This window comes from Haliotis cracherodii, unplaced genomic scaffold (genome assembly GCF_022045235.1).
Source record: "Haliotis cracherodii isolate W230 unplaced genomic scaffold, xgHalCrac1.p SCAF_18, whole genome shotgun sequence".
Classification (NCBI taxonomy): Eukaryota; Metazoa; Mollusca; class Gastropoda; order Lepetellida; family Haliotidae; genus Haliotis; species Haliotis cracherodii.
In genome coordinates this window covers 2,211,948-2,281,982 of record NW_027266273.1, presented here as the reverse complement: position 1 = coordinate 2,281,982, position 70,035 = coordinate 2,211,948, and the positions used below count along the sequence as shown (strand labels likewise).

General features: G+C 41.2%; 2 protein-coding genes across 2 annotated transcripts; both read right to left on the bottom strand.

The window, feature by feature from the left end:
• Window positions 1-10,441: 10,441 nt before the first annotated feature.
• On the bottom strand, window positions 10,442-17,541 carry LOC139466111 (carbohydrate sulfotransferase 9-like). The gene is made up of 4 exons (XM_071248133.1): window positions 17,481-17,541; window positions 14,615-14,748; window positions 13,585-13,673; window positions 10,442-11,618 (listed from the first exon to the last, which is right to left on the bottom strand). Exons 2-4 carry the CDS (start codon window positions 14,626-14,628, stop codon window positions 10,606-10,608), a joined length of 1,116 nt encoding a protein of 371 aa, XP_071104234.1. The 5' UTR covers window positions 14,629-14,748; window positions 17,481-17,541; the 3' UTR covers window positions 10,442-10,605.
• An 8,379-nt stretch (window positions 17,542-25,920) lies between these two features.
• On the bottom strand, window positions 25,921-38,204 carry LOC139466110 (iron-sulfur cluster transfer protein NUBPL-like). The gene is made up of 10 exons (XM_071248132.1): window positions 38,086-38,204; window positions 35,946-36,099; window positions 35,200-35,234; window positions 34,506-34,596; window positions 34,121-34,160; window positions 32,778-32,868; window positions 31,429-31,522; window positions 28,664-28,870; window positions 27,869-27,951; window positions 25,921-27,516 (listed from the first exon to the last, which is right to left on the bottom strand). Exons 1-10 carry the CDS (start codon window positions 38,173-38,175, stop codon window positions 27,460-27,462), a joined length of 942 nt encoding a protein of 313 aa, XP_071104233.1. The 5' UTR covers window positions 38,176-38,204; the 3' UTR covers window positions 25,921-27,459.
• Window positions 38,205-70,035: the final 31,831 nt, after the last annotated feature.

The window sequence follows — 70,035 nt, the reverse complement described above, 5'->3', positions numbered from 1 at the left end:
AGGCAAGAGAGTTAACTGACTATAAAAGTCCAGTTTCCACCCTTGCCGAACTGGGCTGGGATTATAGAGTTAGATTTTGGCTTGACTAACGAGTCTATGCATAGTCCAATCAAAATCGCGCACCTATATCGAAATCCGGTTCGTAACCTGTCACTCAGAGTTCGGTCGATTGCAGGATTTGCAAAGCATGTGCATCGCCAACTCGTCAGATATTTTCCCAATATTTTCATGATATCAATCAAGGTGCTCACGTGATTTGATGTACTTCGCGAAGTAAGAACCGTTTTATCACAAAATAGATCTTGATGGTCGATCAGATCGTCTTGACTGGGCGCCACCATTTTGTTTGAAGCAAATGCATGTGATACGAGAGGTGGAATCTGATTGGTCCATATTGGAGAGGCATATAATGGACATAACTCGTAATAGCCACTAGTGGCGCTACGATCGAGACCAGGAATTCCAGCCTTGTTCGGCAAGGGTTGAAACTGGACTTTTAAAGAGTTGACTTTTACAGAGCTGACCACTTTGTTGAAACCCACCGGCACAGGTGTGGTGCTGACAAACCTTGAAACATAATCGGGGCGAGCAATGATCGTTGGTTTCTGGTGTCCAAGCCACGCAACTCTAACTACGGCGCCGCAGAAGACTGGGCCACCATCGCTTGTTCCTGGAGATGTATGAATAATGATGATGTTGATGTTGGAGATTTATCGAGCGCTTCCGGAGATGCAGATTTCGCACTAATATCTATCAATAGTTATCATTGTGTATAATTCTAAGAATACTACCTCTATTACATGTAGATCATAGCCACAAATTCCCATTTTGGCAATAATCACACTATAAAATCTTTAGATTTTTCGACAGACGTCCTCTTCACTGCCAATTATCCCATAGTCTTGAGGTAAACCCTATCCCTTGTCAAACTGCATCTGCGCATGCGCAATGCGGGAAAACATCACTTCTTTCCAATAACCTTCATCGACTAGATGTAAGATATATTGGGGAGGTGGGAGGGACTATTTCCTGATGTAATAGAGGTAGTATTCTTAGAATTATACACAATGATAATTATTGTTTTATAATTCCTGCGAATATCCTACCTCTATTACATCATAGCCAGTATTTACCAGAGGGACAGGTGGGATCTTGTCATCTAGTACTCCCGGATAATTGGCAGCATTAAATTAAAGGAAACACATAGGCATAACGGGGTATGACTCAATGCCAGACTTCCTGATTCCACCCTTGGCAAACCTGCAGAAGACTTGTCACTTGTGGCGTCCTTCCCTTTTTATGATCTCATGATTGTTACCTGTTTTTGGTGGATGTTTGACCTTATTTATATGATTTTCTCTCCGGGTAATGACCTTTCTGGCGTCACTTCCGGTTCTGAGAGCATTTATGATGACACTATTGGTTCATTCTCCTGTGACATCACTTGGGTCGTTATGACGTCACTTCCGGTTGAGGTCATTGTGACGTTTCCATATACTTGTTGCTCTATAGCCAACAAGCATACATACTTATCTCACCTCAGGTAGGATAATGACGTACCTTAACGCTGATGACGTGTTTCCCTTTATATATTGGTGACAAAACGTACTCTTTTACGTAATCTCGGTTCTGAAGTCTTCCCCGACAACACCTCCGGTAGTTATACATGTTACGCCGAGCGACTAACAATGTAATAACCCTATCACCTTATGATCTATGATCCCAGATGTTAGCCAATGATCTGTCCAACCCAGTTGACATAATGTAAAGGCTAACTTATCTTATTTTGAGGTACTTCTGGGGATCTACACCACCCATGAGGCCAGACTTGTTGCTAGAGCACGTATTTCATGAGCCTTGCAACTTTCCCATTTTGGTGTAGAGAGCTGGGCTTGACGATAACTATCAGATATAGTGTTCTTAAGCCATCCTGCCACTGTAGCCTTAGTAATGTCCTTTTCTGACGAAGGCTTGCAAGAGATAAAGAGTCGTTTTCTTTTCTTCCTGTGGTTCTGAGTAGCTGAAATGTAGCAGACCTCTGATGGGGCATAATAGTCTATCTGGATGATCCACTGTTTTACTCAATGATGGGATAGAGTATTGTCTATGTCCTAGAGGCCCCAAACGCTGATGCCTGGTTTTTGGCGATAAATTCTGGTAGTGATCTGAAAGATATTTTGTTCCAATCTTGTGAATGCGTAATAGATGAGATATCAATAGCGTGAAGCTCAGACACTCTTGCAGCTGTAGCTAACGCTAAGAGGAAGACCGTCTTTTTGGAAACTGTTAAAAGTGTAGCCTCTGCCATTGGTTCATATGGAGCTTCCATCAGAGCAGATAGAACGATGGATAAATTAATGTCTTCCAGTGAAAACGATTTCATGAGTCGATTTAATACTGGGTGAGATCCTATGGATAAACCATCATGTTGTAGAACTGAGGCTAATGCTGATTATAGCCTTCATTTGTACCATGTCTGAACCTTTTCTCATTTCTCAGGTGAAGAAGAAATCAGCCACTATAGGTATTGTTATATTTTCGTCACGCAACCCTCTTCGCCATTGGCAGAACTTTCTCCATCTGACGTTATAGATAGCTCAGGAAGCTGGTCTCCATGAGCTAGCCACCGCATCTGAAGCTAATTTAGAGAAACCGGAAACTTGCATCTTTATCGCGATAGTTTCCAGGCGTGAAGGTGGAGATTTGTCAGGTTGCCTTAAATATGTCCGATTTTGGTTGGCGGAGGAGATCGTGACGTTCTGGCAGTTTGTGCGGCTCTTCTATGAGAAGTGGAATCAGTCTTGGATACCACGCTCTGTTGGGCCACGCTGGGGCTATAAGAATTATGACGCAATCTGTGTCCTCGATCTTCCTTATTACTCTGTCCAGGGGAGACCAAGGAGGGAAAGCGTAGGCAAACATCCCTTGCCAACTCATGGATAGGGCTTCGGCCTGAAGGGCTAATGGATCTGGGACTGGGCTGACGTAAACAGGAAGTCGATGGTTTAGGCATGTGGCAAACAAATCCAGGTGAGTGGTATCCCACATCGAGGTTATGCACTTGAATACCTAGGGGTGGAGAGTCCATTCCGTGGGTACAATCCTGTTTTTCCGGGATAGACAGTCTGCCAGTATGTTCACTTTTCCCGGTATGCGCCGTGCTTCTATCCTGCAACTCACTGAGTCTGGCAAGGCAAATAAAAGCGTATCCTCCCTCAACAAAAGTGCTGACCTCGTGCCCCCTTGATGTTGTATGTACGCTACCACCGTGGTGTTGTCTGTAGCTATCAGTACCGACGAGTGGTGTAGTAGGTGGGACCAAGCCTTTATTGCTAGGATAATAGCTCTCATTTCCAGGCAATTTATGTGTAATTTTTTGTCTTGATCTGACCACATTCCTTGGATTGTGACGTCGTCCATATGTGCGCCCCAACCTTCGCCTGATGCGTCTGTATATAGATGGTGTAACGGTGGGGGGAACATGAGAGAGGTGCCTGGCATGACGTTTTGACGTCGAAACCACCATCGTAGTTCCGATAGTTGACTGTGAGGAGGTTGGATTGTCTCTTCCAGATCCATATTTCTGGTGGTGTTCATCCACGCTTGTAGTGGACGTAACTGAAGTCTCCCTCTGTAAGTAAGATCTTGGAGTGATGTCAGTGTGCCTAGGCAAGACATCCACCAACGACGTGACCTGCTGGGTTGGTCGAGAGCATTCTGAATCTTTTTTATAGCTCTCAGATATCTGTCCTCTGGAGGTTGTAAAAAGCCTTTTGAAAGCTGAAACCTCGCCCCTATGTACACGATGTCTTGGGTTGGTATTAATTCTGACTTGACGGGATGTACCAGGAAACCCAGGTGAGATAGAAGTTGGATCAGAAATATTGCGTTCTGCTTTATCTGCAATAGATCTTGATCGGCTGAGAGGAAATCGTCTATATAGCCGTGGAGTCTTACAAGATTTTGATGAGCGAAGCCGATGATGGGGTTGATAATCCGAGTAAAAACCATGGTGCTATTGATATTCCGAATGGAAGTACGTTGAATTCGAACCTTTGACCGTTTACTGCAAAGCGTAGGTAGGGTCGACATGGTTTGGCTGAGAGATTTTGGGGTGTAGAGAGTCACGAACGGTGGTTACCTCTACCTCTGGTATAGGATACACCACGACCTCTGCTACTTTGGGATTCATGTCTCCCTCGGCTTGGTCTGGAACGGGATGAATTCTTCCCAGTGGAGGCACGAAAAGACTCACGTCCTGACATAACACGGATCGTGTGCTTCTGGGTGTTGGTCGACCGCTTTTCATTTAAGCTTAGATGCCAATGATATAGTGGAATTTTGGAATCTCTGATTAGTGGTGCGAGAAATTTCATCGATCACAGAGGTTAGTCTGCCGTTGAAGAACTGGGGCGCCAATATCGACTGGGACATCAAACCTCGTCTAAGTGGATCTGAAATATTGTGTCTAAACTGTTGAATAAGATGATTCCGTTCAATAAGCAGGAATTGTGTGGACATCCATACCTGTACAGTTTGCATATCTTCGTGCATCTTCAGTATGTTATCCAGCGCACTATGAAAGAAAACCAACTTGTTCCAAATTTCATCTCAACTTTTGTGTCACAAGGTTGGCCAGTAAATTCCTCACAGTTAACAGGGGGAAGTTACATGTCTGCTGCAAACCAGTTCATATATGTGCTAATATTTAACATCTGCTTGTTAATACTGTCAAAACTCTGAATTTGTTCATCTCAACATTCATCCTGGTATTAAGGTGTCTGATCTGTTGAAAATATTCATCATCAATGGTAGGAGATGTGGGGAATGGACAATTGTGGGTCTTATAACAAGGTCTCCCTTTCTGAGGAACAGGCATGCTAAAGGCTCTACTGGTAGAGGCATTTAAATCTGCATTCATTTTTGTGACCACATTTCCAGTGAAAGATGGATATGGAAATGTATGAAAACCTTCCCTCTTTTCAACAGGATTATCATAACCAGCCCTTTCAATAAGCACCGGATCCTCTGCCTCCTTGCTTGGGGTCTTTACAGATGGGATCAATTGATGGATTTCATAGATGATATCTCTAAACGAGTAGTCGTTTGGTTGAACGTGGGCGTACTATTCGTATCCCCCTGCGAAGCGTACGTACAATATTTAGAAGCGCCAATAATATCCTCTTGGTCGTACCCCTCGGTCTCTTGCCACTGGGGTGAAACGGCATCACGTGGTGTATGGCTATCTCTCTGCTGCGATTTCTGGCTCGAGCTGCACGAGGATTTTGCTGTATAACTAGCATAGCTAGGTGATTCATAACTGTTCGAGCTATAGACGCGATTCTATGTGACCTAGATCTTTTCGTATTTTTCAGATCTGCATGTTGTTTTAGTTTATTTACATCCTGTGATATCGCTTGGAAACGTTTGTCAAACATTTCGGACATGGATGTTGTCAGCGATTAAGGCCATTCAGTCATACTCAAGGGGGAGAACGGAATAGATTTGGGCTCCAATGTTTCTTTAAACCCATGAGTGACCAAACTACCCGTAGCACCCGGGAATAAGGCTGCGGTCCCAAGACCAGAGTTGGATGCCTGCTCCTTAGTTTTGGGCGGGTGGGTTGAGCAACATGTTTTTCCCTCAAAGCAAAAAAACGGGTTCTCTTTATTCATCACCTCTTTTGAGCCCGTGTGTTTCTCTAAGGAAGTCAATTTACCTGAGACACAACACTTTTCCACATTTGATTTTGATTTAGTTTTGGTTTTGGGAGAGAACGATGCATATTTTTGTCCGATGATCTTGTCTGGCAAGGCAAATAAAAGCGTAACCTCCTTCAACAAAAGTGTTGACCTCGTGCCCCCTTGATGTTGTATGTACGCTACCACCGTGGTGTTGTCTGTATCTATCAGTACCGACGAGTGGCGTAGTAGGTGGGACCAAGCCTTTATTGCTTGGATAATAGCTCTCATTTCCAGGCAATTTATGTGTAATTTTTTGTCTTGATCTGACCACATTCCTTAGATTGTGACGTCGTCCATATGTGCGCCCCAACCTTCGCCTGATGCGTCTGTATATAGATGGTGTAACGGTGGGGGGAACATGAGAGGGAGAGGCACAAGATGTGCGCCCCAACCTTCGCCTGATGCGTCTGTATATAGATAGTGTAACGGTTGGGGGAACATGAGAGGGATGCCTGGCATGACGTTTTGACGTCGAAACCACCATCGTAGTTCCGATAGTTGACTGTGAGGAGGTTGGATTGTCTCTTCCAGGTCCATATTTCTGGTGGTGTTCATCCACGTTTGTAGTGGACGTAACTGAAGTCTCCCTCTGTAAGTAAGATCTTGGAGTGATGTCAGTGTGCCTAGGCAAGACATCCACCAACGACGTGACCTGCTGGGTTGGTCGAGAGCATTCTGAATCTTTTTTATAGCTCTCAGATATCTGTCCTCTGGAGGTTGTTAAATGCCTTTTGAAAGCTGAAACCTCGCCCCTATGTACACGATGTCTTGGGTTGGTATTAATTCTGACTTGACGGGATGTACCAGGAAACCCAGGTGAGATAGAAGTTGGATCAGAAATATTGCGTTCTGCTTTATCTGCAATAGATCTTGATCGGCTGAGAGGAAATCGTCTATATAGCCGTGGAGTCTTACAAGATTTTGATGAGCGAAGCCGATGATGGGGTTGATAATCCGAGTAAAAACCATGGTGCTATTGATATTCCGAATGGAAGTACGTTGAATTCGAACCTTTGACCGTTTACTGCAAAGCGTAGGTAGGGTCGACATGGTTTGGCTGAGAGATTTTGGGGTGTAGAGAGTCACGAACGGCGGTTACCTCTACCTCTGGTATAGGATAGACCCCGACCTCTGCTACTTTGGGACTCATGTCCCCCTCGACTTGGTCTGGAACGGGATGAGTTTTTTCAAGTGGAGGCACGAAAAGACTCACGTCTTGACATAACACGGATCGTGTGCCTCTGGGTGTTGGCCGACCGCTTTTCATTTAAGCTGAGATGCCAATGATATAGTGGAGTTTTGGAATCTCTGATTAGTGGTGCGTGAAATTTCATCGATCACAGAGGTTAGTCTGCCGTTGAAGAACTGGGGCGCCAATATCGACTGGGACATCAAACCTCGTCTAAGTGGATCTGAAATATTGTGTCTAAACTGTTGAATAAGATGATTCCGTTCAATAAGCAGGAATTGTGTGGACATCCATACCTGTTCAGATTGCAGATCTTCGTGCATCTTCAGTATGTTATCCAGCGCACTATGAAAAAAACCCAACTTGTTCCAAATTTCATCTCAACTTTTGTGTCACAAGGTTGGCCAGTAAATTCCTCACAGTTAACAGGGGGAAGTTACATGTCTGCTGCAAACCAGTTCATATATGTGCTAATATTTAACATCTGCTTGTTAACACTGTCAAAATCTCTGAATTTGTTCATCTCAACATTCATCCTGGTATTAAGGTGTCCGACCTGTTCAAAATATTCATCATCAATGGTAGGAGATGTGGGGAATGGACAATTGTGGGTCTTATAACAAGGTCTCCCTTTCTGAGGAACAGGCATGCTAAAGGCTCTACTGGTAGAGGCATTTAAATCTGCATTCATTTTTGTGACCACATTTTCAGTGAAAGATGGATATGGAAATGTATGAAAACCTTCCCTCTTTTCAACAGGATTATCATAACCAGCCCTTTCAATAAGCACCGGATCTTCTCCCTCCTTGCTTGGGGGCTTTACAGATTGGATCAATTGATGGATTTCATAGATGATATCTCTAAACAAGTAGTCGTTTGGTTGAACGTGAGCGTACTATTCGTATCCCCCTGCGAAGCGTACGTACAATATTTAGAAGCGCCAATAATATCCTCTTGGTCGTACCCCCCGGGCTCTTGCCACTGGGGTGAAACGGCATCACGTGGTGTATGGCTATCTCTCTGCTGCAATTTCTGGCTCGAGCTGCACGAGGATTTTGCTGTATAACTAGCATAGCTAGGTGATTCATAACTGTCCGAGCTAAAGACTCGATTCTATGTGACCTAGATCTTTTCGTATTTTTCAGATCTGCATGTTGTTTTAGTTTATTTATATCCTGTGATATCGCTTGGAAACGTTTGTCAAACATTTCGGACATGGATGTTGTCAGCGATTAAGGCCATTCAGTCATACTCAAGGGGGAGAACGGAATAGATTTGGGCTCCAATGTTTCTTTAAACCCATGAGTGACCAAACTACCCGTAGCACCCGGGCATAAGGCTGCGGTCCCAAGACCAGAGTTGGATGCCTGCTCCTTAGTTTTGGGCGGGTGGGTTGAGCAACATGTTTTTCCCTCAGAGCCAAAAACCGGGTTCTCTTTATTCATCACCTCTTTTGAGCCCGCATGTTTCTCTGAGGAAGTCAATTTACCTGAGACACAACACTTTTCCACATTTGATTTGGATTTAGTTTTGGTTTTGGGAGAGAACGATGCCAATTTTTGTCCGATGATCTTGTCTTCCTCCTTGGATTTTGATTTCGGAAAATTTAAGGCTTTATAAGGCTTGTCAATGTTTTCTTTTGACAAGTCCTTGCAGTACGTGCATCGTGCACGTGCTGTTTCTACACGTACTACATCTAGGGTGAGGGTTTCCGATCGCTTGATCAATTCCACACCCCGAGCAGACTCCCGATGACGGTAGTGGGGAGGCATCCATACCCCACACTACGTAAACTAAATCTACCTACTTACGTCAACGATTTTGCTTCTTATACCACTGTTTCAGCAATCTTGACTGACGAAGGTCGTCTGCTGCAAAACTTGACGATCGTAGATTGTCTGCTATATCCAATGATGATCGAATGACTATTGTAATCTTTTTAGATTTAAACTAGCTGTGAATTATTAACCGAAAAACGTGTTTGGATTGATGAGGAAAAAACTTTGCTTGTTGATCAAACACACACGGGAAAGTGTGATGTGATGTTTTCCCGCCTTGCGCATGCGCAGATGCAGTTTGACAAGGGATAGGGTTTACCTCAAGACTATGGGATAATTGGCAGTGAAGAGGACGTCTGTCGAAAAATCTGAAGATTTTATAGTGTGATTATTGCCAAATTGGGAATTTGTGGCTATGATGTAATAGAGGTTGGATATTCGTAGGAATTATGGTGTTTACATATATGACCTGTGGCGATCCGGGGTAGAATAGGTCATCAGCAACCCATGCTTGTCGTAAGAAGCGACTATGCTTGTCGTAAGAGGAGACTAACGGGATCGGGTGGTCAGACTCGCTGACTTGGTTGATGCATGTCATCGTATCCCAATTGCGTGGATCAATGCTCATGATTTCAATCACTGGATTGTCTGGTCCAGACTCGATTTATTTACAGACCGCCATAATATGGCTGGAATATTGCTGACTGCGGCGTTAAAACAACAAACAAACAAACATATGAAATAGGACCATTAGCTAACTAGATTCCGCTTAAAATATATCGTTTGTCATGGTGTTGCTGTCCACAATGACGTCATTAATACCATGCCGAAGTTTAACAAGAATACCTCACTCAGACACAGTTTCTGACTCTAAAACGACCAGTCCTCTTAATGACGAGAGTGAGGCAGGGTAACAACAAGTACCATGTTTTAACCTCTGTTGGTATGACGCGGCCGGGGATGAAACAAGCGACCTTCCGCTCAATCCACTACACGTCGGAGACGTCTCAATTCTTAAATATGAGTCAACAGTAATAGGTGAGGTGAAATGGGGTTTAACGTCGCGTCCAAGATTATTGCACTTATGTAGCGACGTGCATGTACGTGTGTGTGTGTGTGTGTGTGTGTGTGTGTGTGTGTGTGTGTTTGGCTGAGTGTTCTAGTTCGGACTGATGCCGATTTATAGTGCTAGCTCACTGAGATACCATGCCGCAGTTTAACATGAATACCCCACTCAGACATAGTATACTGACTCCTAGCCGACCGGTCTTTTAGCCCCCTAAATGCCGAGCGCCAGACAGGGTAACAACAAGTATAATCTTTTAACGTCTTTTGGTATGACGTGATCGGGGATCGACCCCCGGACCTTCCGCTCTCCGGGAGGACGCACTACCACTAGACCATGGAGGCGGTCTCAACAGTAATAACTAGCCGGAGTGTCCTTTTCATTTTTAACACAAAAAGCTGCAGACAACGATACGAGGTCAGTAACATCGCTCAGCACAAAACTGTAGTGCGAGACCCGGCCACTCTAGTATTAGCCAACCAAGTAACAGTAGCCCGTTTGTGGGCGTGGGCTATTTGTTTTAAGTTTATGGAAACAAACGCAAATAAATCAAATACCATGGACTCATTTGCGATTTATTGTTAAAGATATGAACTGACATATAACACAAAGGTGATACTCATCAGATTGAAGGTCAGGCAATCATCATTGTAGAGAGCCAGAATAGAATGTACCAGAACCATTGTCTGAACAAAATGAAGACAATATAAATACTTAGTGCACAATACAATATCTTTGGACTAACTCAGTCTAGTGATCCCAAATTTAAAATCAACACCTAACACCTACAAAATCAATCAAATAATCGGCTATCCATAAATCGAAACATCATTCAATTTCGTCGTATCCAAACATATCAAAATCTGAAGCATATTTCTCGCGAATGGCTGTGATAGTTGTCAAGGAAAGAGATTCATATGCTTGTTTTAAATGTAACTTTTTTTGTTCCTTTAAAGCAGCTGGGGACATGTTTTGTCTCTTTGACGCATCAACAGCAAGAGCTTCAAATTCCTTTTCAGTAATCGTGCCATGTTTTGGCAAGCGGAGATTTTCGTCATTGGACAGATGTCCATTTAGCTGAAACACCTTCCATAGTCTTATTGCCATCCCCCTCGTAGTGATACACTCCCGGATTTTTTCGTGCACGAATAAATTATAATTATACCTGATAAGCATTTTCATTTCATCTTCATTGTGTTTTGATGCGTGTGAATCCACTATCCAGGACAGGTTATGTCTGGAGAGAAGGTGACGAACATCAGCAGCAAATGTCTCCATCTTCCCCAGAAATGTGGGTTGGAATGTGCAGGGATCGCACGAATATGACATGGGTACCCAATGGGAATCCATGTTACCAACAGGGGTAACCAAAACCCTTTTGACGAAGTCTTCAAAAGTTGCATTTAAAGGACATTTACTCGAAGTTAGTCCAGATACGAATGGATGTCCCCAATGGTCCGGTAGGAATACCTTATCAATATAAGCCGACCACAATCTTGTAAAAGGATTCCTTACAAACATAAATCGTTCGTAATTCGAAAAATATTGTTTCAGTTTGTAAAAGTCTGTTTGGGTTGTGTGTTTCATACCCCAGTGTACGATATCCCTGGGTATGTCAAGTGGGTGCTGGTATGTTTGGTCGCCGGTATCATGGTTCAGGAATCGGATGACTTGTTTCCAGAAGGTGCACCCGGCCTTGGCTGTTCCGCAATAACACAGGTTATCTGCTTTGCTGTAGAATATCAGATCCATGTTTGCCTCGGTAGGTTTCCGACAGGACTTGCCAATTCGGGATATGCGTTGTTCATTGGAATCCAGTTTGATTTTGGATAGGGTGTTATCTGAAAGTAATATTTGTTGAGAATTACTCTAAAATGGTAAACTGACAGGACATTTGGCATTAAAAGATCGTCGCAAAACTTATATCTGGGGTACCCTTTTCGCACTGACCAGCCTAGTACCTACACTTGGGAATTTCAAGTGAGAATAAGCTCGGTGATTTGGTTGATTATATGACATTCTACCCCAAAGGAGTGGATCGTTGCACATAATATTAATTACAGGTTTGTTTGGTACAGACTCAAATAATGACAGGGCGTTAAACAACAAACAGAAAACCCCATGAGAGTCAGTATGTCGTTTGTAACATCCACTAGCTTATTGTATAGAGTCGAGCCACTGGCAGAAGTCATGTACCTATTGTTTGCTTGTTTGTTTAACGCTGTATTCAGCAGTAGTCCAGCTAAATGACGGCAGTTTGTAAGTAATCGAGTCTGGACCATATTGTATTGAGTCAGGCCACGAGCACCCGTCACGTAGCTACTGAATAGTCAGGCCACGAGCACCCGTCACGTAGCTACTGAATAGTCGGGCCACGAGCACCCGTCACGTACCTATTGTGTAGAGTCAGGGTACGAGCACCCGTCACGTACCTATTGTGTAGAGTCAGGCCACGAGCACCCGTCACGTAGCTACTGAATAGTCAGGCCACGAGCACCTGTCACGTAGCTACTGAATAGTCGGGCCACGAGCACCCGTCACGTACCTATTGTGTAGAGTCAGGGTACGAGCACCAGTCACGTAACTATTGTATAGAGTCAGGCCACGAGCACCCGTCACGTATCTATTGTATACAGGGGCCACGAGTACCCGTCACGTATCTATTGTATAGTGGTGCCACGAGTACCCGTCACGTATCTATTGTATGGTCGGGCCACGAGTACCCGTCACGTATCTATTGTATAGTGGGGCCACGAGTACCCGTCACGTACCTATTGTATAGTGGGGCCACGAGTACCCGTCACGTATCTATTGTATGGTCGGGCCACGAGTACCCGTCACGTACCTATTGTATAGTGGGACCACGAGTACCCGTCACGTATCTATTGTATAGTGGTGCCACGAGCACCCGTCACGTATCTATTGTGTAGTGGGGCCACGAGCACCCGTCACGTATCTATTGTATAGTGGTGCCACGAGCACCCGTCACGTATCTATTGTGTAGTGGGGCCACGAGCACCCGTCACGTATCTATTGTATAGTGGTGCCACGAGCACCCGTCACGTACCTATTGTGTAGTGGTGCCACGAGTACCCGTCACGTATCTATTGTATAGTGGGGCCACGAGCACCCGTCACGTACCTATTGTGTAGTGGTGCCACGAGTACCCGTCACGTATCTATTGTATGGTCGGGCCACGAGCACCCTTCACGTACCGATTGTATAGTGGGGCCACGAGCACCCGTCACGTACCTATTGTATAGTGGGGCCACGAGTATCCGTCACGTACCTATTGTATAGTGGGGCCACGAGCACCCGTCACGTACCTATTGTATAGTGGGGCCACAAGTACCCTTCACGTACCTATTGTATAGTGGGGCCACGAGCACCCGTCACGTACCTATTGTATAGTGGGGCCACGAGCACCCGTCACGTACCTATTGTGTAGTGGTGCCACGAGTACCCGTCACGTATCTATTGTATAGTGGGGCCACGAGCACCCGTCACGTACCTATTGTGTAGTGGTGCCACGAGTACCCGTCACGTATCTATTGTATGGTCGGGCCACGAGCACCCTTCACGTACCGATTGTATAGTGGGGCCACGAGCACCCGTCACGTACCTATTGTATAGTGGGGCCACGAGTATCCGTCACGTACCTATTGTATAGTGGGGCCACGAGTATCCGTCACGTACCTATTGTATAGTGGGACCACGAGTATCCGTCACGTACCTATTGTATAGTCGGGCCACGAGCACCTGTCACGTACCTATTGTATAGTGGGGCCACGAGTATCCGTCACGTACCTATTGTACAGAGTTGGGTCACCAGCAGCAGGACCCCTAGGATGAGGAACAAGGAGAAATACCGACCGAGCCGTCTGAAACATAGGCTGCTGGAAAAAACAAAACTATTATCAGTTAGAACTCATGGACAGATTTATCCTCAACTTGCGGTATTGGTTACAGTCCAGACCTGCCCAAATCTATCATTTTTTCAGCATTAAATGGATTGTTCGCGCTGTGTGCACGCGAGTATTCTTCAATGAATGAATGCATCATTTTGCCACTCAAAGGATTCTGCAGCAGAGTAAATCTCCACAGATGTGATTACATGCTCGGTAGGATTACTGCTTACTTTCAATGTTTCCAATAACCACCACCAGCGTCCCGTCATAGTGCCTTGGGGCACCAGTCTCCAACTATGGATGGCCGTACCCTCCCGGCCACCCCCCTACTCTGTTGCCTTCGTCCCACTTTCTCATCGCCGTACACTCACCGTGCCGTCATAGTGCCTTGGGGCACCAGTCTCCAACTATGGATGGTCGTACCCTCCCGGCCACCCCCCTACTCTGTTGCCTTCGTCCCACTTTCTCATCGCCATACACTCACCGTGCCGTCATTGGAGACCTGTCCATATTGCCACTCGAGCCAGCTCCACGTTTTCAAAATGTCATTTCAAAAGTCATGAGGTTAAATTGAGTTTTGTGTGATAGAAAATAGTTCCGAAGACAAGCAAGAAGTCAATAATGGTTTAAATTTATGATTTCACAATAGAATAAAATAATTTATTAAAAAAACGAACTTCATGAACAACGTTGCAAACGAGATGACAACATATCTTCCTCCTACACGATTCCCGACATGGGTACAATGTGTGAAGCCCATTTCTGGTGTCCCCCGCCGTGATATTGCTGGAATATTGCTAAAAGCGGCGTAAAACCATACTCACTCACTCCTCCTACAACCCCGGGAAAGCTTAAACACATTGCTATTTACCAAGATCGATAATCTCCACATATTTATAAATCTAATTAAACTCCACATATTTACAAACCCCAATAAGCTCATATTCACGAAAGCCTTTAAACACGACAGTTGGTAGAGTCCAAACGATGTCTGATGTGATCAGTGCTTTATTCTATTCCTTTCTCCGGGGAGTTAGTATTCGCTGTGTAGTTGTTTCTCTTTCTGAAACAAAAAGAGGAATTCACGAACTATCTATACCCCCTTTTAAGATGGTAGACACGTGTACATATGTTCCCGTCTTTTTTCAGGTGAACAATTGACTTGCCTTTGCATGTGTTTGTGATGGGTGCCAAAGATGGGCAGGATATACGCACCTTTTCTATAACACCTGCTGGCATCACCACTATTTGATTCGTAAACACATGCTCATGATAAAGTAAGAATCGTACAATTGACAATTGATTTCTTATGATTATGGAAATGTCTTTTGTTGTTGAAATGGATCACCAATTGAAATGGTAAATAACTATTTCCGTAAGTAAGTAATAAACACACACATGGTTTCTTTCTGAGAATGACATGATAAAGCTGCGACAAGACCAGTAACATTTTTCAGCCAAATATCGTAACCTATCAAATATGCCCAATTCCTGTATTTGATTATTGTAAGTGAATGAGTGAGTTGGATTTAACGCAACTTTTAACAGTATTCCAGTTATATCGCGGCATGTCAGCTTAATGTGGGAGGAAGGCCCGAAGTGATGCAGGTCTCAGACGTTTACCACTTCGGAGAAACCCACGAGCACGGGTATGATGCTGACAAACCTAGAAACATAGTCGGGGCGAACCGGGATTCGAACCAACAATCATAGGTTTCTGGCGTGTCCAAGAGACACAACTCTGCACAGCGAATCGCGGCGCCTTAGAGGACTGGGCCACCCGTGCCCCCTTGATTATTGTAATGCTATGTGATGAATATGTCGTTTTGAAGTCATTACCATCAATTATTTAAGGCTTTCTGCTCAGGTGAAGTACATGTGTATTTAATCCTGTCTTCCAGGTTTCACCTCCTCAACAAACCTGCTGGAGTTGTTTGACTTCCCTCCTTACTGCTGCAAGTCCGCGAAATCACGTGTTTCCTTCTGAGAATGTCATTGTGTGTACAGGTCGTATGGATACTAATGTAAGACTATCTTTTGGTGATTAAAATGTTGAAAAATGTAAGGTGGAATCAATAATTTATTGTTAATTTCAATACATGTATATAAATTTACCGGAAGCTAGCGGACTGTCAGCAAATAGGTTTTGGTTAAATTATTTATACTTTCACAAGGTTTAACGCATGGTACACACTCAAGTAAAGTGACTAAATGATACATTTACTGCACCAGTCAAATCTTATATGTTATAATGCTTCAGAATCCGAATGCTCCAATCTCTCATCCCTAGTAATAAGTCAGAACAGATCAATTTATTGTCGGTATGTTTTTGGAACAGTTTTGATCCCGGCAGCAGTTTGATCACTGGGTGACACATAAATACCAGTGAAGTAAATACATGGCAAGGATCATTATTAGGCATGTGTACCATGTCCAGCCACAGATAACATATAGAGCCCGTGACCTTTTCCCAGTTGCATGGTCATTCGTAAAGCATTTCTATCATATCACCGAGTTCCTAAACACAATATGTTGGTTGGTTGGTTCGTTGTTTAACGCCGCACTCAGCAGTATTCCAGCTATATGGTGGCGGTCTGTAAATAATCGAGTCTGGACCAGACATTCCTGTGAATAATATCATGAGCATCGATCCACGCAGTCAGGATCGGTGACATGCGTCAACCACGTCAGAGAGACTGACCACAGGATCCCGTTAGTCGCCTCTTACGACAAGCATAGTCTCCTTTTAGGGCAAGCATGGGTTACTGATGACCTATTCTACCTCTGATCTTCACACATGAATATTTGGACACAAGGGAAAGCAATAAATCTCACGATAATGCACCATGCCTCAAAGCATTAAATATCAAGGTTATCGAATCGGAAATTGTAACCATGGTTGAAACAGAAATTTGAAATTATTCCAAATGAACTGAGAAAGGACAACATACAATATACTTATGGCCGCACAAATAAAGGCCAAATGTGACTATCGGTTATTAAGATTGTCCGGATGATGCCTACTGTGTTGTGATGGATAACATAAAACCTGACATGTCACCATGAAACTATTATCAAGTGTCCTGTGTATACTGCTACTTGCAAGATTAGATAATAATGAGCTAAGGGACACATTAGGATTTAAAGTCATCAGCTGTTAAAAGAACATCTCAGAGGTTAGTATTTATTTCTCGGTTAATCTACCTATCCTTTGATATTTGCTTATCGGGTTGGACCGATAACGATTTTTATCCGCCACTGACCTTGTAAATGGCGGGCAAAGATTTGTACCCTCACGATGATTATAAACCGATAACAACATAGCAAATGTTGATCCAAAATATAAGTACCCATATTTGAAGGCAAGAGTTTTAGGCAGCGTTGTCGTGGGATTATGAGTCATGTACATTACGACAGGGTTGTGAGTGTGGTATGTTCCGGATCGGGAATCTGTTAGGAAAACACTATGGAACAGCTCTGAGTAGCGACGAGTCAAAAACAAAATCTTTTATAGGAACAGCACAGAGATACAGTTGCCGCAGCTGCGTTTCACAAAGCAATCTTCGCGCGATGGCTGTCATGTCACCTTTACTTTAAAACATGCTTAAGATGGTCATAGATCTAAGATCGCTTTGTGAAAAGCTGCCCCGGGGTTTTGCCAATGATCAACCCAGACTTCAAAATGATTAAAACCTGTCCTTGTTAAAGGGATTTTTACTGTATAACGAACCATCAACACATTCCTTGACCCACGACCTTACTGACAAAGGTGAAACGCCCCAGACTGTACCTTACCTGAGAGCTTGCCTTGCACATGGTGGGAAACAACTGGATCTTGCACGTGTTGCAGATAGACCGCTCGGAGTGTGTCTACAGTGGGACTGGGCAAACAGCGATGTACATCCACACAGGTGTTACATTACCGGGAAGTGTCTATGTTGACATCCCCACACCTGCTAACGACTGGTCAGTGTCAGAACATTATCAGTGGGTATCGATCAGAACACAGAATGCGATTCACTTTCGCTCGATCCGATTTAAAACCAAGTCTTTCACTCCGATGCGATACCTATCTGCGTGACGATCTGACGATACCTTCATAGAGTCGAGTCCGGTAAACTATCTAATCACCCAATCAGCAATGAGGCTTTTAAATTCTCGCGTGAGCGAACTATTCCGACCAGCATATCTGATTTCGGTATCTCGAAAATGAGCTTAAACGATCTTTCGGTTGCATCCCATTGTGCCTACAGCCTCAGTGTGCCTACAGAACGTAGTGTAGGCACAATGGGATATTATTTACTCCCCTCGTATAATAATATCACCCCTGATAGCTGTATCATTAATTACGTGAAGTGGAAGACATTATGTCTCAGATTAATGGAACATCCCTGATAGCTGTACGTATCAACAACATGGGGGAAATGAACAATGTTTGACAAATATTTTATCACGTTAAATGCCACATATTGAAATTGTGAAATAAGGGAATATTAGACTAACGACCACGTTCCATTATCTTTAGACTGCCGAGGGTTAACCAGATGACGCATGTTGGATAGGACCCGCATCTTCCATGGTGCTGGGGGAGTTAGGAAACAAATGTATGACGTTAATATTGTTATAGTGCAAACCATTTCAATACTTTTACTTAATAGTGCAAACCATTTCAATACTTTTATTTTACATTTCATTTATCTGAATACCTAACTGGTTCAATATGTTTCCAAGTGCACCGAAATTCTATGCCCTTTGTCTGTTTAATATATTCAGCAAACATTCGGCGTATCCCCTCTTATCATAAGCCCCTCACGGCAGGATCCTTAATCTCCAGCGCTATCTATAAATTTTAATTAAGACCTCCTAACGTCGCCGGATCTTACGTATATACATACACGTGGGACAATGACCTTGCCACAGGTTACGTAATACCTCGCTTAACAAAACCCGACTGACATGGTCAGTCAGAGAGACAGGGAGAAGATCGACTCGGGTAAGTGACAGAACGGTTCTCCCACCCGGGAACATTGGCCACTCGGTCCCGGTGTGCGTTCTGTCACGTTCTCATCAACATGTACTCTTTCGACTCATTCCAACCTGCATCAATAAACATGGCTGCTGTCGTCTAAACTTCACCCCTGCGTTTTGTCTTCCGTCATCACCCTGAGCTACCATCCTTGGACAATATCTTTATTTGTATCTACAGCTGTTTATCACCCACCCTTATCAAATCACCCGTACCACGTATACATTCGTTGCATACTTGCAACTGGTAAACTATTATTCTTACTAAACTTCACTCATTAACACCTTTATCATCAAACTCAATCATATAATTCTGTCTAGTTAAGTTCGCAATAACATCTTTATCGTCAGCTTAATCAGTAAATGAGACTATCTGTAGTAGCTAGAATAGGTATAAATCCGGACGACAGACAGTCACAAATCATTCTGTGGCTGTCAAATAAACTGACTGTATATTCACCCAGGTAAGAACGTTACTATCTTGTACTATGTTAAATCTTAACTATATGCAATTACCCTTGGCAATAACTGCAAGTTTAATTGGTAATTGGTGAAGTGTCATTCTTGAGTGTATATCTTAGATATTCTCATGTTCTACTTCTGTGTATAGATTATGCCAATCACGTTAACTGTATTACGTTGTTTACCGTTTGGAATATGTATTGTGGCTTAACTGAATGTATCTTGTGTGAATGCCCACTCGGGTTATATATCAGTTAGAGTGTGTTGTATACTATATACAATCATATGTAAACTGTTGTATTACGTTGTGTACCTTGGAATATGTATCGCGACTAATGGTGTACATGTTTATATCTTGTGTAATGATTCCATGTCATGTTCATGTAATGTTCTTCACATTTATGTACTTCTATAACTGATTGTAAATCTCTAATAATTGAGTGTAAACATTCTATTGTTGACTGATTATATATATATAATTTATGTGGCTGTCTAATAAACTGACTGTTAATTCACTCAGGCCTTGTGTTGTTGTGTGGGTTGGTCGTGTACAGTTGCACCTCTGCTTAGCGAGCTGATCCCCAACTCTCGTTTTAATAGTATCATTAATTACGTGAAGTGGAAGACATTATATCTCAGAATAATGGAAGATCCCCGATAAGCATCATGTAATTCCCTGAAGTGAACTACGTATATCCAAATACATTTATACATTCTAAAATGATAGAGGGGAATTATGATGAATAAGAACCTTATCCCGAGTAGATACAATAATACAATTATGTATGTTTTACTGAACATGAGCATCATCCTGAGAAGATGCTGGAGCCTGTGTATCTTGTTTCTACTGTAAAACACATGGCTGAATATTTGTTTGTTTGTTGTTTAACGCCGCACTAATTGGGATACGATGACATGCATCAACAAAGTCAGCGAGCCTGACCACCAGATCCCGTTAGTCGCCTCTTACGACAAGCATGGGTTGCTGATGACCTATTCTACCCCGGTTCTTCACAGGTACATTGCTGAATGTACTCTCACCACACATACACGCGCGCGTGCACGTCGCTATGCATGTGCATTACTCTTAAACGCGACGCTAACCCCTCCCATTTTTGTGTATCTTTACTGCTTAAATGACATGTCATGATGTTTAATTTGCTTTCTCGTTTCATTGCAATATCGATTTAATAAGTAAACAACGTGAACCAGTGCGCGCTTTGCAGCCTACAAAAGTAAACTTAACAAAGGGGTTTATTGTGCACCTAGGTTTGTGGTACAGTTGTTGGCGACCAGTCGTGTTTGCTCATACTTGTGTGTAGATGGCTGTATTTGAACAGAGTGAAGACACAAGCATACTCCAACAGGTGAATAAATGCAGAGTGTGGCTAGAACACGAGTCCATTAATGATGTTGGATGAATGTCCTGACGAAAAAATGGACAGTTAAAAAATAAAATAAAATAAATAAAATAATGATAATAAAAATATCGCCTCCTCGTTCAAGCGAAAATATTGAATATCTTGAGGCACGTAGTCGAAATATATAATGCCTCTAACACAAACCCCAGACACCCCAATATTGATTGTCAGTCCCTCAGACGCTATCACCAAGCATGTACGATGTCGGGATTCCTGGAAAGAATGGGTCCCCAGCAATTCGTGCTTGACGTAAGTCGACGGTAGCGGATCCGGTAGTTACAATGTGTACCCTAGTTACCAACCACTGATTGGCCAACGACCCGAATGTTCAGACACAGCAGGAATATGGCTGACTTTGTTAAGTAAAATATGTCACCAGAGAGTGTGAGCCGCTAAACACGAATGATTCTGGTTGCTATTTCTTTTGTCTAAGCGAGTTTAACGCAGGCATGAACGGTATTTCAGTGTGCAGGTGAGTATATAAAAATGTACGCACCTGCCATATTCCCCGATAAGTTTGCTATGATTGCCATGTAAAAATACGCTTCGCGGTTTTATACAGTTTGTTACTGTTATAATTCGTTGCATGCAAAAATAAAAAGGAAAAACAATTCTTATAACAAAATCGACCCTTATCTGATATATTTACTCTATTTATCATCTTTCTTGACAAATTTGATAATTTCATACATAAATACTACGCCATACAAAAAAACAAACAAGTGTTTTTGTATGATTAAACAACTTAAACAACAGGAACAAAAAAATTTGATTTTCAAGCCATTTTCGTACTTTATGGGGCCTTTTACACAGGATGGCGACCTTTGTGCCTCCCGTGTGCCTCTCGTCGTTGGAGGCTCAAAGGAGGCAGAATGGTTGCCTAGGTCGTTCCAAGGTGGTACACATGAGGTTCAGACATCGCCATGGACCCCGTCAATTTTTGAACATGTTCAAAACAGTCACACAAAGGCCACTGAAGAGATTGGTTACATAGAAACACGATTTTCTGGGTTTAGGCGACCATTGAGCATCCTGGCCAGTTTTGATCGCTCAAAGGTGGCACAAAGGTCACTGCCCTGTGTAAATTGGCCTTGAGTGCTCTGGAGGACCACGCATGTGGAAGCCAGGAGCTGGTGTGCGAGTTGGGTTCAATGGGGGATTGCCTAAATGTCGGATCGGACCGGGCCAAGACTTGCCAAAGTTGTATTGGCCAATCACTCCATTATCGGCGACCATACCTAGATATTATTAATGCAACACATTAATGAACAATCACCCCTCAAACATGTGCAACATAATTAGGTGATTCGGAGCAAATCGCTTGAAAACCAGAAAGTCGAGCTGTGTGTCAGTGTCGCTGAACTAGGTAACGTGTAAAAGAGCCATCGTTAAATAAAATAGGATTTGAAAATGTCAAATAGTTCTAGCTATCATGATACAAATTTCCATCTGTCGGCATAGCGTTAGAATACTGGTCCGTTTAAGTCATGCACTTATACCGTATTTTTGAAAATCTCTGTCAGAAGTGTTCAGAACTGTAACCTTTTGATCGAAATCCTATTCTTTTGTAAAAAAAATAACTTACGCATTTAGAGGACTCCCAATCTTAAATCCTTGGTAGAAAACGAATGCTTTGATGTATAAATGTTACAACTGTTAGGTGAATAGTAGACGTCACACATCGTTCGATCATTGTAATGGTCAGTTTACTGACCCGGAATATTGACATTTGTCATCAACAGGTGGTCAGGTACTGACCAGACCAGACAGTCTGTGTCTATGAAAACAAAATATTTGCCTTTATAGATCACAGACCCTTTCGTATGAAATTAGTCGTTTTTAAATGAAAGAAACGCAGGAAAGGATTATTCTAAATAATGAGATACTGGCAGGTTGCGTGGACTGGGCGAAACAGTTGTTGCTTCTAATTGTGACACTGTTAGTACACAATTTCATTACTTTCCCATTTACGAAATTAATATAATCTTGTATACCTTGTTTGATCACGTTGTAGTGTACGTTTTGCTGCTATTTTGCTGAATAAATTGTAACTTAAACTGTCTATTCCAACAACAGACAGACAGACAGTTTATGATGTCACGTGATGTACGATTAGATTTTAAATCTAGTTACACATTCCTCATTTTAAAGACATGTTTTAAGAATACAGAAACAGCATGGATCATATCAGGATTTTCAGAGTTTAGCATATTTATCATAAACTGACAGTCTTTAAAAATACCTTGCAACATGGGGAGAAATTTATACCTTAAATGGGAATACGTTTCTCATATAAGTAAGACATGGTATTCATCTTCTGCTTCTCCGGATGAACAGTTTGTACAAATAGAGCTCGCAATATCACCGTCTTTGGACCTGCGACATACATTTACATTAAAGTTGTGTAATGAAATTCGAAGTTTACAATAAGCTCTTATCAATTTTTTTTAATTTAAACAAGTTAAATATCTTTCAGTTTGAAACAATGATTTTACTTTGCTGTAATTGCTAAGATAAAGCGATTCAGAAATACTTTGGTGTCACTGTTGACAAAATATATCTTTTAGTCTTTGCTTAAATGAATAGAAAAATAACGGTGGATCTCCCACATCTTGGGAAGTCCATACATATGAAAAGCCACTAACAAATAATAGACTTCTCACATCTGAAACCCAATTATTTTTACTATTATCATCAAGTACTTTTACCATTTTGTAACACTGATCTGGGTATCTATCAGGCATCATTCTAAGTAATATAATCCAATACTTACTTACCCTTAATTGGCTGGCTACAAAAATATTACTACGGCCTGTTTCACCAAGGATTGCCTTGTTTGAGGCAAACTTACCGAGACCTAGAAAACATTTGAAATATGAAGTGTGAACTTTTCAATTGCAGCGTAGTACTTAGCACCCCATATTTCAGAACCATACAAGACTATAGACATAATTTTGCCTTAAGAAAAGGAACATGCTGTGAAAAATGACACACAACTATTTTTCTTGAATAAATTATAAAGAGACATAATGGCTTTCGACGCCTGTACAGCTAATTGTTTACATGCCATAGACCAGGACAATCTAGAGGAGAACATAGGACCTAAATACTCATAGTAAGTGACTACACTCAAAGCAGACAAACCAAGAAACCATTTTTCATGTTTTGCAACGATACCATCTTTTCTAAAAACTACAGCATTGGTTTTACTCAGATTTACTTCAAGACTCCATTTTGAACAGTAACTCTGTAACACATTTACGAAGTGAGGACAACATCAACAGCAAAGAGAAGGAGCATAATGTCCATTATTTCTTGTGTTACAAATATCTCATGTTGGCATCTATTTTGCAGCTCTATAGCAAGTTCATTTATGAAAAATATAAACCACAACGGACTTAAAACAGAACCTTGTCGTACACCGACGGATGTTGTAAAGCAGTCCGTACGTTCATTATTGACCTTTATATATGCGCTGACTGATGCATACATGTTTTTTAAAAGTACAGACATTTTACCATGACATCCTTTAGTAAAAACTAAATACATAATTTTTTTCCTATTAACATAGTCAAAAGCTTTTTTAAAAATTAATAATTACACAATAAAAGCGACCTCTGGTTTTGCACAAATATTTAGAACAAAGAGCTTGTAAAACAAACAAATTATCAACAGTAGAGTAGTTAGGTCGGAACCCTGCTTGAGACTAGGACAGTATATCATATACTTCCATCCATATTCTCAATTGTTTTTTCTATGATTGACGTGAGGATTTTTCCCATAACATATAGTAGTGAAATGCCTCTATAATTACTTGGTTCACAAACTGACCCAGATTTATATAATGAAATAATCATACTTATATAGTCTAAAATCTTATTGAACAATAACTTCAAGTATGGTGCAAAGAGATCCTTTGGTAGCTTAAAGAATTCAGGGGTATCCCATCTTCACCTGCGGACTTACCCGTATTCAGATTATTGATAGCGTCCGAGACCTCTCTTTCAGTGATCTCACCTGACAGGAGTACATCCGAAACGGGTAAATCATTTCAGTTATCACATGTATGAGAGAGCAGAAACTCCCCAACAACACAATCAAACTCATTATTATCAGTTCCTTGTAAGGGATTAAGAAGATCTCTAAAGTAAATCAGCCAGTCACTTGGAGATGTATAACTTCTCAGTGGACGTCTCTGTATGGGCTTTTTCACTGTCTTCCAAAACTGTTTACAATCACTGTGTTTAGCAGCGGTATTGATTTCTTCATTTAGATGTAAGTCGTAGTTAGGTTTCTTTTTGTTGCAACATTTTTTTGAAAACATCCGATATGTACTGCTTTAAGTTTGAAACACATTCAAAACTTCTAAATTTATTTAAAAGTCTTTATTTCCCAGACTTCAAAAACACGCACTCCTGTCCAAACCATGAAGGCTGATATCTATGTCTACATGAAGATCCTATAGAAACATCAGCAGCTGATTTTCCACAGTAGAGTATGATATCTCTGAGCTTACACACTGCACTTAAATTTTGATCAACCAACAATATATATTCTTCAAACATCACTTTACAAATATCTTCGCTGAGATACTAACATAAGAAGAAAACTGCTCTGGAGATAATTTATATTTAGGAACATAGGATAAATAAAAAACAAAAACAGTACCTTCCGTGTTCGTTACCAAACACTCCAACGTAGGCAGGGATCCATACGAATTTGAATTTTGTAGTGTGTGATAGTGTAATACTGCCACTGTTTCTTCATGGGTAATAAGTGAGTGATCAACCAACCGATTACTTGCGTTATTAAATTCTCTAAAAGCCTAGGCCAAATGGGAAGTAGGCCAATGGGGAGGACACCAATGAAAGAAGAGTAGTCAAAACACTGTCATTTCCTGCCCAGGACACTACCAACCTACAGGCTGTAAGGTCGTTGAGAAACTTTCTCATCAAAGAAAACACAGAGTCAAGACACTTTGTTTTCTACGAGGACTCTCGGTATGTAGACATAATTATAAGTTTATTACATTGTTGAAGATGCATTTTGATTCAAAGTCAACAAGTATTTGTCACAAAGTGACGAAATGCCCCCCGTCTGTATATACACCATAGTACCAAATATGAAGACGATCCAGCGATTAGTTCTTGAGATATGCGGCAACACCGTTTTCCAACTCCAAAAGCAGATTTGCCTGCTGTGACCTTGAAAATGGGGTCAAGGTCACCAAAACCGACTGGTGTCTGCGGAGTCTGTATATACACCATAGTTCCAAATATGAAGACAATCCAGCGATTAGTTCTTGAGATATCGCGGCAACACCGTTTTCCAACTCCAAAAGCAGATTTGCCTGCCGTGACCTTGAAAATGGGGTCAAGGTCACCAAAACCGACTGGTGTCTGCGGAGTCTGTATATACACCATAGTTCAAAAAAAAGAAGACAATCCGGTGTTGAGTTCTTGAGATATCGCAGCAACAAACAGGTGGGACGTACGTACGGACGGTCGTGAATACAATATCCCCCGCTGCGCGCTTTCGCGCGGACGGGGACAATTAATTGAGCAAAACTATACGTTTGTTGACATTTGAGATCTGCCGAGATATGTACGTTTTGTTTTATTATTCCGCTGATGCTGCAGTGAAGTTGAGTTGTGCCAGTTTACAGACAGTAGGTTAGAGATGAAGTAAAATGGGGTTTAATGTCGCGTCCAAGATTATTGCACTTATATAGAGACGTGCATGTGTGGCTGCTTGTACTAGTCCGGCTGCTTGTACTAGTCCGGACTGATGTCAATTCTTAGTGCTAGCACACAGAGATACCATGCCGCAGTGTAACATGAATACCCCACTCAGAATACTGACTCGGAGCCAACCAGTCCATGTTTTAGCTAAAGCCCGAAGTGATGCAGGTCTTTGACGTTACCACTTTGGTGACCCACGAGCATGGATATGGTGCTGACAAACATAGAACATAATCAGGGCAACCAATTATGGGAATTGAACACACGATCACAGCTTTCTGGGATATCTAATGATGCAACTCTACATAGCGAAGAATTATGTTGCCTTAAATGAATGGGACACCCATGCCTCTAGTTGTAATGAGGATGAGATTTAAGGAGCCCAAGTGATTTTTCCACTTCCACTAAGAACAATCAAAGTAACCAGTTTTTAAATAAGTTTGTTTTAAGTTGTCATAAACGAGCAGTTAAATGCAGAGATTGAGATTACCGTGTGTATTTTCTTGTAAACTAAGTCAGAAGTAGCAATCAGCTGTACACACGTTTCTCGGCATCTACTGGTGATTTGGTTAATATTTACTCAATAATATAATTTAAAGAATTTTGATAAAATGATCGAAAGAAACCCGCCTTATACACAGTGATATACTGTACCATCAGTCACACTGTAAGTTTACTGAAACCTTGATATTTTTCCAAAGAGATGGTTTATATCTCAGTCATATTCCATAGATTCCAGCTTCTCCTGATAGTCAAGCTACATTAGCAGCCTGTCCACAATCCGGTCAGTGTCAGGAAACCAGTGGCTGATTGCATCATCAACAATCCACATCTTTTGTACAATGACATACGACCAGCCAGATCACACATAGTAACCATCTACCCCTCTCCTACAAGCATGGATTACTGAAGACTCATCCTCCTAGAATCCCAACATGGAGTCTTGCTGCGACACAAAGAGATAAATGTATACAGATGAATAGATCCTGCTTCTTGGCTACATAGGCCTCTTGGATGTTGATGACCTGCACTTCACCCCGGACAACATGGGCTGATCATGGCACTACCCTCCACTGGTCTACACAGGTCCACTGTAAGCTTGCACAGACCCAGCATCAGGCTGACTCATGTATCCGCCAATTGCTCTACCACTCTCTTTGCTATAGATCTGTATGCCTCTGCCTGTAAAACACACCAAGTAGAGTCTGTATAGCCTTTCGCAACATTTCAATTACTCATTATTCAGACAGAGACAAACGGAACGACAAGGCCCTGCAGTGCTGTTCTGCATTAGTCACTGTATGTTCATGTATGTGATGCCAGCAGTAAATGAACCCTGGGCCCACTTGCACAACGTGATCTTAGCGCTAAGATGATTGTAACTCCCATACTTTAACATAGGCTTACGATAGTCTTAACGCTAAGATCGCTTTGAGCAAGTGGGCCCTGGTGTTATATTGGAATATCAGTACCTCATGCTAATGATTATTTCAATTTCCCAACCAGTGATCAAGTGATATTGTCAGGAACTTACCTGAGGACTGTCTGGTTCAGCTATCACAATTGGCTGTCCGGAGTCGGACAGCTCCCGGATGCGTCTGTGCAGTGGTATGTCACCTGTGGAAGATAAGTCACTCACTCACTTAACACACACAGCATATATGTTTACATGGTGCTTGCATATTGGCAACATTCATAGTCGATGTGTTATTTTTTGTTTGTTTAAAACTGATTGAGGTGCATGCCACGAGCCTGTTAATACTCCAGCTTGGAATCTGCCACAAGGAAATGTTAGTGTCAAGGTGAAATGGTGCTTAACATGGCATTCAAGTGTGTGTGTGTGTGTGTGTGTGTGTGTGTGTGTTAGTGTCAAGGTGAAATGGTGCTTAACATGGCATTCAAGTGTGTGTGTGTGTGTGTGTGTGTGTGTGTGTGTGTGTGTGTGTGTGTGTGTGTGTGTGTGTGTGTGTGTGTGTGTGTGTGTGATTGTTCTAGTCCACACTCTTGATGGTTTTATACAGCTAGCCCACTGAGATTCCATGCTGCAGTTGAACATGGACATCCCACTCAGACACATTATACTGTTTCATCCCCTTAATCATGTTAATGCCAAGAATGGTAACACACACTACCTTTCAGTGTCTACTGGTATGATGATCAAACCATCAAAATGAACCAGTTGGACTTAATTCATGTTACTATCAGCCATACTGTCCGCACAATCCCCATTGCACTGTGTAGTATTACAGGCTTGACAACATAGTCAGTAAGCATGGTCACAGATACTCAACTCTGAAGTTGTTGGACTACTAGTTGTCGGGATACTTACCAATAATGTCTAAGTTCATTTCTCTAGCGATTCCCTCCGCACCATCTTTCCCAAATATATGTTCTGGGTGTCCGCACTTCGGACAGACGAAGACACTCATGTTCTGCACCAGTCCCAGCACAGGGACGTCCACTTTCCGGAACATCTCCGCTCCGCGTCTGGCATCCTGCAGGGCTATGTCCTGTGGGGTTGTCACCACAACAGCACCTGTCCAACAGAGAACTGTCTTTGAAAATAGTAATAATTGGCCATTTGATTAGCAGAGGATCATATGGCAGTGTTTACATGACAGAAATGTGCGCCAGTATGCACAAATGTATAGAATGGATGCAGAGTAAACAGATATTGCGAGGGATGCACAATAATATCCATTGTACCAAATTCCTGATAAGAAACTTATAGGTTGTGTTATTAAACTAATATAGGGAATCAGAGTATCCCCCTTATTTATAAACTTATCCTGGCACAATAGTGTGCAATATTCCTTCTTGCTTCGATCATATAACAGCGTAGAACAATGAAAAATAATCACCAGAAGACACGTTCAGACCACCTCACTCCAAGCATGCTCCTGTACCACTCATCACTTTTTCCCACCATCCCCTGCAGACAGGTGACGAGTTGATCCGAAACTTCGAGGGGATGGACAGGCCGGCAGTCATGGCCTGTGGTGTCAGGATAAGTATAAAAATAAGGGGAACACTCTTGATTCCCTACATATTTCAACTTATCCCTCCACAACAGTATACAATTACCCCGCAGTAGGACTGCAGATTGGTTCAGCTGCTTATCCCCATTTGCGATTTAGTGGTTGTGCACAGACTAGACTAGACTGCCACTTTATCTCCAACACATGGGTTTGTTCAATTTCACTAGTCCGGTAATACATCAACACCATGCCTGGCTACAGGTAAGGCTTGGTCTGAAATTACATTGCAACTGGAGGTACTCAAAAGATTGGGAACAGTAGTTGCCCTCCGTACTGAGTTATGGCTAAAATTCCGTAGAAAGAAGAACAAACTGATTGGGGGGGCCTTGATCACAGTAGCTCCGTTCCCATCTTGTCAACAGTGAGGTGCGATGAGTTGCTGGGCGAAGACGAGAGGACCCAGCTGTTGGTCACCATCAACATCCTCAACAGACAGAACCTGGAGGGAGAAGTTGGCGAAAGAAGTGACGGTTTGCTAAAAGCAACCTCGGATGTTGTCTGTGAGGGAGCTGTTGGTGTGGCGTGCCATCGTGGATTGGTGGATCCAGTCCAACATAGGTATAAGCCTGAATAATGGTGGGACGCAACCAGAATGACAAAAGGCATTTATGTTGGCGCTGAAAGCGACTAGTTATGTCAATATCATGGTGTAGAGCATGAACTGGCCAGAGGGAGATGTCCTCTGTGTCCCCAGACCCAACAATGTTAGTCAGCAGGGCGACAGTGAACGTGCGATCTGACTGATCAGGCAATTGATTTTTGGAAATAAGCCAAATGTACATCCGCCTATGGGCCATGTCCAAACTTGATCTGGATGATGTCTAAAGCGTGAAGTTCACAGACATGTGCCATAGTGGCCAATGACAGGAGAAAGTAGACTAGAAGTCTGTTGCGAATGGAGTCGTCGCGAAAGTAGGATCCATATCATGTTGACAGCAATGAGTCTCGAAAGATAACCATATCTGGGATGGTGGTGTGTCTGACAGATAGCAATAGCTGACGCCATGGAGAAACCCCAGACAGTCCATGCGCTCTGCAAATGAACTACACTTGTAGATCCCGCCACTCTGGGCAAGAATCTAGATGTTCACTGTGGATGCCAGTTTCTGTAGAACTTGGGGAAGTAGCATCAGAGGTGGAAACAAAACACCACTTGATGGCGAGGGCGGCAAGACCACAAGCCAGAATGTCCAGTATCAGTGATATTAACGTCTGAAGCTGGTGGGTGTAGCGTGTGGGTGGCCAAACCACTGGCAAAACATCAAGAAATTATCTGGGGACAACTGCCACTCCATGGGGACTGACTGGGGCGAGATAGGGCAATGGCGAGAATGTTTGAGATGCCTAGAATGTTGCTTACTCTCATCTTCAACGGGAAGATGTCTATGGGATGGTAGAATGCGAATGTGAGATCCAGGAGACTCGGTGAGTGGATCCCAACAGATTGATGTAATGAGCCACCGTGACCTTGTCCATTGCTGTCATGAGGCAATTTCCCTGCAAGTTCAGCCATTGGCAGGGAAAGTACATGTGTGAGGAAGGTAAGTAGCTGTTTAATTATATTTATTGATAACTGCCAGGGACCCTAATAATGATACACTAAGGATGATCAAATTCAAATGACAAAAACTAATCCAATCGTAAATGTGTCCGTTCACCACAGGCGATGAAGGAAAAAGTGACGAGTAGTACAGGAGCATGCTGGGAGTGAGGTGATTGGAGGGTGTGTTCTGGTGATTTTATTACATTGTTCTACACTGTTATATGATCGATGCTAGAAGGAAAACTACATACTGTTGTGGAGGGATAAGTTAAAAATCTTACAGTACAATAGACAACACCGTTTCATTACCCTCCTGTGAAGACCCTTGACATTAATTATGGACTGTCGCTTTAACCCTTTGTTTTGTAGATCGAGGTAAAACCCTGATAGGGTATGACTTCATAACATGACAAAACACATCCTGTTTTCAGAGTGGAGCAAAAACCAAAGGATTCCCCTGATTAGTTTTGTAGCTTCAACCCAAAAGCTCCAGGGGCATGAGAACACTTGTACCTGAGACTGGGATGTTTTGGGATATGGACAACTGGGCGTCGCCCGTCCCCGGGGGCATGTCTATCACCAGATAGTCTAGGGGGCTCCATGACACCTGCAAGAACAATCATCAGGATCATTATGGTTGCGGTGGTACAAAACAATTAGGAGATAAACATACTATGTTTTCAATGTAGAGCTAGGTTACCTGTAGATTTAAACATGCTAAATTGAATTTGTAACCGAATTATATTTGTTAAATTCAGCGCAGTTAAATCTACAGGTAACCCTGCTCTACATTGAAAACACAGTATGCTATCTCCATTGTACCATGACTAAATAAAACCATACTCTTTGGTGCCAGTGAATATACTGAGTAAAGTGTTGAGGCCAGTGTTTTGAGTGGGTTGTAAATGTGAAATATGGATTCACCAACAACGGCCCTTAAACAAAATATGTTGCTGTATATTGTTTACACCGTTATACTTCACTCGAACATGTGACAGGCATTGAAGCATATTAACACAGCAGCTTGAAGAGCTAACATGAGGTGGGCATCCCTAAAGAAAACTAAAGCAAGCTTTGCAAAGCTTTTGCTCTACATCGAACCTCACCATTATAACGTCATGTAGCTCTCTGTGATGCAAAAGATATGACATCACAGTCATACATAGAAAAACGCCAAATTCCAAGCTCTCTGTTGTCGCCAAAACTTAAAATACATTCTCTATAATTTATTTCTATCGGGTTTTTTTGGCACAAAATGTATTGCCACATATCCTTTGAATTTTGTAGTGACCTTAACTTTGCTTTTTGTAACCTATAATTGTAGGTATAATCATTTAAATACGCCTACCAACTTTGACCGAAAAAAGTACTATGATTATTAGCTTCCGTGGTGATACGTCCGCCAAACCAGCTGTTTCAATCAGAGGGGGTTTATTGTGATTTAAAAGCCTCTGGTTGACCAATCAGAAGCGAGTAATTTCCAAATTCATGGTAGAATACAAAATAATGTCTACAGAACTTGAGGCAAATGTGAATAACTATGGATCACTTGACTATGGGTTAACTATGAGTCACAGTGCCCATTCACCCTCAACTCAAACCCACAAAGCAACCCCTCAAAAGCTTAACTGTAAAAATGTCAGGAGAAAGTCAAAATTGACACTGTATGTAGATCATGAATATATAACAAACTTGAATGGCATCATGTTGCAAGGTGAGTTGTTGCATGTTTCTTTTGGTACTTCAGTCTTACAAACGTGACCAAAGTATATTCTTTAGAGAACTAGTTTTAACTTAACGCTACCAGGCAACATGATCAAGATACAGTCTACAGAATGCTTGATGCAGAACACCGTACTCACTTGCCTGGTCAGTCTCTCAATGGCTGCCATCACCATGAGGCCCCTCCACACAATGGCTGCAGTCTCCTCCACCAGAAAACCCATGGACATACTGCAGAACAGACACAACTGATACGTAGATTTAACGGAGAGCTCTTATGTGTCATGGGAGAGGGCAGTCATTGTGTTACAGACATAGAAGTTCATTTGTTATAGAGTGAGTGGGTGAATGTTGTAAGCGAACCGTAGGCAATCAAGTTTGGACCAATCTTCCTGAGGCAAGGGAGTTAGTTAACTGACCGTAAAAGACCAGTTTCCACTCTTGTCGAGCTAGGCTGCAATTTCTAGGGTCAATTGTAGCGCTACCAGTAGCTATCATGAGTTATGTCCCTTCAATGTCCCTCATACTGACCAATCAGATTCCACCTTTCAAATCACTTCCAAACAAAATGGCGGTGCCCAGTCAAGACAAACTGATCAAGTTGATCAAAGAAAAATTTCAGATTCCCTGCCTCACAAACACCTAGTGCCAATCAGTCATGGCTCTGCAGGATGAAAGAGATATATTGGTTTTGATGAGGACGGGTAATGGCAAATCCATATCATATGAATGTGTGCCAGTTTTGTATGAAGGATTGAGTGTTCTCGTACTCACACAGCTGACTTCCATCATGGCAGGACAGTGCAAGAAGTCAAACAACCCGATATTCAGGGCAACTGGACATTTAAAGTCTGTCATGGAGGAAGCAGTCATTGTGTCATGGAGGAAGCAGTCACTGTGTCATTGAAGAAGCAGTCATTGTGTCATTGAGGAAGCAGTCATTGTGTCATTTAGAGAGTAGTCATGGAGAAGGCAGTCATTGTGTCATGGAAGAAGCAGTCATTGTGTCATGGAGGAAGCAGTCATTGTGTCATGGAAGAAGCAGTCATTGTGTCATGGAGGAAGCAATCATTGTGTCATTTAGAGAGTAGTCATGGAGGAAGCAGTCATTGTGTCATGGAGGAAGCAGTCATTGTGTCATGGAGGAAGCAGTCATTGTGTCATGTTGAAAATCAGTTATTTCCATTTCCAGCAGGCATTGTGACTTTCGATCTCTGTATCAATCTGCGTGAATGCCACGTATTGGTCTTGTTGGACCTACTATGCCTTGGACTCTCCACAATCTCTGGGTGCAGCAACACACAACACCTACACTACATCAGATGCCGTGACATACTATCTGCCAGGTCACAAATTGTGACCACTCAATCCCAACTTTTGTTGGTTTTTACACCAATCATGGAGTAACTGGAATCCACACTGAGAAAACACAAACGTTAATCTCATCGTCATCATCATACTATTATTATAATTATTATTATACCATTTTATTCCATAATTCACCAGTGGCCTCATCAGATTATCTGAAGAAAGAAGTAAGCCATGAATTATTATTTATGTTAATCAGGTAGGTTTTACAACACACATCTTGGTCTCTGATCATTTGTAGATAGGTTATAAATAATAGTCAAGAGTTTAACTAAAAATGTAATTGAATATATCGCTTGAACAGGACTAATGATTTAGGTATTTAACATACTACCTGCAGTCTGTGCAAAAAACATTGAAGTCTACTAGCCAGAACTTGGTTCTTGGCATCCTGTTCAGTAGATTTTAGTGTCATAATATGGAATATTATTAGATGAGCTAACTGGAACAGATTTTACTAGAATTGGGCTTTGACTAGCAGCTAATGTCGCAGTGTGTACCTGGAGTAAGCTCTGGCTCCCCTTGCAGGTTCATCAGCTTGGGTACTGACGGCCCATAGACATCAGCATCCAGCAAGCCAACATCCTTTAGCTGCAACACACATCACTGTCAAACATACATGTAAATAGACGCATACTAGAGCTGTCATCGATAGGAAACTAAAGTATCGACCTATCAACTCAAAAGTATCACGATATATATTGATTGATGATAAAAATAAATTATTCTGTATGTGAATAGGAAACAATTACCTATGTGGACCTGCAATTAATCAATTGCTTGATAAGAACTAGGCTGATCCATCACATGTCAGCGAGCCTGACCAGCGGATCTTGTTAGTTGCCTCTTACAACAAGCATACTCATCTCTTGTGGCAAGCATGGGTTGCTGAAGGCCTATTCTCTACCTGAATCTTCACGGGTTGCCCCGGGAATGTGTGTGAGTAAACATGACGAAAAGAAAGACTTACTGACACTGTAGACAAGGGACTAGACCATTACTTAATGTCAGCATAAAGAAATTATCAAAAACGGTTTCTGTGTAGCAAATGCATTGTATTTTCTGTATCCTTTCTATCATTGTCTATCATTCCTCCAACAAATATACATGACATTGTTTATACCAACAAAATGTAAAATAGGTTAATGTTTTTGAGTAATATATATGTACAGAAATGAAATGAAAATAGCTTACTGGTTCATTGGCTGCTAGGCCTAATGCAAGATTCACTGAAAAAGATGTGAAAAATATCTCTAGATCATGTTGCATTGAGCCATCATATGACATTAGCTTTAGACTTGGCCGCCCTCCCATTTAGCCAGTATTATTGCTAGCTGTGCAGTGTCCTGTTATCAATGTCAAAATGTCTACTTCATTAATATCACTGAAACAGTGATTCAAAGCACTGAGTGAGTTGCTTGTATATAGGGCCTGACATCTGTCCTAGACAAAACACAGAAGTGCATGTCATTTATTAGGTCAGGGATGATACACTTGCTGCTGTTTAATGAAGAGTTTGAAACTCTTTGCAATAGTGTGACAATGACATGGTCAAATGCAATATTAATTATATTGTTACCATGTCACTATATCAAGACAGAGAATTGAATTTTTACACAAATTAACTGTGCAAACACATGAGAATTGAAGTTTGAACACACTCTGCACCGTCTGAACCATAAAATAAAAATGAAGCATCAGAAATTGGAAAGACATTCTACCTGATAACATGGCTTTCACCCCTTTAAGAACTTTAAGAGCTGACAGATCTGGTACTGTTAAAAAATGCAAACATCCAGGTCACAACTATAAACGTTTGTCTTTTCTATCAGTTGCCATGGTTACCTATCAATGTACTAGTCATACAAAGCAGACATTGTGACCATTCTACCGATGAATATGTTGTTTTCCACCACCATCCACCCACTACCAAGCCTCACCTGCTGTTGTTGATTTTCCAACTCCTCCTTTTCCTGATGCAACAATGATAACATGTTTCACTCCATCAATCTGACGTTTCCGTGGCAACCCTCGAGCCATGTGCTCTCTTCTCATTTCCTCTGGTGACTTTTTAGTTGATGATGGAGAAATGCCCTGAAAATAGTGTGATCTTCACAATGACGACATGATAATGAATGAGAGTGGGTGGTTTAACGTTCTTTTTAGCACTGTTCCAACAATAATATGGCAGGGTACATCAGAAATGGGCTTCATACATTGTATCCACGTTGGGAGTTGAACCCATGAACTCTTTATTGTGACAAGAGAACGCTTAAACCACCAGGCTACCCCTCTGCCCTGTCAGCATGATTAGTGTGAAGACTTAGCAAGGCAAAACTAGTGGTTGACACTGATCTTACTACTGCAATAGAGAAAATGTGACCACTAGTTTAATAGTACTTATTTAACCTTCCACTAAAATACTAGCTTCTCATTGGTTAAGGAGCGGGAAATTATTTTCCATGTACCCCGCTGAGAATTCAATTGTAACACACCTTAAGTAACTTGCTTATCTCTCATAAGTATCATGGAGCTGAAATGAACCGATGGTTATCCAGATGCATTGGATAAAAGGAAGTAATCTGGTTCATTTGCCTGAATCAAAGCGTTTTACCAAGGGAAACTTCGGAAATATATTCGGGGAATGTATGAATTAATGTTGTGAGATAAATTTGTTGTCAACTGATCACTCGGGGCATATGGTGTGATGAACCCTGCGGCTCAGGGTCTATACAAGGTACAACACACCATAGACACCTCGAGACAGGTTGACAACTTATATTGTTATCATGTTTCACTTTTGGACCACTCAGATTCATGTAATTGTAAATAGTATTATTAGTAACATCAAGTTATCTAATTGGCCAGGGGACATCTTGTGAAAAACCTATACAAGTGGCCCCGCTGGCCTGTACGGGGATTATAACATCACAGTGTTTCATGATGTCATCTGCTTGTCATGACATAATTGAGCCTAATTCACATTTGAGAACCCAGTGGTGTTCACTGGGCAGATTTGGTATTGTCCTACAAACATAATTTGCTGAACATAAATCTCTGTACATGTGAACACATTATGATAAATTTGTTACTTTGGTGTCGTGGTGTACAAGCCCACACAGCTCGTAGAATCCTGTACACCCTACTTGTGACACATGTAACGCATCGAGTAACATGTTCCCATGACACCAACCTGATCTTGTTGAGGTCACAGACATATTATTGTATTTTAGGGCTGGGACAGACTAATTTGGGTACTTGGGTCGGGGGGTATGGAGTAGGGCAAGGCACCCACTGGACTCGTGGTTACTCATATGAGAGCTGCTATAGAATATGTAGCCACTATTTTCATTCAAGGATCAAAGGGCTAAGGATAGAGTTGGGAGTTACCTAATCCCAAACACCACTCACCCTAAGGATTGAAGAGGCATGTGCAAATATGTATTTTCCTATACTAAATCATTTTTCTTGTGACATATCTAATTTTTATGATACCATTGGGTGGTGAACAGATTCTATAATCGCACCAACACATGATATATTTTTTAATGACAATAACACTAAAACTCAATGTCTATACTACAAGTCGCTAATGTTCACATTTCTTTCAGACTATGCATGCATTCCTTCTGACTTGTATGTTTGTGTACTGATAAAGCTTCAATCAACTTCAGTGTATGCATGATCAGATCGTTCTATACGTGTATCTCAATGATATTTGCCAGGGATCCGGTACAACGGTTCCCAAACCGAAATTTTGTACCGAACTTCAGATTAATCATCCACATGGGACTACCAGTATTTATTCACCAGTCCCTTAGGTCATGCTGGAACTGAGGACGACCTTGCTGGTTATACATCCTTACTGTACTAAAGTTAAGAATTTAAGTTATATAACCTGCATGTATAACTAAAATCCCGCATAGAAACACGTGGATCTGGGGTGACCACAATTACCAGGAGTCAGGAGAGTATATTGTTTTGGTCCTCTTGTGTTACTCACAAGATTATATGACCACTTCTTTTAGTTCGTTTATGACTTTTCTTCAAGTAACGACGATGTGAAACTATGCTACTTACAAAGGGGTTGTCATGCGATGAAAATAATCTTATCCATGTGCTACAGGCATTCCTTCTCGTCGGACTGCTCCAAATCTTGCGAAACAACATTCTGTCAAACAACCACGTGTTGTTTGTTGTGGAGCTCTTCAGCCGTGGAGACGCGAAGTGAACAAATTGGAAAACGAAATTGAAATAAAACGGAAAATGGTTGATATTGGGATACCAATTAATGTCATCTCAGAGGAAACACTTATCTGATAATATCGCTAGCGACATAAACGTAGAGCAAATATCCTGAACTATAACATGTATACATTTTATTCAAATGACACAACATCATATCCAACAGACGAAGCGCTAGTAAAATCAGTGGTAAGGTGGTTCTAATTATTAGTCGAACTCGAACGTTGCGATAACATGAAGTTGTGCTGTCAGTGAAAGCTGTTTCAACACTTAAATTTTATACATATACCAAAAGTATTAACATTTCATTTCAACTAAGCACCCCCAAATTAGACGACTTAACGCGAACGTTACCCCACGGACCTATATATAACCAGTCCGTGGTTACCCGAATTTGAATTTGGCTCATACACATTAGCAAAAAGTAATATTCCTTCTATATGGCTTAAACATATTTTTATTTCATAGATGGAATCCTTATTGGTAAACAAGCAAAACATTTTCTATATAAATACCGCTCCAAGAAAAAAACAGATTACAGTTAGGTACTAGTGGAATCCTTTACGTTTAACAATATATCGTGGACTGATCTAAGAATTTCCATGTTGATTGTGTCACTAAATGAAGAGCTTCCGTATAAAACCGTTTTCATGTTATATCCATGGGTATGAAAACACATATTGCTTCTAATGTGTGTGTAGTTTCCAGCTATATGACAATGGTCTGTAAATAATCGTGTCTCGACAGCCACCAACTGAAAGCATTTCCTCAGGTTGCGACTTCGGTGTCAGGTACCGAAACATGGTTTAACGGCTAAACACGTCGTTCAGTCAACACGTAGGTATTCAGACATTCAACCCGTAAGTATTCAGACATTCAATACGTATATATTCAGACAGTAAACACGCAGTTATTCAGACAGTAAACACGCAGTTATTCAGACAGTCAACACTCAGATATTCAGACAGTCAACACGTAGTTATTCAGACAGCCAACGCACAGGTATTCAGACATTCAATACGTATATATTCAGACAGTAAACACGCAGTTATTCAGACAGTAAACACGTAGTTATTCAGACAGTCAACCCGTAGATATTCAGACAGTCAACACTCAGATATTCAGACAGTCAACACGTAGTTATTCAGACAGCCAACGCACAGGTATTCAGACAGTCAATCCGTAGATATTCAGACAGTCAATCCGTAGTTATTCAGACAGTCAACCCGTAGATATTCAGACAGTCAATCCGTAGATATTCAGTCAACACGCAGTTATTCAGACAGTCAACACGTAGTTATTCAGACAGTCGACGCGCACTTATTCAATCATTCAACACGCAGTTATTCAGAGAGTCAATCCGTAGATATTCAGACAGTCAACACGCAGTTATTTTTAGACAGCCAACCCGTAGTTATTCAGTCAACGCGTAGATATTCAGTCTACACGTAGTCATTCAGACAGTCAACACGTAGGTATTCAGACATTCAATACGTATATATTCAGACAGTAAACACGCAGTTATTCAGACAGTCAACCCGTAGATATTCAGACAGTCAACACTCAGATATTCAGACAGTCAACACGTAGTTATTCAGACAGCCAACGCACAGGTATTCAGACAGTCAATCCGTTGATATTCAGACAGTCAACACGTAGTTATTCAGACAGTCAACCCGTAGATATTCAGTCAACACGCAGTTATTCAGACAGTCAACACGTAGTTATTCAGACAGTCAACGCGCACTTATTCAGACATTCAACACGCAGTTATTCAGAGAGTCAATCCGTAGATATTCAGATAGTCAATCCGTAGATATTCAGACAGTCAACACGCAGTTATTTAGACAGTCAACCCGTAGTTATTCAGTCAACGCGTATCTACATTCAATGTACTACCCCTCATCCCCAACACACCCACATCCAACCATCTTCCCCCCCGCCCACTCAACCATCCACACTCGCACACCGCACATCGACCCACACTTTTCCCCATCTTCCCACCCTCCATCTCAGCCATCCACACTCGCACACCGCACATCGACCCACACTTCCTCCCATCTACCCACCCGCCCTCTCAGCCATCCACACTCGCACACCGCACATCTACCCACACTTCCTCCCATCTGCCCACCCGCCCTCTCAGACATCCACACTCGCACACCGCACATCTACCCACACTTCCTCCCATCTACCCACCCGCCCTCTCAGCCATCCACACTCGCACACCGCACATCGACCCACACTTCCTCCCATCTTCCCACCCGCCCTCTCAGCCATCCACACTCGCACACCGCACATGGACCCACACTTCCTCCCATCTACCCACCCGCCCTCTCAGCCATCCACACTCGCACACCGCACATCGACCCACACTTCCTCCCATCTACCCACCCTCACGCCGATGCACCCATCCATCCATCCACCCACACCCATCCAACCTTCAAGCACCAATGAAGCCACCAACACACCTGTACACCCATACGACCCCACAATGCGCATGGTATGAATCACTGGATTGTCTGGTCCAGACTCGATTATTTACAGGCTGCCGTCAAAAGGCGGGGATATTGCTGAGTGCGGCGTAAAACAACAATCAACCAAACGAACAAAAGACTATGGCCATGAGTCAAAATAATTGGTAATAACTTATAAATATACGTAAATAATGACCACAGTTAAAACTATGATGTATATCTCACGACCGAATTCAATACTTCTACAATACTACCCATTCAGGTACCAGTGCAGAGAAACCGCTTACCCTGTTACCGGCAGTTGAACCTTTGTTTTTTAATAAGGAAACCACTTGAAGAGGAGTAGAATCACAAGTCACAGCTGGTGTCGGACACAGATGGTGTTCATAAGTTAATTGGTCAATCTATGATCACCAAGGATTGTTTGAAATGTACTATCAATTTAAAATTTATGATCGATAAATGTTGAAAAGTAAAAAAAGGTATTTAAAGGTTGTATTTAACGAACACAAAATGGCTAAATGTGTGTAAATAGTGCTAACAAATTGCTTTGAAGGTGTCTGTGAAAGTGTATGCCAGAATATGTGAATTTAGCGCTGAATAAATGATTATGAACATAATTTGCTTGTCGTTTTTTTATGGCATACACTGTTGAAAGCAACCCGATTTCGGAAATCTTGCTCAATATCAAATATTTATAGGTACGGCTTAGCCATTGTCGGTGGGTGCAGATCGTCTGGTATCCGTGCAGTTTTATACTCCAGTTTTACTGAACCAGCTTTCGCCCGTTGGGCTAAAAGCGATAAGAAGGTAATTTTGAATCCAAATCCTTTATCTAATCATAACTAATTTCTTAGTTAAATAGGCCAGGTTTTACATGTGTGCCCAAATTATATTCGATTCCAGTTCCGTGTTGATCAAGATAATATAACACTTTGTAAGGTTTTGATATCAGACATGGGGAATTAACACGGTTTGCATTTTAGAAAACGTTTGACATGTGATACCCTCTCTTTGATATGTGAAACTGTCTATCATTACAGATGAAGGGGGTGGGGGAGGGTGGGGTGGGTTGGGGTGGGGTGGGGTCACTCACTCACTCACCGACTCACTCACTCACTCACTGATCTAAGCACTAGAAGCGGGCATTCCGAAAAATCCCATCAGTGAAAAGTGAAAAACAGAGTAGAATACAGACGTACTATGATTTGACAGGGCAGGGCCATGATACAAAAGCGTCTGTTATCAGGGTAGAACACTAAACAACTACTTTAGTTGTGAATGAGACCAGCATTTAGAAACCAAACAATGCTTCACATTGTCGGTTGGTTGTAACGCGAACATCTAGTTTTGTTAGGGAAGAGATATCTAATGTACACAATCGCGTCTTGCAATATGGTTCAATTTATTGTTATACCACAAAATTACTTCTAGCTCTTTAAAATCCCCTCACTTTCAGACTGCTGTTTGTCGGGTGTTTAATTTCGGATAATGTTATCGTGTCCACCTTTGCTAACACCACATGAACAATGCCAAATATCGCCGTTTGAAACGTGGTGTCATATCAGAAAATATTGATTAAAAAAGCAATTATATCCCACCGAATCTAAAATCAATGATATATAATCAAATTGAAACATAGCCAAACACATTTCAAAATCAATTATCCAATCGAATGTTTAAATCAATAATATTCAGTAAAATTTAAAAAGAAAAAAAGATCGGAAGAACAAACAATGAGTAAGAAGGCTGGAATTGATGGTTTTTGAGCATTGATCTGAAGGAGTCCATTGATGGAGCAGTTAAGAGAGTTGGTAGTCTGCTCCATAATGTGGGCGCCGCTTCACAAAACGTACTGTTAACATTGTGAAAATAACACATTCGAGGTTTGTTAATTCGTTGACATTTGTTGAATGCCCCACATCACATCGATCGACATTCATCAGTCACACCAAGGTTATAGGTCAGCCCAGACGTCCGTCAGTGTTATATATACACTATACATCAAGTCTTGCATCATGTCAGCTCATGAAGCTGAGCAGATGTAAACTGAACCCTCGTCAGTCCGGACGAACCACGTTCCAGATGGATGTCTCACGGGCGCCAGCATACGTTGGAAACGTAATAGAACTCTGAAAGAATGTTTCATTTATCCGAATATTTACGGTAGGAACGGCACAGTTCGGTTTAAAGGGGTTTCCGTCCAATCATCCTGTCTGCAAATCCTCCAGCCTTTTTGCCGCTATCCCAGTACCCAAAAAAACACACACACTGAAATGAGTGAGTGAGTAAGTGAGTGAGTATGGTTTTACGCCGCTTCTGGCAATATTCCTGCAATATCACGGCGGGAGACACCAGAAATGGGCTTCACACATTGTACCCACGTGGGTAATCGAACCCGTGCCTTCAGCGTGACGAGCGAACGCTTTAACCACAAGACTACCCCACCGCCCCTGTAACCGAGATGAGTTTGGGAGGACTGATCAGATACTTTTTATTCCCACTCTCCCGGAAGCCGGAAGGTCGGTTGTTCGTTCCCCTGGTCACGCCATACCAAAAGACGTTAGAAGATGGTATTTATTGTTACCTAGCCTAAACGCAACGTTAAGCCCCATTTCACTCCGCCTCCTACCACTTCTAAAAGCTGCATATGATATCTCTTCATCATCTGAAGCATGGGAAATCACCATGTCGTGCCAATGTGTTTAATCCAGTGTCGTCCAGTGGACATCACGGTCAACGGGAATAATAATGCCACCGCAAAAGGTGATCCTAATAACTTTCTCGGGGGGGGGGGGGGGGCGCGCGCGCGCATGCGTGCGTCTATGTATTGGGTGTGTGTTGGGTGTGTGTTGTGTGTTGTGTGAGCAAGCAAGCAAAGCACTTGGTCAGTAAAATCGTCAACTAGACGTTGTAATATTTCGGTTAAGGGAGCATTTTGTATATTTGATGAGAAGTGTTCTGGTATTAATGTACGGAGCTAAGGTTTGAGGATGCCAAAATGGAATAGCATTGCAATTGTTCATAGCAAAGTTTCGTAACTGTTGTCTTCACACCAGCAACAGAACAGCAAATGCGGTATGGTGAATGTAGCAGGTATCCATTTCATAATATTTACCATGTAAAATGAATTAAATATTGGCTCAAGATAATGCAAATGAGTGCAAACAGATACCAGTGCTGTGAAATGTTGTTATACGTTGCAGATAGAAAACGCCCTAACTGGGCATCGCATATCAGGCTTTTGCTAAGTCATTTTTTTTTTGGGGGGGGGGGGGGGGGGGGGGGGGGGGGATGTATGGGTTGCACAAAGCGTTGGCAATTGTTTGTACATTGTTAATGATTGATTGTTTCAAGATTGGGATGCATCTCCAGACAGCAAGACCGTCTCTTTCAAATAACTACATCAATCTTGTATCGGTTGTGAAAAATGTTTATCAAATATTAAGTAAGTGGGCAAAATAATCTTGGCATTCAACCGGTCCATAGGGGTGTTGCTAATATTGAATATGATGCCGTCTTATGTGAACACTGTCATGTCGTTGAGGATGGACGCCATGTTGTATACAACTGTCTTCTCTATGGAAGTCGACGGGAAATGTGTATTCCAAAGATAGTTAACCATCATTACTTTTGTTTGGAAAGACTCTTGTTAATTATCAAACAATGATGCCATAATACCATTCTTCAAAACGTACGTTCTTTCCAATGTACGTGTTCTCAACAAAGGAAAGTATTAATAAGGTTACTCTTAAATAAAAAATATATGATGTAAAATGAATTTAGTACAACGGGTCAGTTGGCATTTATACAAATAAATCTGTCTGTCTGATAGAAATGACACGGCCGGACAATTAGTATATTCACTGTGCATGCTAACTCACGTTAGCAATATGAATTACCTTTAAAACCGACACCATGGGGTAGATGAGATAACACACACCTGCGAAAGTACGAACTTCGATTTTTGTATGCTGCTATTTGAAGCAGCGGATATTGTGTTTGATTTATATCGTATCTGATAGTATACCATGAATCGATATATTCTGAGCATATTTTGGTTCTAAATACGATTAAATTAAGATATTAAGATTTAATAAGCATATATTACTTGGCATGTTCAGGATTACTGGATAAGGAGCGTGTTTTTGGTTTGTGTTTAGAATTAATTGTTTTGTATACAATGTTACACTTATATTAAGTATACGTGTTTCATTAGTCTGTCATACACACCCTGAAACAAATATATCCAATACAGCCCATGCAAGTCTACAATATTTAGCAAGCATAGATTACTGCAGTATCGGGAAGAAAATCTCTGGACTCCTTTATATAAATATTTGATAACTATAATTTAACAACTGTTTTTACTTAAAATATTTTCATTTCAGGTACTAGAAGAAAGTCTCTGGGCCCCTTTTCATTATATTTGATAACTATAATTTAACAACTGTTTTTTTCTTAAAATATTTTCATTTCAGAGACTAGAAGAAAGTCTCTGGGCCCCTTTTCATTATATTTGATAAGTATAATTTAACAACCGTTTTTTCTTAAAATATTTTCATTTCAGAGACCAGATGTTAGTCTTGTGTTTGATATACGCACCATGATGATATACCCGGGTAGACTGGAATACCGTTCAAAGCGACGTTAACCCCAACTGACTTTCTCACACCTGTGCAGACAGGTAGCCAAGCAATGTCTGTGTGGTGTTCAATGTCCACGCCTAGCCTCATATAGTTTCGCCGTTTGGGTCAGACGAGCCCAGTTTCTCAGCGGTAGCTCGATGTTAATTACTTCAACTTATCGAACATGAACATATTTAACGATTACTTGTCATTGCGTGTTAGACTCGTCAGGTGGGTCGGCCGCCAGCTCACCCTGAAGTCTCCCAGGCTTCACGTGTCTTGACACTCAAGTGGGATTATTCAAAATTATCGATTTCCATTCGTCGAGGAAGGCTTTATTAATAACATTTAGTGCTCAGAACTAAATGCCTTTATGTCAGGCTTGTCACCAATGTAATTAAAATCAGATCTCAGTTCTCGCTATCACTAAACAAAGATCTGAGGACATCCCATTAGGGGTCACGTCAGAGCGACTCAGAACGGTGAAGGACTTGCCACTGTTGTCATTATTAATACAGCTAAATACCCCTATCTTGTGAGTCGGTGCTCTGGTTTGTACGGTGCCATCGTCTCTGGCCTAGACCCACTCTTGGCACGATTTACTCTGTCATCTTGTGGCGTGGCATCGGCTCACGCGGCACTTGCTCTCTAGCTTTCAGCCGTACAACATGTATTTTATATTCTTTCATTCATCTGTCGTTCGTTGCGTCCACCCACCAACTATGTTGTTCTTAATTACTAGTTATTCAAGCTGTGAGGGGCGGTCGGGTAGCCTAGTGGTTAAAGCGTTCGCTCGTCACGCCGAAGACCCGGGTTCGATTCCCGACATGCGTACAATGTGTGAAGCCCATTTCTGGTGTCCACCGCCGTTATATTGCTGGAATATTGCTAAAAGCGGCGTAAAATCAAACTCACTCACTTATTCAAGCTTTGTAGTTGTCAATTCGGTGGAACTTTACTGGAGCATTATGTTTGTATATAATGATGTCTTCATGAATTAAAAGTTTCGGATGGGCGGGGTGCTGGTGGACTGCATACCAAGTTACGTTTGGCATCTTGGGATACATCCCAAGTAATAAATTGTATAGGATAGGGTTGCCCGCTTTCCGGCGGGAACCAACTTGTCCCTTCTGCTTTTACACTGAACGGCTTAGTTGCCCACGCTCAATATTTGAAATGGTACTTTCCTGCCATAGCAACATTGTTTGCCTGGCAACGGTCGTTGCAGTGCAGGGTTGTAGCATTGGGTTAAGCTCATTTTCTGCAGTCAATCAGTACCTCCACATCCGAATAAAATATCTTGTCTTAATTTCAATATTTCCTGCTATTATGTAGGATACCGGGGTCATGTCCTTATATTATATACTAGACTTGAGGCACATACAGATGACGTTGTTAAAACGCAGCTCAACTTTGCACACGTAGTTGTGTGTTTCAGTTATAAAGCCTCTTTTCCTCTTTTCTGGAAAACTTGAGGACTTTACTGGACCCTGCTGTCGCTTGAAATAACGTCTATGAATATATAATTGAAACCCGAATTGATATCATAACAGATGTCTTAAATGATGAACTAATTTCACCAAATGTCCAGGAAAGGAAAGGTTGTTATTTAGCGCCAGGAGTTCAATGAAAGCGATGATCGCTGAAGTGTGGTTGAGTGTGGTTGAGTGTGTGTGTGTGTGTGTGTGTGTGTGTGTGTGTGTGTGTGAGTGTGAGTGTGAGAATGTCGTTTTACACCAACATAACCCGGCACTGTCTTGGCGATCGGTACAGAATCGAACTTGGGACAGGCAAACCAGTGTCTAATAGCATAAGCAATATCCAACGCCGTCCTTGACATACAACGTGCCAGGTTGTAAAACACGGGTCCGGGTTGTCCACGTACTGCAATTGTATAGCAACGGTAACCACATTTCCTGTGCGTGATGTTGGAATTAAATTCTCTCTCCCGTGAGCATGGTTATATTGTGAAGTAGATATTTATGTATGATTGGTGTGCCCAATGATTAGCTTCGTGCACAGTAACCATTAATTAACTCAGCTGTAATTGTGCGCGCGAAATAACAGTGTACTTACATCTGATAAAAGATTGGCCTTTTCACACACTTCACAAAAGTGGTGTTGTGGGGATTGAGGTCCAAGAGACATTTTCAGTTCTGTCGATGTGAACTGGCGATTTACTGATATGCACCAACAGGCAATCTCGTAAACAGAGAAACTTTATTAACTCGGAGTCCTGGGCCAAACTATAGATTTGTCCGTAGTTTGTGACAAACATAGCGTCGATACTAGATGAAAAAACATTATGGACAAATGTTCTGTCGATACAATATCGTTATACATGTACATCGAGTTAAGGGAGATTTGGCTTTAGTAGATTTCACTGTATACGATGTTTATGATGAACATTGTCCCAGTTATTGAATAACGATTGCGCTGTCTAGGCAAGTAGCCATGGTAATCGGCTCAAACCACCTGTGACGTATCCAGCTTTTGTATGCACATCTGGACAGCGACTTTGAACTTGCAAACCTTACGCATTTCAGAATTTTCCTCCCCGAGTATGTTGTCGTTGCTTTAAGTGTTTAAGAGGTCGCCTCTGCTTTAGCAACTTCGGCTGAACTGCCCCTCTTTGGGACTCATGTGTGTGAGTAGGTCATACACATCTATTGGGAGTTTTAGTAAGGATAAGATTTCTGTTTTGTACTGATAAGATTTGTATTTTCGCATTGATATGATTTGATTGTTTTATTTTTAGTTTCTTTGGCTGTTCTGTTTAAATACTTTCGAGTAGCTGACAATCTTTCAGAAATAACGTTAGTTTGGCCTTGTTGTTGCATGTCTAGGCTTCAGGAGATCTACAACAGGAGATCTAACTACAATTCTTGTTTTCATTGAGTCCGACTAGGACATGCTCTTGACATTCCAGTAAGAGGTGAGCAATGGATTTAGGCTGATTGTAAGTTGGGCATATCTTGTCATAGCGCTTTTGTGAGGCGTGATAACGTTCCTTTAATTTGAGAATGAGTATGAGAATGGCTTTTTGTGGATTTTGGGTTGAATTTAGAGGAAACACGGCATTAAGCTTAAAAGAGATGTACGGTATAAATATGGGGTTAAATCATTTATGAAAACAAGTATATTGAAGAAAAAATCTATGGTCCTTATTAGTAGCCCAAACACGTTACAAACCTGCTCGTATCCCGGAAACTACCGAGAGTTAACGAGCAGAGTCGTCATCACGTGACCTGATGACAGCGGCGAGTTGACTTGCAGACGATCACTTTTTCTGTATAGTTTTTGGTAGACTACTAGCGTTCGCCACGGTATCACCAGACAAAGCTTGAGGAAATCTTGAGGAAAGTGAGGTAGATCTAACGAGGGAAGACAACCAATCAGTCAACTGGGGAACACAATCTGGTTAAATGAGAATGATAGGTTTTTGGGCAAAATTACTTTACGTGAAATCATCTAAATTATCCTTTCTTGTATACAAGTTGTTATTTTAATAAATGGATTACATATATCAAACGAACTTTTAATGAACTTGGACTTAGCCATATCTGGTTTCACAAAGTCTAAAAGATCCTTCTTATCTAAAACATTTAGTCCATGAAAAATTCAATGACATTAACCTACATTGTTGGACTCGTCTTCAAAAGGCACAATGTATAGTATCATAAAAAATGATTGCATAAATTTTGAATACAGCAGGAAAACGTTTGGCAAGTCTTACTAATGTTTAGAACTTGTAACCATAATCTACCTATTGAAACTGGGAATGAGGAAAGAATTGCCAACCAGTTATCACAGGATGTGTGTGGGTGTGTGGGTGTGTGGGTGTGTGGTTGTGTGGTTATGTGGTTATGTTATATATACTTCACTGATCAATAGAGGGATGTTAGTGGCAGGCATTTAGCTTACTACATAAACTCTACCCTTCTTGTCCAAAAACATCCATCATTATAACATGGACGACCATTTATTAGAGAGAGACAAACGAAGAATAAAATAAACACTGACAATTTATTAAACAGCAAATAAACGAAATAAAACTGACAACATTACTCTAAAAAATACATGTCACACTATAATTTCTCCAAAAATATACACCACATTCACATTTGTCTAACCTCAAATATCCTTTTGACATACAATAACTAATCCTTGATTTAGACACAGAATATGACCGAAATATTCATCGGTTGTGGATCCATAGGATGGATTCTTCTGAAATCCACAACCAGGGTAAAAACAGTTTCTTTGAAAAAACCTGGATCCGCCTTTAATAATTAAAAACTGATATTAAACATATATCCAATATAACTGACTCACAAACACTTTTTCACTTTGACATTTTTCGGTAAATAAATCCCAAACAAATATATGAACATGACACTTTTGTATTCTTTAAATAATGACACATCTCCATTTATACCAGTGATCTTGTTTGTATATAACAAAAGATGTATATACTGTACGTGGTGGTGAGTATTAACATGATAAACCTGTTTTTTATATTAATTCTAAAATGAGAACTCAGTTAATTTCAGAGCTTACAGACATTGTGCATACAGAAGATTCTCAACAAGTCTAGTTCACCAAAGATGTCCTAAAAAGGTTGAAAAGTTTACCCTGCACGTTTTGTTAATACAATAAGAGAAGACTTCCCTGCAGAATCAACCACACGCAAGGTCTCAAAGCGAGATCCCTAAAATGCAAGGAACACAAACTGGCTTCCGTCTCCATCTGTTTCGTCAACGCTGACATCGCTGTATCCAAAGTTTCCTCATTTCAAAATACTTTTGTTTGATGAACTAGTACACCCCTACGCAAAACAACATCCCATTCCGCATCTTCTATACGCCAAGAATCACTTCATTGTCACGTATTTAAATGCAAAGAAAGGTAAATGACGTGAACATAATCACCCTCTTTTTTATTTCTCCTATAAGTCGAACATTTCCCCTTCTTCACTGTTCCTCCGAACTAAATCTCCTATTGCGTGGATCGATGCTCATGATGTCAATCACTGGATTGTCTGGTCCAGATTCGATTATTTACAGACCGCCGTCATATAGCTGGAATATTGCTAAGTGTGGCGTTAAACAACAAACAAACAAACATAATCTCCTTCTTCCCTGTTATTGTCTTTACGTCGAACTCTCTCCCCTCAAAGACAACGCATGGGAATCAAAGAAGTGAAGTAATTTCCTGTTAGTTATATGATGACGTTCATAATAGTTTCTGTCCGGATTGACCAATGTCCGGATTAGGGAATCTAGGATGCGTAGTAATGTTTCATTTTTTACATGTAGACGTTCATAACAGTATCTGTCCGGATTGACCAATGTCCGGATAAAGGAATCATGGGGATGAATAATGTGCTATCAGTTGTATGTAGACGTCCATAATAATATCTGTCCTATCAGTTGTATGTAGACGTCCATAATAATATCTGTCCGGATTAACCAAAGTCTGGATTAAGGAATCATGGGGATGAATAATGTCATATTAGTTGTATGTAGACGTCCATAATATCTGTCCGGAATAACCAATGTCCGGATTAAGGAATCGTAGGGATGAATAATGTCCTATCAGTTGTATGTAGACGTCCATTATAGTATCTGTCCGGATTAACCAATGTCTGGATTAAGGAATCATGGGGATGAATTATATCCTATCAGTTGTATGTAGACGTCCATAAAAGTATCTGTCCGGACAGCGAGATTTCGGGACTGATGGGGTATTACTGTATTGCATATTTAGCGTACCTATCACACTCTGGAGCGCGTGTCAATAAGGTTCTTACTGTTTATTGCAAATAAGTATCTGCACACACACAACACACATTAATTGCTTATCTATTCTTATTGGCACTGAATATTAATTGATGAATATCAGACAAATCCTTTTTTTTCAGAGTCTTGTTGTCGTAAATCTTAAAGCAAAGCTCATGGTCCCTGATATCTGCCCAACCCCCGTATGGAAAATCGTGCGTCGGTCGCCTTGGGAAATTTCCTACAATTTGAACTTTTGGCGGGAACAAATATCGCGAATTCGTTCTAAGAATATAATCAGCTTCCTGTTTCACGCTCTCTGTGGTGCAAGACAGATTTCTATGGAAACCCTTGCATTGACCGAGATGAAAAAGCCGACTAGCTGATGGTTTCAATATTTTAAGCCCCCCGGGGATGCACGTGGCGGTCACGTGCTGTAGTGCCCAATCCCAGTTACAGTCGTCAAAACGACAAAACGCTTTTTGACAATCTTTTAATAATTTCCAGAAATCTTTGGTGAACGCTTGACCCCTCCCAACGCCGGCGTACCAGAAGGCTCTGACAACGTCGCCTGATTGAGCAGGGTATGGTACAGATGACGTTTTGCCCATTTCACCCATGATGAACATCTCGCAGTCTTTGCATTCAGCATCCCTGGCAATGTTCATCTTCTTGATGAAGTATATGGTGTCCTCGGCAAGGTAATAGTCATCGTCAAGACGTAAGATCGTCACGCCGGGAACGTCTTTGAAAAAGGACCGTTCAAACACAAATTGAAGTTTCCACAACCAGTGATGTTTGAGTTGTGTGTGTTTGGCTTCCCTGTAATGCTGGTATCGGTCTGGGTAATCCGCATTGTTGCACTTCCGCTTCCGGGCCTCAGTTCGAGGCAGATCACGCGGACAATCATTCAGGTCGTCACCGGGGAAGATATTATTGTAAGCTTGAATTGCATATGGGTAGAAGATTTGTAGAACGGGACAAAAATCAATTGAATCAATAATTTCAAACAAAGCTTTTGAATAATAGTCGTGACTTATGACAAGAAGCGTTTCGTTTATGTACCTGTTTCTTCGGAAGGAATTAAGCTGCATCTTCAAAACGTCAAGGCGGTCGTGCACCTGGACCAATATCACAACTGAATCCGGTTTGATTTTTAAGTTAAACTTTTGTCCATTCTTGATGTGCTGTTTTGCATTGATTTGTTCCACGTCTAGAGGAAACTGGTTTATGTCCATCCAGTTCGGAATGCTCGGTACGTGTGGCGCTCTTGTTGATTGAAGCTGCCTCGTTACATGCTTCCTGAAACTGTTTGCAGTTTCATTCACGTATCTTTCCGCCCGACGTGACAATTTGAATTGAGAATAAATTCCAGACTTGCTGGTTATTAAATATGCAATATAGAAACAAATATACCCCAAAAGAATCAAAGCGAAGAACTTCACACCCTTCTGTCGAATGACGAACCTCATTGTTTATACCGGCTACGTCGAACTCCAAATGACGATTCTTTTCCCACTCTCCCGTACTGTCACATGCCACATCGTATGGAGACGTCCATCAACACAGTATCACAAGTATCACAACACACCTGTCGGGGAATGTACTGTTTTTCTTAGCACCACCATACAAACTCCGAAGATTCGTCAATGTAATCTGTGAAGTACTTCCGTAGCTCTGTTCAGCGACAGTTTCTCGACAATTGTATCTCAAAATGAGACTCGAGTGGATACACGCCCTCGTTTACTGTAAGGCTAAACAGTGAGATAAGAGATAACACTGTGGCCATGACACAGAGGTATGACCCATATGATGAATCAGTTTCGTTTTATCCATTATTGTAGCTGATGAACAGACTGGGTGTATACTAATACCATTTAGAGCGCTCATAACAAGATTTTCGGCATATCTCTTGGTATTGTGAGAGAACAACACCGAATAAGTACGTTCATCGACACATTTGGATGTCGCTGGTTGGATCAGCTTCGGTGTGGGTTTATAAGCCATTATTATTAGCTAAACCTGCTCCCTCGCTGACAACACCGCGCGGTTAACAGGAAGAATGCCCAGTGCGTGTTTAAAGTGGGTTGTGCATCAGGGTTTTGTTTGCCACAGAACAACACGAATGGTGATTTTGAGCATCTCCCATGTAGCCTCTCCTGTCCTGTTAATGTGTTCTGGCATATGTCATCTGGCTTCGTCAGTCTTTTGACGAGTCTCACCTGCTTAATAGAAAATATGCATTGCAGGTATTGCGTGTCATCCATACAATCGAATATAACATTTTTTTTACATGATACAGTTTTGAACGAATGTATTTTTTTTTAACCTAGTCAACAAGTCCAGCTACAGCGTATATCAGGTCGGCCGGTAAATAATTTAATCGAATCTGGGACATGTAAACAAGTGGCTGATAGCATGAACAACGACCTATGGTAGGTTGTAGGATGTAAAAAGAATACAATTTTAGATTAAATAAATACAAAAATATAAAATAAATAAATGAATAAATACATGCAATAGGATAAGTAACGAAAAAACTAACAAGATACTGTAGCTCACTGGTACATATATAAGTTAAGCAATACAGAATGGTAAATGTGCTGTTTTAGAATACATGGTATTATCGATTATTGTATAATAATATATTGACCACTATGTACCGTAACTCATATTATGATTACTCTATGCAAAGTGTTGAAATTTTATAGTCCACATTAATTAGATAACAGTATGAAATAACAAAACAAAGAGTAAAAAGAAAAACTATAAATCAATATCAGACAAATATAAAACGCTAGAAAGGGCAACAAATGGTACTTGTAGTCACTGGATAATATTAGTTAATTAGTCAAAATTGTCGTGGGTTCGAATCCCATATTCGCCCTGATTATGATCATTTGTGTGACACAAGCGCTCGTGGGCATCAGAGGACCATTTCACTTCGGGCGACAAATACTTGTATTGTTACAGATTTACAAGGTTGGTTTGTTTTTTGTTTAACGCCGCACTCAGCAATATTCCAGCTATATGACGGCGGTCTGTAAATAATCGAGTCTGGACCAGACAATCCAGTGATTGATATCATGAGCATCGATCCACGCAATTGGGATCGATGACATGCATCAACCAAGTCAGCGAGCCAGACCACCCGATCCCGTTAGTCGCCTTTTACGACAAGCATAGTCACCTTTTACGGCAGGCAACGGTTGCTGAAGACTTATTCTATCCGGAATCTTCACGGGTCAGATTTACAAGGAAATAACACGATAAGTCCAAATGCTAGTACAGGAGGCAGCGGTACGGACAACCATTCTGAGGCGAGAGAATAAGCCAACTTCTCCTCATACCTCTGTCGGTATTTACTAGGCCTGAACCGCTGTAGAGGGTCGTGCGTAGTCAGTTACACCCTGACTAACCAATACCAATGTTATGTGTCCGACCCTCACAGAGAAAACACTATACTCTTTCTTAGCATAGTTAAGTGTTGAGATATTTCAAGTGGTGTATAAACTACTTGACCATGGTCAATAGGCTGTGTGGTTATATTTTACCTTGCAAACATGGTCCTTATACAACAAACAGTCAGTGTCGAAACTACAACGTTAAACAGGTTACTTTAAAATACATGTAGTTCTTACGCCATCTTTCAACTCTTTTAGTGACACTTGCATTTGTCAAAATCTCTATTGATAGTTTTGCACGGCATATTATAGAAGCCAAAACACTGATCTTGAAACAATATCTTCAGGATATTTCTTTGTTATGTACATGACTACTGGTATCAGCCTACCGGGTCTCCTTGTGGGTTTCGGTAGGGGCGCGTGGGGAGGAATGCAGTATCTGAAGTATGCAAGAAAGGTTTGTTAGGTCTTGAAACGATAGAGTGTATTCAAGTGTGAGTTGATGGGTTTTCAGAAACAAAAATGACAAATGATACTCGTAGTTACCCACTGCGATCTATATAAATAAAACGTCAACGTAACACAGGCATGGGGTTTGATTAAGTTCGTGCAGACAGGTAATCTTGCCAAGTTGAAAAACAGGGTCAGTCGTGTTTGTTACTCAATCAACAATATCGACTTTCTCACGCATACGTTTATCTGTCCCACTCAAACAAAATAGAAAACGACAAACTATGAAAACATATACTTTCTATTCACTGTAAATGAACTCGTGACTCGTTCAAATACATATCAAAGTGAATGTTAAGAAGAAACCTAAAACAATAATTCCATCTTAAGTCCAGTTTCCACCCTTGCCGAACTTGGCCGGAATTTCTGGGTTAGATCGTAGCGCCAGTGGCTATTACGAGTTTTGTCTCTTCTATATCCCTCCTGTTGACCAATCAGATTCCACCTCTGATATCACATGCATTTGCTTCAAACAAAATGGCGGCGCCTGGTGAAGACGATCTGATCGATAATCAAGATCTATATTGTAATAAAATGAGACTTACCCTGCGAAGTGCATCGAATCACGTGAGCATCTTGATTAAAAACATGAAAAGCTTTCTAAAATATCTGTTGACGCTAAGTTGGCGGTACACATGCTTTACAAATCCGGTAGTCGATCGAAATTTACGCTGCAGATTACGATCCGAACCATATCGTCGAATTCGAGACAAACTTACCCCAAGTTGTACAGTAACACCTCATTAACTAGACTTACAATCACGTCGTTAAGTTAACCAAGCAGATACGAATTTTGTCGGAATAATTGTTGTGTGGCAGGAGAGATCGTTGTGAGTTTATTTGAAGTGATTGCCAGTGGCATCAATGATTGAAGCGCTGTAAAATGTCGAGTGTAAACGGCGGCAGCGAATGAGTGGAATTTAGTGTTAGTCCCTCTGGTTGTTGACAAACATGTTTGTTTGTTTGTTTGTTTTTTGTTTAACGCCGCTCAGCAATATTCCAGGTATATGACGGCGGTCTGTAAATAATCGAGTCTGGACCAGACAATCCAGTGAGTGACATCATGAACATCGATCTTGGCAATGGGGATACAATGACATTAATCAACCAATTCAGCGAGCCTGACCACCCAAGCCCATGAGTCGCCTCTTCTGACAAGCATAGTCGCCTATTACGGCAAGCATTGGTTGCTGAAGACCCGGGAGCCGCTGTACAAAGCGGTCTTAGCGCTAAGGTGATCGTAACACCCATACCTTAACATAGACCTACGGCAGTCGTAACGCTAAGGTTGTTTTGTATAAAGGCACCGTGATCTCTACCCTGATCTCCACGTGTCGACAAACATCATGAGGGCAGGCGGCTTCTAGACATTCGAGGTATTTACGACCTGACTGGGATTTGAAAAAAATGATTATGCTTCAAACTGTTAAAATAAATAAATTTGTTTGCCACAAAATTACATTGTTGCAACGTATTTTTCTTAAAACAAATTCAGGCTCATAGTTTTAATTAAAGACATATCTGGTTTTGTAGCTGTAGCTGAAAAAATCTATATTCTTTGCACTAAATCCAAAGTCCAGACAAGGAACCAAGACATTTTTGGATATACGTATCTTTTAAGGTATGTACCAGACGGCTTAAAAGTGTTATGGCATGTCTACATCTTCCTGTTACCAAATATAACCATATCCACATTCGTATAACATTTTTTTAACTTTGATACCCAGTTTATTATAGCCGGGGTAAGTAGTTATGCCAAGGAATTCTGTCCGTCCGTCCGTCCGTCCGTCGTTTTTGTGTGACATATAACTTGAAAACTTCTTCATAGATTCTTTTCAAACTTGGCTAACACTTTCTATACCTATATGAGGGGTGCAGTGAGAAGTTTGATTTCAATATTTGGATTTTCTGAAAAATATACAGCTATTTTACATTTTTTACTCAGATTGTTTTTACTTAAACGCTTAAACTTGACAACAACTTTATAAATTTAGCGAACCATACTGATGGAAGAGAAGCAGTGCAAAGTGTGATTTTGTTATGTGGATGTTAGGAGAAAATATAAATGTTTTCCATATTTACAGTAAGCTTCAACCCTTCACAAATAACTTTCCATTAAATGTTTTTGCTATTGCAAGCCAAGTATTGTGCTCGACTATATCGCCAGCGAAAAGAAGCAAATATGATTTAATTGTTTCAGGATTTAGCTGTTTACAATCAGTGCAGTTATTATACATTTTATATGCTAATTAATTTATGAAAAAAGGTAAATAGAAAGGGACTTAATATACACCCTTGGCGGACACCGATGTTACTAATACAATTATTCCATATGGCGCCCTTGTTCGGGACACTACTTCACATTTTTATATAAAAAACACAGTAATTTTCCAATTATGCTAAGTCCATGTCCACTTCGGGATTTCGACATTAAGATATAACATTATATCGACATTATATTCGTCATATAACTGAAATACTTTTGAAAACGATGTAACACTAACCTTCACTGGACCAAAAGCAGTATTTTACAGCCAGGAAGCAAACGCATATAAAGTAGGCAAGTAGACTTGCCAAAGATTTATACTTGCAAGGGCTGTATTGAAATGTCTCTGAAATGAACATATTTTATGGAAAAACAGTTGTTAAACTATAGTTATCAAATATAATAAAGAGGAGCCCAGAGATTTTCTTCTAGTCTCTGAAATGAAAATATTTTAAGGAAAAACAGTTGTTAAATTATAGCTATCAAATATAATAAAAAGAAGCCCAGAGATTTTCTTCCCGATACTGCAGTAAGCTAGACTTGCTGAACATTATAGACTTACATGGGCTGTATTGGATAAATTTGTTTCTGGGTCTGTATGACAGATTAACCATTCGTATATGTTGTTGAGTTTACAGTTCAAAATTTAACACACTTTAATTTAACCATGCTTAGAAAAATGAATATGGATTTTGATAGGGAACTGAACAATTTCATCAGAAAAGAGAACAATATCATTGGCGAGATACAGGAAAATCGATGTTTACGTCACTCGGCTAAACATGTACCATACCCATTTGGAGTAATCGCATCAAGACTGCTTATGCAGCGACAAGCAGTAGTTAACCACTTAATCCTCAAAAATAACTCAGTAGGGATTCTTGAAGAGAAAGTCAGATCTATTTTTCAATAATATTGTAATGAAAGCGAATAGCTTCAAAATTGCTGATAAGGCTTTACGTATAAACTCTCAGCTCAGCAACATTCAGGTAGTATTGTTGATATTCCACTTAGTATGAGTGCGTGGATTATTGCAGGTGGCTCCATCTGAACACTCAAATTTTATATACTACAGGTGAGGTGAAATGGGATTACACGTCGCGTACAATAATGCACTTATATTTCCACGTGCACGCAGGCGCGGGCGCGCGCGTGCGTGCCTGCGTGCTCGTGTGCCTGCGTGCCCGTGTGTGTGTGTGTGTGTGTGTGTGTGTGTGCCGCAGTTTAACATGAATCCCCCACTCACACACAGTATACTGACTACGAGCCGACCAGTCCTTGTTTTATCCCCTTAATGCCGAGCGCCAGGCAGTGTACAACAAGTACCAACTTTTAACGTCTTTTGGTATGACGCGGCCGGGGATCGAACCCCGGACCTTCCGCTCTCCTGTCAACGCTCTACAACTAGACCACGGAGGCGGTATAACATATAGACAAGAGACCAACTTCATCAAACTAGAAGTTAGCATACTAGAATAATGTCTGACTTCGGATATAGTGGCATTGTGCGAACATAAGTGAGGTCGTGATCATCTGTTGAAGAGGTATGGAACACACCCTTGAAGAAAACTAAGTTCAATTGATACAGTAAAACATGGTGATAACAAACACGAACAAAGTGTACGGTTGTAAAGAACTCGTTTAAACGTCCTGATTGTTTAACTTGTATTCTTGTATCCAGTAACACTCAGCAGAATCAGCAGTGGTGATTCAATAAGAGAACTGAGATTCAAACTCATGATCAGCGTATCTTGGCACAACTAAGGCACGCAACTCTGCAAAGAGATTATCGGCGTCTCAGCCGATTGGGTCACCCGTTTCCCTTTCGAGTCTCTGAATTATAGATATAACATTACACATAATTAGAAAAACAAACAGTAAAACAGCTAGCAGTTCATGTACTTATAGGCCAAGCACTGGTTTAACGGTGTTTGGGATAAGTGTTAAAATGACACCTGACAACTCGTGGACTTCTTTAAATGAAGAAACATTAGGTTGGGACGTCTGGCGAATCAATGAACGGGTTTTCTACACAGCAAGTGTATCAATCTGAGCACGTCTGGATTCAAGCACATCGGACAGTTCTCTAAAATCAATGTTGGTTTTATTGAAATGTCGCTGTCGTATATTTGGTCACAGCCAGCTGCGTGTTGTTAAATATTGGATAAAATTATTAAAAATGGAAATACACAGGTGCCCATTTCAATGTTAGAAAATGTTAAAGCAAATAGATAATAATGGGGAAAACGAACACGGTGTCTGGTGAAAGAAGCATATCATTTAATGCTGGATTTTCCTATAAGTTTGTATGGATCTCCCAAGTCACCGGCAATGAAAAAGTATTCTTAAATACATATAAACAAAGATTATTAGATATATTTCAGCAAAACTGGCACGAAGAAATTTCATCTTCACATTTTCTCAAGCGTTATGCTGGTATCAAATCATTCTTACAACCAGAAAAATATTTAAATGTTTTACGAGATTTCTATTGAGAGAACTTTGCAAATTTAGAATATCTCTCAATAACTTCCATGTCAATAAATGTCAAAGAACCAAGGATACTGATTCTGTTAATTGTATATGTGCTAACTGTACCAACCAGGAAATTGAAGACGAGAATCATGTTCTTTTTATGTGAAAAATACAGATATTACACACAAAGATAATCAATTAATGATCAATTTGTTGAATTCCAACAATGAAGATGTTATCAAATCTTCATCTATGTATTTATAACATGTTTAAGACAAAGGTGAATATATATGATGCAATGTTCAAGAACACAATGATTTCCATATACTAGTACTTGTTAAAACTGAACTGTACTATGGGCCATATGACCTTACATACTGACTAAACTGTCTGTCTGTCTGTCTGTCCGGTACCCGTAGGCGTCAGTTAACGGATAACTACGCAAATAAAACAAGTCATGTAGGTACTAATTTCAGTGTTTACCTGTACTGTCATAAAGTGCACGTGTAACTCAGAAGACAAAACAAATTGTTATTTGCATGTAGTAGCTTCAGAATATGGAATGAGAATATGGCACATTTCAGTTAAAATATTAATGTAATGATAAAGTAGAAAACAAACATATCAAGAAAACAAAACTAGTAATATGTTTTCACAACAACAACAAACTGCACAACAACAACAACAAACTGCACAACAACAACAACAACAACAAACTTCTAATGTGCCCCATGGCGAAGGAAAGTGACAACGTTGTTTGCTTGTTGATATTGCTTTGATATTGCAGAAACAGGCTCCTCTATATGAGAAAAAGTCCGTCTATTCGTGAATTTGAAATTTGTATACAAAAGATTTAATGCTGCAAAATCAGTAGGTGCGCTATTATGTCACGGGATGTTCTGGTCCATCACTTGATTGTCTGTTTTGTTTACAGGCTGCCGTCCCATGACAGGAGTACTGCTGTGCGGGGTCACGCAACATAACTTACCTTTTTCATGCAAATTGCATGAGTCACGGGTACTACCGGTAGTGCAGAACATGCTTACCCTTGTCACGAAAACCTGGTGTCGTCACTGATTTTAACTGATCCATTCATATTATTTTCACAGCTATTTTTCCTTTTACGCCCAAATGGAATCTATTTCGGCGGATAATCGAGACCGGTTATTCTCTGGCCTTGATGATGAGTAACATTCTCAGACAAACATCAATTTTCCTAAATGTCCCACAATATTTCACATTTCAGGAATCACTAACAGTTTTACATTGCTATACGAACAGCATTTAATCCAAATTGTTCAAGTTGTTGCAGACCGTGGCCTTCGCATCTCCACATGTGCCTGCCGAGACTCATCATACTACAACCCACCTGATGGCGATATAATCACAGGGGCCCATGAATGGATACGAGGACAGACGTCTTGTCCACATTGCCAACAACGTCCACCCTGTCAGAAAGGTGACAAGGTAAGGACGTCATCTGTCGGAGTCAGTGAGTGAATGAGTTGGGTTTAACGCCGCTTTTAACATTATTCCAGTTATATCACGGCGTGTCAGCTTAATGTGGGAGGAAAGCCCGAAGTGATGCAGGTCTAAGACGTTTACCACTTCGGTGAAACCCATGAGCACGGGTATGGTGCTGACAAACCTAGAAACATAATCGGGGCGAACCGGGATTCGAACCCACAATCATAGGTTTCTGGCGTGCTCAAGGGACGAAACTCTGCACAGCGAATCGCGACGCCTTAGACAACTGGGCCACCCGTGCCCCCTATTCGGAGTCAAATATGGACCAAACTACAGCGCGCAGTCTCCTACCAATTGGGATAAAATTTAAAATTACAAAACTTTAAAATCTGTATGGATATGATTCACGTGTTGAATTTCTTTCAGAGTGGGTTAAGTCAGTGAAATGTTTCAGTGATACAGAAATGACTAAACCATTCTGTCCCAGTACTGGATGGCAGCCGACTGGGACAGAATGGTTGAGTCATTTCTGATTCCTCTTTCTCGGTTTGTGCATTCTACCAATGACAACATCAAACAGTCGGCTGCCATCCAGTACTTGACCCGTGAAGAACCGGGGTAGAATAGGTCTTCAGCAACCCATGCTTGCCGTAAAAGACAACTATGCTTGTCGTAAGAGGCGACTAACTGGATCGGGTGGTCAGACTCACTGACTTAGTTGATGCATGTGATCTTATCCCATTTGCGTTGATCGATGCTCATGATATCAATCACTAGATTGTCTGGTCCAGACTCCATTATTTACAGACCGCTGTCATATAGCTGGAATATTGCTGAGTGTGGCGTTAAACAACACATAAACAAACCAAAAAAAAATACACATGGGATACTGACAAGGTCCCAGGTTGCAAGTATGAAATCTAAGAGTTTACGGTATCGGCATAACTTTGTATATTGATTGCAAGCAAAAACATGTTTGTGTGTCTGTTTGTTCATTCTTTCTACCGTGCGAGTATCGGTTGAACATCACCCGGTGTTACATGCTACTGGGTGTTTGATATTGATCGGACCACACAGTTGAGCAAGAGGCAGGCTGATGTGATTTAATCAATATGGTATTCAGTACAAATTAGCTCATCTTACTTACCTGAACAGACAACTGAATACCTATATCCCCCTGTAATGTATCGCGTATTTTAGTTCGCGAACACCAGGTGTCATCACAAGACTTTTTGCGTGTCTTGAAGCAGGGGTAGGTCACGCTATTAATGTGACGTGTCATTGAACTTGAGAGATTTTAGATGTGTGCGCCTTTGTCAATTAAGTTGAACGCATGTTTTCGTTACCCCAACTCAATTCGGGCAACTGTCATGCACATATTGGATGCTTTATGACGTTGTATTTCTTTGAGATTTAATCTTTTCACTTAATTTTACTTCACGCTTCTCTTTTTTCTGATTTTATAAACTAGGGCGATTTAAAGATGTAGTTAGAGTTATTTTGGCCGTCAGTTTAGTATCGGTGTGGATATCGCCGAGGAGAACTTGCTGAGCTTACCATCAACATTGCGAAGTTTAACGCAATTGACGTGACAAAAGGGAAGAAACAATGATGTGCTCCAATGGATGTTATTAAAAATTAAATAGTTAACAATATGGAGATCCATGCCCAGCGTAAGCGTGAACCTCCATTACGAAATTACTCTATACAAAAAACAATGGTCTTGTGAGTATTTTTTAACAATAAAAAGGGACATGCACATTGCATCCATACATCATCCACACAGGAAAATGTATACAAGAGTGTATGAGGCCATGTACACGAGAATGACAGCTTTAGTTTTCCAAAAGACAATGATACTGCATCCATTCTGAATAAAACTTGCTCTGAGTTCTAAATTAAAATGAATACATTTTTCAATGTTTTAATGAGTGTGTAATTCTCGTTTGAAATTGTTTAGAAACATCCTTCACCTTGCATTTATTAATGAAATATTTGGCAAATAATATAATGCCGTCAAGGACATTGCCAGTGTAAACAGTATGTTTACAACCATATATTCTAAACTCTGGGTCATGTAAACTAAGCTCATATACATGAGAACATTTATCTTTCAACCAATCCATAAGGGATTTCGAAAATAGTTGAACCTTTTCACATTCACAGAACAAATGTACAATACATTCAGTTTCTAACATGCACAACGTACATAGATTACTTGATTGTATTTGAACTTTAATGATAAATGAGTTGGTAGTAAGGATTCTTTGAAAAATTCTGTATTGAAACCATCTCATCCTCGTATCTGTAGTTGTGGAAAAAGGCTTCAAATATATCTGGTCCCAGTCTAGAGTTTATTTCATTTGTAATATTACAGTTGGCAGAAATCTTTCTTTTATTCCCACTAGTATGACAAATTTAAATCAAGGAGAAAATCTCACCTGAGCTAATTTTAAAGAAAGGTTTGGAACTGAGACTTCCTTTTTACAGTACTATTGAGTTATACAAGTTATAAAACAAAAATCATTATCTATTTCAAAAGTTGAAAACATTTTAAACTTGGTTGATACTAGTTAAGTGTTGAAAAAGGTTCCCAAGTTTATTATAATATACTGATGTCCAATCGACTCTGTTTTATGCAGAGATTTCTATTGGATATGGAAAGGGCTTTATCACTTTAATTACAATTACTTAACAAGTCAATATGTGCGCTTGTAAAATCAGCGTGACTTTGACCATGCCCGACGAAGCTTGACCAGTGACGTGACTCTTCAAATGTGAGTGTAAACACAGAAAACGTATGTCCACACAGCATACATTCCACAGTAGAGTTACATCAGTCAGTCGTTCTATTTGTGCGTTTGTTATAAAAAGTGCCAGTTGTAACATCAAGGTTAAATCTACATACAACTCAATAGCTAAGGGTAACCATTTTAAAAGATAATAAGTCAAATTGTGTGCATATATCTGTTGAAATCGCTAAAGACAATATTACGTAAAAACTTGCACAATGAGCAAACGTCCATTGTCATGTGCCACACAAAGCCAACAAACAACATGGGACCAATAAACAATAAGATCACCAGTCAAAACGAGAGTATCTGAAGCGTAAAAAAATCACGAAAACATAGTAATTATCAAATACAACAAACTCTCGGTAGCACGTATGTGATCCACTTGATGCGATCACAGCCTGGCACCGCCGGCTCCTGCTCCCAATATGTGTCTGTGATGGTTGCCAAGGGAAGATTGTTCCACTCTTCAGTAAGAGTATTGCCGATGACCTTTAGAATTGCCGGGGGACAGGGCGTCATAAGAGTGCGATCTGCAGCTCGTTCCACATGCGTTCGATAGGTTGAGGTCTGGTGACCGGGCTTGGCAACTCCATGTGGACAATGGCCTCCTGCCCTATGTAGGCATCATCGAGTCTGGCACGAGGTCGTGCTATCGTCCATGAGGATGAAGCCCGGTCCGAGGCTCTCGCGTACACATCCAGAATGCCACCCATATAGTGCATAGCGATCATTTTCGGCTGAAATCTTTCCCCTTGTCTATGCCACCGTGACTCGGGGACGACGATCGGAAGTCTGACAGTATCTCGCTTCATCAGTACTTCTGTAGTACTGGAGCCCAGTCCTAGTGTGTCCAATTGACGTGATCTTCAGCGCAATCCAAACGTGGCTACTGTCGGAGTTGAAGCGGTAACGCCACTTGCGTGCCGCATGTCATTTCTGAGTGTGGTGGCAGTCAAGAAGTGATGATGTCTTGCTGCAATCAGAAAGAACCTGTCTTCCCGTTGTGTGGTGGAACGCTGTCTACCACCTGTATGTCGCTAGAAAGCTGATAAAAACGTCTGGTATCTATTACATGCCCTGCTGATCACACTTTGACTGACGTCAAAGACGTTTGCAACGTGACGTTGTGTTGACCTTGTTTCAAGCATGCCTGTATATCCGACTAATTCTTCGGTCGACAAACTACGTCTTTATGCTGAGGGGCCTTTAGGGCATTCAGGTCTTGCACACCCCCCTGGTAGCAGATGTTCTGATAATGATGTGCAACGATTCTGTCACAATACATCCGAATACAGGTTGTCAAGCTCCTCGTGCACATAACTGAATGCCTCTGTCAGTTCAAAATGAAATTGAAGACCTATATGGGGTTACCCAGTCATTGCGTACCGAGATATTTCAGCCTTTATTTATTGAATGATGTTTGTACATCATCAAAACTTGACCTCTAGCGAACTTTGAGTAGAATATTTAAAAAAAACAACCCAAGGATTCCCACAATGTAAGCCCTTGATGGAGGTAAACTGAATCAAAGGCAAACAAAAACGGTGGCAATCATTCAATGCATCTGTGGTGTGTTCAGGACGAAACAATATATCCCAAGTGTCCACACATCATCAACTATTTAAAAGAATTATTTTCCTGTAGATATATATTTCAGACCGCGCTCGTACGTTTTGTCTCTCTCCAGATTTACACAAACGAACGGTAGAGCTGATCGAGGTAAGATCGAGAGTCAAAAGAGAAGGCTGTCTTGAGTACACCATGACTGCAAACATGTACTGTATGGTGCTATAAGCTCTCGCCGTATGAAATATTCTCACTTTTACAGTTTCTTCAAGTGATTTATTGATTGTTCTTAAAAGGGGCTCTCGTAATAATATGTCAGTCCTGATACTATTTTTAGATATTTTAGATATTCTATCAAATGTTACAAGTCAGTGCACTGGCGCGAGGTTCCACGAATCAATTTTGGGAAAGTAGTTCCGGACCGCGGGTCATTTCTGCAGTTATCAAAATATACAATTTGTATTCCTCGCCGGCCACTGAGAATCGCGGAAAATAGAATAACACACACACGTACACACGCACACACACACACACGCGCGCGCGCGCGCACACACACACACACACACACACACACACACACACACACACACACACACACACACACACACACTAATACAAACACACTAACACTAACACACAGGCACACTTATGATACATTAATTATTATATAAACACATTCGAAAACACACATCTCTGAAAGATACTGGTAGGTAAACTCTGACGTCATAATTGGCGGAGTTGGAAATGGCCGAGGAGGTTTTGTGCAGCGTTAAATGAAGCAACTGATTTCTTGACGATTGTGAACAGGATACACAAACAAATAATAAGAAATGACATTTACAGTAGAGAGGCGATCTTTCACCTTTAATGGAAGAAAGAAGGATGGCGTCGATAGGTGAAGGAACGCTAGATGAAACGTTTACAAAATATTAACGTGATATACTTACCGTGCTGAAAAAACGTTCTTCGACTGGTAATCGCCTGGTAATCGCTCCAACTTAAAGCCAAAATCAGAGGCATCTCTTGACTTTGTGTTGCATCCTATGACATTCTGCCCAAGAAGCTCGCGAGTTCAGGATATGAATGCTGAATTATTTAGTGAATGTATAAACAAGTTCAACCATTGAGAAAATGTCAAGGAGATAGTGTATCTTTCATGCAAACATTAAATCTGGAAACTTATATAAATTATTCGCCAGAAGAGTTCTACGCAAAATAAAAAGGAAAAAAAAAATCATCCTTGGGGCTGGTGATAGGTGATAGGAGGCCGATGATCAGTATTAGGTGATTGGGTGATAGGTAATTGGGACTTGGGAGTAATTGTGGGTAATGAGAGATCGACGATCTCTGGTGGGTGATGGCAGTGTGTGATCGGTGGTGTGAGGTGTGGATGAAAGGTTGTAGGTGATTGGGGTGGGTGATTAATCTTGTGTACCCATGGAAAAGTCCAGCTAATGACAATATAAATAAGTATGCTCCAGATATGGACCAGTGAAATAAACAGAGTGTGAGTGTTCGAATGAGTTGCTTTTGTTGCCTCTTTGAACACATTTTCCGTTGATAATTGCATTATAGCATTTCAGCTTTATGAGAGGGAAGTCCGGCTGTATACGTTCGTCGAACGAGTACAGGTATATGGTGTTGACAAACCGAGGTTCATATTCGGGGTTTAAAACACGATGAGCGGGTCCTAGGACGACGGAAGACGCGGTTCTGCACATCGACCCAGCAACCCAGGAAACTGGACCACCCACGTTCACAATTGCCAGTAAATGTATTCGGTAATGTAAATGTATTCGGTTTTGGCATCAAAGGTAAATACCATGTATAGGTGAGCAAACAACCGAGAAGCGAGGACGCAATAAACCAGGTAGCGACTGAGCGTGGTATCCCCAAACATTCATCCATCCCATAAAGTATCCATGATGGCAACCGAAACAACAATAATTCTGTTTTGAAGGTAGAGTGTTGTTTTACGCCGTTTTTAAACACTATTCCAGCAAAATCACATATTGCATCCACATGGAGACTGGAACCCGGGACTTGGACGTGACGAGTGCCCAATCCCTACCCTACCCTAACCTACCCCACCCCACCCCACCCCACCCCACCCCACCCCACCTCATCCCGTCTCCCATCCCATCGTCTGTCATAAATATGAAGTGGTTGGTACCATAATCACTTTGACATTGTCAATTGTACACTTGTTTCCCAAAGCCATCCTTACCGAGAAAATTCCGGATCCAGAAACAATGGATATCAGTTTCAATGGAATCTAAAATTGGCAGATGTAATCAGACACCGATGCCGATATACACCTGTGTGTATATGTTACACTTTGTACATGACAGTAGGCATCGCGTTGACATCTGGTGCTGTGTACCATTTATCGTTGATGGTCAAAAACTGTTCATGTAGAGATATATTCTTTTGTGAATGTTAAGTGATGTTTAGGGAAGATTACTGTGTTAAACGGATAAGCCTTTGCAACATTAATAAGTGTCGCGGTAGTCTGGCGGTATTTATACAAACATATTTATTTTCATTTTAGAAGTTGCATAACTATACGACAATCTTGAATATGAGATATGCTGTAGGGTTCTGGGACAGACTATGTACCTTGTGCCCAGAGCTGCGGGGACTCCCTTGGGAGTTGGTTTTCTGTTTTTCCATGAACTTTGAACAAGGATTCCAGATCGAAATCAAAACCCGGCGATGGCCACTGAGGAAACTATTGAAGGTGGTAACAGTGTGTGATTGGGTGGCATCACGGATCGGCGGTCTTGCTGTCAACTACTAAACTGTTTGACCATTATTCGAATATTTGCCGAATGAATTGGTTTACCTTGACTTTTATACACTTTACGGACAACAATTTCTGGTTTATTACATATAGCGACGTTTCGATGTAGATTCTTACACCGTTATCAAGGACGCCCGCGGTAAGGAAGAACAATATGGGTAGAGGTCGGTGGGTGGCAATAACCGGCATCGGATCAGGCCATGAAGCTCAAACAGCGCAGACACAGGAGGTGGATCGTTGATGATGGGATGTCAGGGTAGAGAGAAAGGATACGTACCTATTGAATGGTTTCCAAACTCGTCTGGTTTGGTGGTATAAGTTTGTCCTCCAAAGAAGGCATCTGTTGGATCCAGCGCCAATGGCATGTAACCAGTTAGGAACGCTGTCAGATCAGCCTGGTCTTTCTGTTCTTGCCGAATATCACATTCACACCGGATCACAACTTTGTTGATGTCAGAATGTTGCCGTAATACTGCAAGACGATACGGGGTACGATTGCATCGTTCCCAATGCGTTGTACCCAAGGTGGTGTCTGTTTCACATAGGCCTGTCTTTTAACAGCGAGAAACAAGTATTCATATGGTGTGTGACGTGGAGTCGTAGCCGTCCACCATGTACCGACTGCAAGCAGCACATTTACAGCCAACGTCTCCGCCATTACGGCCATGTTGTCCAGTTGAACCAATGCAGACATTGAAGGGTGTAGCAACAATATGGTCGGTAGCCTTGAGGGTGTATGATTGCAATGGTCTTTGGTTTTCGGAAGGTTCGCATGCAGGCCCTGGACGCGTACCATTTGGTCTGACTAATACGATGTTGTGGTCGCAGGAGGCATTCAAGGAGTCTTGACATGCTGAAGTTGATTGGTTAAGTCACTGCTTCAGAAAAAGTGTCCACATTATTCAGTGGAAGAAATACATTGCGGAATGCAGCACACCCTTGACGCAAAATGTCCACACCACTCTGATAATAGGCCAACCATTCCTCATCCAGATAAAAGACAGTCCCTTCAGCAACACGTGCTTCAAACCAGGTCAAGAAAGCTTTTCGTTCAACAGGAAACATGCCATCATGATCATAAGTAGAGGCACGAGGATAAGCACCCATATTAACTTGGTGAGCTTCAGTGTTGAAGAAGTGAGGGAAGTAGCCTTTTTTTAGTACAGCCAGCGAAAACGTTTTTGGAAACTGTTTCAGAGCCATAGTCAACACATTCAGTAAATTTTTGAAGATGAGCCGTCCTACAACCATCTGTAGGATGTGGTGTCCTCTGAGAGTGATTTGTGGTGGTTCTTTAAAAATCTTGCAGCCTTGACCCATACCACTGATGTGGTTGTCCATGCTGTTGATTGTTTACAGGTCGACTTTGGCCAAGCATCGACGACAGGTGTGAATGGCGGAACATGTGCTGGGATGCTTGTCATCGACAGTCAAACAGCACTGGAAACAGTGAGGGTTTCGGAACCAACACGGGAGAGGCTATTATTCACAACATCTTCACGGGATCCAGGACGTGGACACCAGTTCCACCGAAACTCTCGTGTGAAGGGATGATCAGTGTATTATATCCTTTGTCATAAGATTCACAGTAGTAGACACGGCCTGTAAAGGCTG

Coding starts and splice junctions, on each gene's coding strand:
- LOC139466111 (XM_071248133.1), bottom strand. Junction 11,619..13,584: donor GACCCAACTCTGTACAATAG/GTACGTGACGGA, acceptor TATTACTTTCAG/ATAACACCCTATCCAAAATC.
- LOC139466110 (XM_071248132.1), bottom strand. CDS start 38,175: ATGTTGTTTCGCAAGATTTGGAGCAGTCCGACGAGAAGGAATGCCTGT. Junction 31,523..32,777: donor TTGAGAGACTGACCAGGCAA/GTGAGTACGGTG, acceptor TTGTTCTTGCAG/GTGTCATGGAGCCCCCTAGA. Junction 27,517..27,868: donor CTGAACCAGACAGTCCTCAG/GTAAGTTCCTGA, acceptor TGTGTTTTACAG/GCAGAGGCATACAGATCTAT.